Here is a 72,089-nt window from a genome sequence, read left to right as displayed (position 1 = left end):
GTCGGGTCAAGTACATACCAAATAAAGTTATGGACTTAGACACTATATCCAATAGTCTCCCACTTGGATAAGTCTAATAACTATATTTGCATATATGACTTCAGGATCGGACTAGCAATCGTAGCTCTTTCAAAGTCTCTCGGAACTGAGATAATAATGATACGCCATTTAAGATAAGTGATCATACAATCCTCTGCTCTCAAGATATCAGCCGGACAAACACATGGAACATGGTCTTACTTATTGTCTAGCATTTGTTTCTCGATCTCTGATTTGTTTCGATATAGAACTAAATTGAACACATCAATTAGGTTCTGACCGGGCCCGGTACATAAGTCAAAACCAAATCGTCGAGGGGACCAGATATCGCTTCTATTTCTAGAAGGAACAGATAAACTTCGACTCATATGCTTGTACTGACTACTTGTTGAATTATGCACAAAAGCACGTTTTATAACATCGAGTTACCAATGCGGTTTCGTATAATCAATGGATAACCAACTCATAGTCAACAACTCATATCTCTAGGTTTAAAGATTTATATGACATTACCGTCTCACGATCACTCGAGATAAATTCCATGAAGTGATGTAAGTGAGCGTGGGTTGAATCTAATACTCAGAACTTATGAGCACTCATGAATGTTGCAGCAACTATTGCTATGTCTAATACCCTTTAGACATATCATACAAACCAAATTCATGACAGTCTTGATTCATATCTACATCCGACATATGACCGACTGTGGAGAGTTCGAATAAAATAATTATTCTGGAAGTCAAAACATGCAAAATTGAAACCATAGTAAACGATTAACATAAGATAGTAACACTTTACTCATAAATAAATAACAACTTTTATTTAATCATCAAAATGTCAATTACATTTTACAAGTTTCAGAAATCTAATTATTGAAACTAATATCATCCTTCAGCCCGATGTGCCTCGCATGCTGTAAATGCTTAACCCTACTCAGTCCCTTCGTGAGGGGATCTGCTGGGTTCTCATCTGATGATACCCTCTTTGCCACGAGGAGTCCTTCTTCTATTCGATGTCTGATGAAATGGTATTTTCTGTCAATGTGCCTAGATCTCCCGTGATCTCTTGGTTCCTTAGCCAAAGCAACCGCACTTTCGCTGTCACAAAAAATTTCCATTGGCTCCTTTATAGCTGGTACAACTCCAAGGTCTCCGATGAAGTTCTTTAGCCATATCGCCTCCTTTGCTACTTCACTCGCTGCTATGCACTCTGATTCACAAATAGAATCAGCTACTGTCTCCTGCTTGGAACTTTTCCAAGTAATTGCCCCTCCATTTAGGATAAAGACCCAGCCTGACTGAGAGCATAAATTATCCCTATCAGTCTGAAAACTAGCATCGCTATATCCTTCCACTCTCAAGTCATCACTGCCACCGAGGGTAAGGACCCAGTCCTTAGTCCTCCGCAGATACTTGAGAATGTTCTTTACCGCAGTCCAGTGAGCCTTGCCAGGGTTCCCTTGATATCTACTGACCATGCTCAAAGAAAAGGCCACATCAGGGCGAGTACAAGTCATAGCATACATGATAGAGCCCACAGCGGAAGCATATGGTATATGACTCATCTCTGTTATCTCAGCCTCCGTACTCGGACTCTGAGTCTTACTCAGCTTGGCATTACTCTGGATAGGTAATTCCCCTTTCTTGGATTCTTACATGTTGAACCTCTTCAGCACCTTATCCAAGTAGGTACTTTGACTAAGTCCAATTAGTCTCTTACTCCCGTCTCTCATTATCCTTATCCCTAGGATATAGGCAGCTTCTCCAAGATCCTTCATAGCGAAACACTTCCCAAGCCAGGACTTAACTTTCTGCAAAGTTGGGATGTCATTTCCTATGAGTAGTATGTCATCCACATACAACACCAGAAAGCTGACTATACTCCCACTAGCCCTAACATACACACATGACTCATCTTCGCTCCTTGAAAAACCAAACTCTTTGACTTTCTCATCGAAGCAAAGATTCCATCTACGAGATGCTTGTTTCAATCCATAAATGGATTTCTCAAGCTTACACACCCTATTAGGGTACTTTGCATTGACAAAACCCTCTGGTTGAGCCATGTAAACATCCTCAGCCAACTTTCCATTAAGGAAAGCGGTTTTGACATCCATTTGCCATATTTCATAATCATGAAATGCAACTATGGCCAGCAAAACTCTAATAGACTTAATTTTTGCTACTGGTGAAAAGGTCTCATCATAGTCAACTCCCGGAGTTTGAGTAAAGCCCTTTGCCACCAGTCTTGCTTTGTAGGTGTGTACCTTCCCATCCATGTCGGTCTTCTTTTTGAAGATCCATTTGCACCCAATTGTCTTACGACCTGGTACATTGTCAACCAAGTTCCACACTTGATTGTCATACATGGACTGAATCTCGCTGTCCATAGCCTCCTTCCATTTAGCAGACTCAGGGCCTGCCATGGCTTCCTTGTAATTATTAGGTTCATCCAAATCTATCAGTGTACTATCGTTGATAAATGTATCACCTTCAGTAGTGATGTGATAACCATAATAAAAATCAGGTGTGTTCCTCACCCTAGTGGAACGCCTCGGAGGTACAGACTCATCTATCGGCTCAACAGGAGTTTCCCCCTCAGGTTGATCGGTAGTATTTGAGGTTCCTTCACCACTTGACTCTTGAAGCTCTTCAAGGTCAATTTGCCTCCCATTGTCCCCTTGGCTTATAAAATCTCTCTCGCGAAAGACTCCTCTTCTTGCTACAAAGACCACATTATCACTAGGTCTGTAGAAGAGGTAACCAAAGGATCTTTGTGGGTAGCCGATGAAAATACACCTCTCACTTCGAGGTTCAAGCTTATCATGAGTCTCACGCCTCACGAAAGCTTCACAGCCCCAAATCTTGATGTGGTCTAAATTAGGAACTTTCCCAGTCCACATCTCGTGAGGTGTTTTGGCAACCTTTTTAGTAGGGACTAGATTAAGGATATGGGCGGAAGTCTCTAAGGCATACCCCCAGAAAGAGATTGGTAACGAAGCTCGACTCATCATGGAACGAACCATATCCAACAAGGTTCGATTGCGCCTCTCAGCTACACCATTCAGCTGTGGTGTTCTGGGAGGTGTCAATTATGAGACAATCCCACATTCCTTAAGATAGTCAAGGAACTCAATGCTAAGATACTCTCCTCCCCGATCGGATCGGAGCATCTTGATGTTCCTGCCCAATTGATTCTCTACTTCCTGCTTAAACTCTTTGAACTTTTCAATGGTTTCTGACTTATGCTTGATTAAGTAGATATATCCATATCTGCTGTAATCATCAGTGAAAGTCACATAATAGAGATTAGCATCCCTTGTAGCAACTCTGAAGGGCCCACACACATCTGTGTATACCAGGTCCAACAAACCTTCACCCCTATCACAAGTACCTGTGAAGGGTGACTTTGTCATTTTTCCAAGTAACCAAGACTCGCAACTATCATCCGACTTTAGGTCAAATGATTCCAAGACTCCAGCCTTTTGGAGTTGGCCTATGCGCTTCTTGTTGACATGTCCAAGACGGCAATGCCACAAGGATGCTTTATCCAAGCTATTTGAAGAGTCAATATACAACACATTATTTCCTAGATTGTCTACAACATTCACAGCTTCATATACACCATCACAAGGTAATGCTTTAAAGTAAAATACATCATTGTAGTAAACATTAATAGCACCATTATTATTATCAAATGAAAATGTAAACCCTTGTTTGTACAAGCCATGAAAGGAAATAATATTTCTCGCCATTTCAGGCGAGTAACAACATTTATTAAAATCTAACATTAACCCATTATTAAGCAATAAAGAATAAACTCCTATCTTGGTGACAGGTGATGCTTTCCTGTTGCCCGTGACTAAGTTTATCTTCCCGTGCTCCACTTGCTCACTTCTTCTTAGGCCCTGCAAATCAGTACAAATGTGAATACCACAACCTGTATCAAGCATCCAAGAATTAGCATTAGATGAGTTATTAGACAATATTGTATAAATACCTGCATGGGTGGGTTTAACTTTCCCATCCTTTACATCTTGCAAGTATTTGGGGCAGCTTCACTTCCAGTGCCCATTTTCCTGGCAATAGAAGCATTGTGCTTCCTTTGGGTTTGAGGAAGGAGTAATGGGACCTTTCTTTGTCCCACTTGAAGAGGAACCATCAAGGGGCTTACCCTTGGTACCTTTCGAAGGGGTTTTCCTCTTCTTACTCTTTCCCTGCCCAATTACAAGAACAGGGGCTACTGAAGGAGTAGAAGTAGAAGTAACAACCGCTTTACCCTTAAGGCTATTCTCAGCTGTCCTTAAGAGTGCCTGAAGTTTACTTAGTGTGACTTCCTCCTTGTTCATATGATAAGTCATATGAAACTGATCATAACTTGGAGGTAAGGAATGGAGAATGATGTCAATCGCCATTTCTTCAGGAAAGTCCACATTAAGCTTCAATAATCGGTCAACGAACCTTTGCATTTTCTGCATGTGACCGGTGATGGGTTCACCATCTTTCATCCTGGTTGTTATCATGGAGGAGATGATTTCGTACCTCTCCTGATGCGCGCTCTGATGGTACCTTTCCATCAGATCTTGGTGCATCTCATAGGGGTAGAAATCTTCATAGGATTTTTGAAGTTCAGGAGTCATGGTGGCCATCATGATGCATGCTACTTTAGTAGCATCCTTTTCATGTGCAACAAACTCTGCAAACTCTTCAGGAGTAGCAGTGGCTTCATTCACAACCTTAAGCTCCCTATCGAGGACATACTCCTTGTCCTCATAGCGGGTAATCATCCTGATGTTTCTGATCCATTCATTGAAGTTGGATCCATCAAAAGTGACTTTCCCACACAAGTTCATAAGGGAAAAGGAGCCTGTTGGGTTTGAGCCAGAAGCATTGTTGGAAGACATCTGAAAGAAAAGAAAAACAAGTTTCATTAGATTAAGAGTCCTTAATAAGTCACCCAAATGAGATATTAAGGCTAGGATCCAACAAACTATTTATAGTTGGAAGAGGGATGCCGTAATCCAAGTTATAAAATATTTGAAGGTAGGTAAATGACGATTTACCAATTTCCACCATAAGAACGAAATATTTTATTATTAGGTTTTATTGGATTTGAAACTCGTAGATCTTTTGAGATACATTGAACTTTTCAATGGCATGTTTGAATCTCGATTGTGCCCTCTCAAGTTTGTGACTGGGATGCCGAGGATCACAAACAAGGTGTGAATAACCATACAAATTGACTTGGTACCCTTAACTATATTACCTAATCGATATGCCGGTTAACCACACACGCTCCACCGATCTATAATAAATTCAAGTTACCCTTTGCCACACTTACTAGTCCTTGTTAGTGTGCCGGTTAACCACACACACTCCACTAACGACTTGGTAAGGTACAAAGTGTAATTTTATGGGCTAGCACCTATTTCACATTTTCCTAAAGTAACTAAGATTGGGAATTAATAATGTATAGTTACTTTATAATTCATTATACTTTTAATGAGAGTTGAAGTCTTATCCTACCCGTTCGGCTAACGACCCTCCACCAGTCAAGGAAGCGGTGGGTGAGAGTGGACACCCATTAAGCTGCCATTTTATAGGCAACAACCTTATACCCCCTTATAGACCGGCTTCGTGAATGAGGCCTACTTGCGGTAAGATTGACTTATTCTTATACATATCTATATAAATAAGATTATAATAATAGTATAAGTGTTGATTTTTAAACTTTTAAAAATCTAAGGTTTAATTTGGAATTAAAGTATTAAAGTGTAAGACTTTACAAATTCCAAAACTTGAGGACAAGTTTTGAAACTATTTCAAGACTCTTCAATTTGTAACTTATGAGTTTTAATGGTTCATAAAGTTGAAGACTCTTCATTTTATGAACCCTCCTATTCTTTAATGACAACTTTTAAAGAAGTGACTTTTGGTTATCCATAACTTGAGGACAAGTTATGGACACCATCATTAGCATTAAGATCATGAATTAAACAAGCATGTAGGTTACACACAATTCCTATGATCTTCTAAAACTCATAAGAACAAATATTCATATTAAACAATTTCAAGAAATCATATTAACACATATAAAACTTGAAAATTGATAATAGTCATTTGAAATGGGTTAACATAATCATTACCACTTTAAAAAATAGATTTTACAAGTCCAAAACAGTTTGGGATAATGATTCTAGCCCATTTCCAGCAACAAAACTTGGAAAACTGCCCAGCACGCACCTACTCGTCGAGTGCATGATCCTACTCGACGAGTAGGATGAATTTTGCCTTGGACTCGTCGAGTTCTCCCCTTGCACTCGGCGAGTCCAGTCGAACAGTGAGCAGTTTTTCGATTTTTCAAGCAGTTTGCATCAAATATACAGAAAACAAACATGGCTCTAATACCACTGATGGGTTTTGAGCATTCTAACACTCCTATGGTGTACATGCAACCCTATAAACCTTGAATCTATGTTTTCTCTAATATAAACATGCAAATTTGATTTTTCAAGGTTTACTTCCTAACTAGCATGGCATGGGGAATATGTAATATAAAACTAGTATAAATACATACCTTTCTTGTTGCTTGGATTCCTTGAAGACTTTGTGAGCCTAGCACCCCAAATTTTGTGCCTCAAATGCTTCACACAACACTACAAGACTTGGAATAACTTGAGAGAATATACTTGCACTCAAAATCGGTTATGCCCTCTTAGAACTCACTAGTAGTCTGATTTTGCTAGCTATAGGGCTCCTTTTATAGTGTTGTCACAATTAGGGTTTACACATGAATGCCCTTAATTGTCATGACTCTTGATTTCTAATGATCCATGGGTTTGTAACTCCCATATCCATGGAGCTCCAAATGGTTATAACCCAACTCCATAAACCATGGATCATAAATCCACCATAAAAGATTAGATGATTGTCATAATCAACCCTATATATTTAATTAGTCTCATTTTGATCACCAAATTAATTATAAATTAATACTTGATCAACACTAATTAAATAATACTATTATTAATATATTAGAACTTATAATATATTAATAATCACAAGTCTCCTTTCTCTCATTTAGTCTATCCAAGTATTGCAATGTCATGCAACCCAAATGGACCATGCCGGGTCGGGTCAAGTACATACCAAATAAAGTTATGGACTTAGACACTATATCCAACAGAAACATACAAGATTCAGTTCATACATGAGTCAGTCCAAACTTACTATAATGAGAAACAGAAAGAACATACTATGATGAGAAACAGAAAGAACATACTATAATGAGAAACAAATAGAACATACACTACACTATACAAAGAGAACATACAATACACTAGAACAGAGAGAACACACTATACAAATACAAGAACACTATAACATTAATGTGAGCCACTACTTCATGGCATGGGAATATACTGCTGTGTCACGTTTTGTAACCAGAGTCTCCTGGAGGGAGAGCGTGAATTTGTGTATAGATCTATATGGGATTGACCATCCTACACCTTGCTGCTAGCTACAGTGGGACCTGCAGGTCTACGGGTGATGAATGTCATACCATTTCGATGTCCTCGAACATCGTGTTTTATCAATCAATCAAGTATGGTTACAACTATATCACATTTTACCTTAATTAAAACAATTATTTAAGGTAGTTAGTACAACGGTAGTTGCTATATACAATACTACAAGTACATCTTTATTATTTTCCCATTACATTCAAATTGTGATCTTCTCACATAAACGGTAACGTAAACTATATTTTTGGTAAATGATAGTCAGTCTTTGGGAAAACACTCACTTTTACAAAGGAACAAACATATAGAACAGTCGTGTCTTGGTAGAAGACTACAATTTAGTTAAAGTAGAAAATATAGGATTTTCTAGGAGATACAAACATTTACAAACAAACATTTACAAACACTTTCATTAAACATATACAACAACTGACACTAAATACTTATGAATTCACCAGCTTAAATGTTGATCTACTCTTTCAAAATAACTTGTATTCTCAGGTCACCAGTAGACAGGTACACCGGACCAGGTTTTGAGAAGACGGAGCACATTCAAGACTCGTCTTTTATTTTGATTCATATTTTGGTGTCTTTCAAACTATACACAGAACACACTTGTATTAAATTATACTATTAATGCAATGGATGATGTTGTTGCTTGTTTACTATTATGCATTGATATGATACTGTACATGACGTCCTCCGCCCCCGAACGTTTCCGCCGTTCTGGTTTGGGGGTGCGACATTCTTAGCTGCCGAGGGTCACTTTCTTGTATCAACAAGTGGTTAAATAAAAAAAATGCAAAATGTCCATATAGCATAATCGATTATTGTTATTTACTCGATTTGGTCGTTAAAGTATTTTTTTTGCAATAAACCATTAAACTTATAACTTACTTGTCTATTAAGTCACTTTTGTTAGTTTTTAACAGATTCCCCGCTAACTAGTTATTCTAAATTAGATGAATGGTCCTTATGGTTTCAATTTCTTTCTTGGTTGGTCCCTCACCAACCCCGTTCATCACCAGTACCACCACCATTCACCTCCGACCAAAATCGAAAATCTTCACCATATTTGAAAACTAATATCATTTCATTTAACCTTAATCCTTTTTCACAACATCATTGAAACAAAAATCCATACTCACAATCTTCGATCGAAAACCAATTCCATCATTTGAAATCGAAAATCCAAATCCTACACTATCTTCAAAGAGAAACAATGTAATCACCATTCGAAAAACCGAAAATTCAATTATCTGCTTCAAAAATTAGTGCATCCAAATAATCCTTCACCTTTTTTTAAACCTTCACAAACTAAACCAACAATGAGACTAACCATCATCACCATCGAACTCAAAACAAAAACCTATAACCCTTTTCGATCCATCATTCCTTCGATGAATCAGCGACCTTCGAAAATCTAATCAATGAACAACTTTTTCAATTCGAAAACAATCACCATTGTATACCAATTCAATACATTGCTATTGTTGTATTGTCGATCAAATGATAGAAAAGGAAACGAGCTTGAGGGATAGGGACGATCACATCACGAGAGAGGGAGGTATCGACAAATTTTTTTGTGTGCTTCACATCCGCTTCTTTTCCTTCTTGTGGCCTAAACTTGCGATCAAGACTCCTACCAATTGTTGTGTGTCATGCGTCGCTCATCAGGAAGGAGAAAACTGAGAAGAACGAGAGAGAAAGAGTAATGCATCGATCTCAAGCCGAAGGGAGGTTAGGTCGATGCGAATTGGAGTTTGACCGTTAAGCTAAACTCTAAATCAAAAAACCGTGCGGGTTTGCCGAGGTGAACGGTGGTGGTTGTGTGAATGGTGGTGGCGTCGGTGATGAATGGTGCTGATGAGGGACTAACCACGAAAAAGTTTGAAACCATAAGGATCATTCACATAATTTTATTTAAATAGTTAACGGGGAATGTGTTAAAAACCAACAAAAATGACTTAATAAACATGTAAGTTGTAAGTTTAATGGTCTATTGTGATTTAATGATATTTTCCCAACGAAAATATGAATTTGATGGTTAAATCGTTGATTTTTTTTTTTTTAATTTTAAATTTACACCGTTTTAAATAGAATTTGGCCTATTCTTTGTTTATGACATGGAATGCTATCTAATATATGTACGGCTTTGGAGCATCAAAACAACACAAATTCAGAAGTTGAGGTGTTACATGTTTACATTCAACTATAGGTACCACAAGGCCACAAATTACATTAAATAGTAATATTATACTTTATTTATTTTGATTTTGGTTATATTTCATTTTCAACTAATTAAATGAGTACAAATCTAAAAACATGTCAAATGAGTTGAAAGTGTCAAAATGTTTCAAATCATTACAACATTTTACATAATTTATTCTAAAATATTATATTATTATTATAGAAATATAGCTTAACTAATCTAATCATATTTAAGAAATTCTTTATTTATGAAATGATTAATTAAAATGTGCAACACTTTTTTGTGGGTTAACCCAAAGAGTACTATATAAAATCATCTATTTTGATTCAAATCTCATTTAACTGATAACTAATCTGTCAATTTTACGCTTGCAACCCTGATAATATCGTGTACAAATATAAAAATAACCCTACTTTCTATGTTCACCCATTGTTACCGGTTTGTATCCTAGACACAATTCACTAGAAATAGAAGCCCTGCACAACACATCATCGGTTTCCCCTATATTCAGCAATCTTTTTACACTTCCCATAAGCAAAGAACAAACACACCGCCTGGCCCCCACCAATCGCCACCTCAACCCGTCTTTAAAACCCGCTTCAAATACCAAAACTCAAAACCCACAATCCAAGTATGAAATCTTGAATGGGTATCCATTCAAGATCAATTTTCCCCTTCATCCCACCTTTTCATGTATAACCGAAAGAAAAAGAACTCTGAAAACTTCATCTTTTTGGTTCTTTTTTCAACCTCCAGCTGTCAACTACACTGGTTCCCAGAACAGAAAGATAGCCATTAAAGAAGGTTTTGGAGATGGGTTCTTTCTTAGTTGACATGGGTTTGTGTTTTTTGGCGTTCTTCTTATTCATTTGTGTGGATTCAAAAGGTGAGAATGGGCGAGTGGTGATTGATGGTAAAAGTAGGATTGCAGAGACAGATAATGATTTTGTATGTGCAACAATGGATTGGTGGCCACCTGAGAAGTGTGATTATGGTACTTGCAGCTGGGATCATGTCTCTCTCCTCAATGTGGTATTCATCTTTTCATCCATTAGCTTATCGAGTACAATTTGAAAATAAATGTTTGCGTGGCTTATTTTCAAATTGTACTCGTTAGTCAATGGTCAAATAAACTTTTGTTAGCGGGTTCTTATAACATGATTGTAATTGATTTAAACGGGATAATTATATCATATTGATATCACATAACATAGTATGATTCAATACCCGTTTATCATATACAATTCAATGGATAAACTGACCATTTTTTTTTAATATTATTAGTTGTCATAAAAGTTTATGGTATTGATCCTTTTTATTTCGATTAGCAAAATGAAACAAAATAATTGTTTTTTTTAAACTGTAAATCTCATTTACTTATATTCTATTCATAATCCAGCCTATGTCTTACTTGAACCCTCAATTTCATTGAGAATGACACACACCATACCCATAGACCGATGCTTGCTTGTTTTGTAATAGGTCGATAATTGTTTAGATTAAAAAATAGTTAGATGGATATAGAGATAAAATCATAATTAATTCTATACATAGACAAGTAAATAAATCCAAATTAGCATCTTTAATTTTTCTATTTTTTATTTTTGAAAAAATATCAATGGTTATAACTATTGTTTTACAAGGAAAAAAATGGTTACCATATCTAGAAAATTCAATCATGAATGATGTATATGGGATAAAAGTCAAAAGACCTTGAAATGGAGTTAAGTTCAATTTCATGGTTCAGGTTCAACATTATGGTGGCCCGCCTTTGAAAAAAATAAGGTTATTTTGTGGAAATTGGAAAGTTATGGACTGTTTGTGAAAAAAGTCCTATACAAACTACATCTGTCTTCTTTAAAATATTTAGTCGACTAGTTAAATTGAAAATAAAGTAAAAATGCGTCACTATTGATTACAAGTTGCTTGACGTGAGAGTGTCATTGTTGCATATGTTAACGTTTTCATTTTGTCTTTGAAATAAAAGGAGATGTTGATTGTGGGTTTACTTGATGTCATCAAAAAAGTTAGGCCTTACGTCTCTAAAGAATCTAACCATCTGTTCTTTAAAAAAATAAATCTAATAATAATATTCGTTAAAGTAGAAAAATAAACATAACACCATTCTTAACAAGGACGAACTTGTCAACTTACATGTCTTTGGATATATATATATATAATTTCAAATCAATCTGAAGCTGTCCTTGTTGTATAATTATATGCAGGATCTTCACAACAAAATCTTGAAGAATGCCATTAAAGGTGAAAAGAATCAACAAGTTTTCTTTACTCTTTATAGTTTTTTTACGCTTGATTGCAAAAATAATTGCAACACACTTATATTTTTTCACCATTTTTTTTCTCTAACAAGGTATCATTTTTTACCATTTTATTTAACATCTACCTAAATACTAAGTTTGTTAAATTAAATGGTTCATTAGAAAAATGCATAGTTAATGAATTGGATAACATCGCATTTATTATAACATTGTATAAAATTAATTGTGTTTCATTAAAAATTGTGTAGCTTTTTCTCCCTTAAAGATCAGATTAGGAGGCACTTTGCAAGATGATGTTATCTACCAAACCAAAAATCACCATGAACCCTGCAAACCTTTCATCAAGAATACCACAGCATTATTTGGTTTCACCCAGGGATGTTTGCCTCTATCTAGATGGGATGAACTTAATAGATTCTTACAAGATACCGGGTAATCAAATTAAAAAAAATAAAAATATTTTGTTTTTCAAGTTTTCATGTTTTCATGTTTTCAGGGGTATAATTGTCTTTTACATTCAGGGCTGTGTATACTTTTGGACTAAATGCTCTCACAGGTAAGACGGTGCTAGCCAACGGTTCCACAATCGGAGCTTGGGACCCAACCAATGCCGAAACCCTAATGTGTTACACGGTTCAAAAGAACTACACAATCAATGGTTGGGAGCTCGGTATGTGAACCCACAAGCAGTAACAAATTAGGGATGAGTATGGTTCAATTCGGTTTAGTTTAGCTTTTTGACTAAAATCAAAACCAAACAAAATTATTTGGATTCTAACCTTAAGGAATACAATTTTGTTTTGTTGGGTTTTTTGGTTTTTCAAAACAATATAAATTGCAATCAAGTAAGTGAATAAATTTTGAAGATACATCAAAGCGTGAACAACATATTTATTGAACTCCACATTATATGATAATAAAAAAACATATGAACCAAAGGTTTTGTGGCCTATTAGAAGTTCTTGAAAAGGTATCTCACAGCCAATAGGTTGGAGGTTAAGTTTCCCTTAGGACTAAGATGTAGATTTATGAGTACATTTGGGGGTGTACGAGTTAGCCATTTAAAAAATATAATAAAAAAGACATCAACATCATGTTAAGAAAGGATCCGGCTCGGTTTTTGGTTATGTTTTATTTTATTATTTGGTTGGGTTGCGGTTTTCTGTAACGTGTTCAACTTGCAGGGAATGAGTTGAGTGGAAATGGCATTGGAACAAGTATATCATCATCTCAATATGCCAATGACACAATAACCCTTAGCAACATCGTGAACCGTATTTACAAGGGTATCAAACCGAAGCCACTTATCATTGCACCCGGGGGATTTTATGATCCAAAATGGTTCAAGCAATTCCTAGCCGATACATCCAAGACACTCAACATGATCTCTCACCACATCTACAATCTCGGCCCTGGTAACTTTCAAATTCTTAAACAAAATATTTTTGTTGGGCACACCTGAGTTGGCCCACTTCAAGAAGTGGGCCAACTAGATGGCTAACTAGATGGCTAAAGAAGTGGGCCAACTAGATGGCTAAAATAAAAGCCCAATGTCCATAACCAAGTATAATCCACATTGAAATTAAAACTCTAGGATTAAAACATTAAGACTTGAAGCTTTGACTATTTATATAAACATACCACTCTCGGAAGTCGAATTAAATTACGAATTGCAGTTAAGGGTTTGGGGTTGGCAAACTAGATGGCGGGTATAAGAGCCCAATGCCTAGTCTAAATCCACAGTGAAATTAAAACTCTCACACTGAACGTGAACCATTGACTATTTTTGCAAGGGCTACTCTTGTGCTACGACATTAGTTCGGATAACTCAAACTGAAATCAGGGTTTAGGGTGTATGGATTAGGGATCCGGATCACAAAAAGTTCAAATTTTCATGCCATGATTCTTGCAGGGGTCGATAAAAATCTAACTGCAAAGATTCTTGATCCGTCTTATCTTGACAAAGCGCATGATACGTTCAAGCAACTTGAATCGACCCTCAATACTTCCAAAAGTTCAGCAGCTGCTTGGGTTAGTGAGGCTGGTGGAGCTTATAATAGTGGTCAGGATCTTGTTACGAACGCATTTGTGTTCAGTTTCTGGTAAGCTAATTTGTACAAGTATAAATGCATAATGTAAAACATACTATAATTAATCAATAACGTACAACTATTCTTTTCCCATAATATTAGGTACTTGGATCAGCTGGGGATGTCATCTATTTATGATACAAAAACATATTGCAGACAAAGTTTGATAGGAGGAAACTATGGCTTACTTAATACCACTACCTTTGAGCCAAATCCAGACTACTACAGGTTCATAAATCATAACAAATATTTAACTTTGACTTTAATGTCAAACACTTTAAAAGGTCACAATTATAACGGGATTTTTTTTTTCTAGTGCACTTCTTTGGCATCGATTAATGGGGAGAAAGGTTTTATCTACAAGATTTGTCGGGACAAAGAAGATACGTGCTTATTCACATTGTGCCAAAGAATCAGTAAGCCTTTTTTTTTTATGAATTGATGTGTGGATAAATGAAGTTTAAAAATATTTGAGAAACTGGGAAATGGAAGAAAACAATAAAGTGTTCAAATCAAAATAGCAATGCCATTAGATACAAAGAAATTTTCAATGCTATAATTGGGTATATATATTTTTTTCAAAATGCAATGTCTTTAATGTGAAAACAAGAGTACATACAATGCTGTAATTCAGTAGATTTTTGAATATACAATGATTTAATAATGAAAGCCTCATTTCCCAGACTTCAATATTAAATTATTCTTTTTGTATTAAGTCAAAAGAAGTATTCGTATATAGCTTACCAGACTTATGACAATTTGATCCATATTGCAGAAGGGAATATTGATCCTGCTAATGAATTTAGACAATAGCACTATTGTTGATGTAAAATTATCAGTTAACAGTACTTGGAGGCTACACAAACGCAGGTCTCATGCTCATCATGATCATAAAACGAAGCATACTCGTTTAAAATCAGCACATAAAAAGATACATAAGAAAAGAATAAGGACACGTGAAGAATATCATTTGACACCAAAAGATGGAAATTTGCACAGTAAAGTAATGATGTTGAATGGAAAAGAATTGAGGGTAAATTCGTCTGATGAAATACCTTCATTGAAACCTTTGTTTATGAATTATTCGGAGCCGATAACTGTTGCTCCTTATTCTATTGTATTTGTACATCTCCCACATTTTACTTTGTATGCTTGCAATAGTTAGTTACGGGATACATGGGTGGGGAATTGGTTCCAATCTGGTTATAGATTTTATAGAATATTGATGATATAAGTGAATAATACATACATGTTTATAGAATTATTTTTATTTAGGGTTTTTTTTTTCTCTATTAAGTCATATATGGGGTGGCGGAATCGGTAAAATGATATTTGTCTTAATACATTGAGGTTTGTTTCTTTGTTATTTTTCTACACCGAACAAAGTTTGTGAATGGGACTATATGACCATTTTTTTATCCTTACATTAGAACAATTATAATGTTCAATCAATTTAACGTGATAGGAGTTCTAAGAAAAAGGATTGAAAATAGATAAAAGGTTGTTGTTATATTATCACAAAATTATAAAAAAATAAGCTATCTGTATATAATAATCCGATTTAGTTATGATTTTATTGAAACAACATTTATTAAATAAAAAATTAAAATTATAACACACTTTTATATAAATTCGATATATAAAGACTAAAATTTTATTTTTGTGATTAGTTAATATCATTTTATATAGAACATGATATTACAATGGGAATAGGCTGTCGCCTCCGTATGCTTTCCACTCCATATATGACCCTTCGTAGTCTGTCTGAAGCGATTTTCTCTATCCACGTGAGTCTATGATAGTGTGATGTAAGATTGTATCAGTATTTGCAGCTTAATCTTAATAAAAAGCATCAGCTCAAAGGGGAACTTACCTTTATGGGGAATGGTATCACCAACTAGCATCCTTAACCAATCAGGGGTGGTTGTCTTGAAGAAATCGCGACGACAAAGATAGTAGGCTCCTGTAGTGAGCTCAAATTCAGATAGATCTCCTCCAATAACTTCTTCCTCTTTCTTGTAATTTTTGTAGTATTCTAGCTCTTCTTCACCATCATCTATGAAATCAAGGCTCACACCACAGCTGCTTACCATAAATCCATCCCCCACAACGATGGACACATTGATTTCATCACCAGCGTCTAATATGTTCCCAATGGGCCAATAGCTTAACCACACAGCATCTTTTCCAGCTCCCGGATAACAATAGATCAAAGGGTTATACATCCAGGTAAGGCCCTTGGTTGTATTGCTAACTTTGCTGAATAAAACCCATGTATTTTCTGTATCCTTGTATTATGTGACTGATTGTCTGTATGAGGCGGTTATGTTTAATCCTCGGATCCTGCATTTCTCAGGAGAAGAAGGCACATGAAAGGATAAGAACGCGGATGATGACATATACTCATACGTTGGCATGCTTTGTTCTTTTATGTCTGGCAGATATGTGCTCATTATACCATATTCATACAGCACTTGCTCAAACAAATTGTAGAAATATCAAATTATTAAAATATTAGTCAGTTTTCTGGTGGTAAAACGTGGTTTTTTGTGTGCTAATCATGCATGCGGAGAGAGAGAACGGTACCTTTATATGCCAACCGTATCTCATGACATCACTACCTGTGAGGTCCAGCTTAGTATCGTGATATGCTTTGATCCATTTCATATGTCCCAAATCTGATTCATCAAGCTTTGCTAACGGAACCAATTTGAAAAAGCCTTGAATTTCAAACAAGTTTTTACATAATAGATATTCAAATTTCCGCAATGTAAACCGAGCTGATTCAAATGTTATTTTCTCCAATGAAGAACACCAAGATGTATACAACTCTTCTAGCGTAATTGGGAGACATAGGAGGGACTTTATATTTTGACAATTACTCACATTGAGTACCCGGAGCATTTTATGATTAGTGTAATTGGTCAAGTGCATTAATGGATTGCTGCCAAAATTTATGTGATTGTAAGAGGATGGCAGGTGTTTACTTAAAAACCGTGGATCATCATGGCTTATATCAAGGTTGCAATAACTGAGAAACAAAAACTTTAACGAATTTGGCAAGGGGAGCAACAACGGTTTTGGCATTCCTCCATCGGTACATAGAGTTTTTAGCCTTTGCAGTTGATTTGCACACTTCTTATTCGATGCAGCCTTCCCAAGATGATGAAACCCTCCACAGTTCAGTAGAGAAAGCTTCTTAAGACCTCCAATGGTTTTACAAACATGAGTCAGACTGAGACTCCAACAGTGCGAGAGAATCAAAGTCTCGAGATTAGGAAGTCGGGAAAGATGGTGGATACTGACAAGATCAACCGACCGTTCAAAACCAATTCCAAGAATACCAAGATTGATTAATCGTACATTAACACATAAACTGTCAGGAAGTTGGGTGGGTTTGGTTGTGGAAATTTTCTTAGAAAAACGGAAAATTTGAAAATGCGTTTGGTTCGTTCAGTTTTTCAAAGTTTTCTAAGAAATGAAAATTTTCAGTTTTCCAAAATGTATGTAAATTAGAAAAGTGATTTTTACAATTTTTCAAAGTTTTCCAAATTTCTAATATGGAAAATGAAAACTCCATCGGTTCTAACCAAGCACGTTTTCTAAAATTTTCATTGAAAACTAAAAAATGAAGACTCAACTCTATTTTATGAAAACATTTTCTAAGAAAACGAAAACAATTTTCCACAACCAAATGTATCGTAAGGTTTTGTTTGATTGTAGAAAATTTTGTAGTTTTTCAGAAAAGTGAAATTTTTAAAAAAAATGTTTTGTTTGATAATTTTTCTAATATTTTTCCAGGAAAAAAATATTTTCTTTTTCCGAAAGTACAAAGAACTTCAAAACTGATAATTGTTTTCTAAACTTTTCCATTTGCAAAAGTTTTCTAAAATATAAACACACAAACACCCATACCTAACTCCACACTCACCCCATACCTACCCCATCCCCAAAGACCTTACACACCCACCCCACCCCACCTACCCCCACAACCACCCCCCACATCTAGTGATACCTATGCCTACCCCATCCCTATATACTCTACCCATGCTACCTACCCCACCCACGCACCCCTACCCACCCATCCAACCTTACCTACTCTCAACACCCACCTTACCTACCTACCTCACCCTAACCTTACTTGCCCCACACACCTAACCCACCCTATCCTATTTAAAATAACATAAAAAGAATTTCAATAGATTTTTGTTGTCAAAAAACCTTTAAAATAACAAAAATTGGAAATTAAAAGTTGATAGAAAAAACACAATCAAACATGTTTTCTAATTTTCTGAAATGGAAAATAAAAACTCGAAAGTTTTAACCAAACACGTTTTTTAAAATTTTCAATAAAAACTGAAAATGACAACTCTACTCCTTTTTTTTTTTTTTTTTTTAAAAAAACTTTTCCAAGAAATTTGAAAACACTTTTCCACAACCAAACACAAACTAAAAGGTCAAGTGCCAAATAGGACATCAAATTCCTACCATGGGTGGTTCAAACTTCTTCAACCATCCATTCCTCATATCTATAGCCACCAAGTTGCTCCCCCATAAGCCGGAGGGTATTCTTTTCAATTGACACTCACTCCAGTACAACCATCTTAATTCTGGAAAATTCTTGTAGGACCCCTTGAGTTCCACATGTTCTAGCTTGAGCAATTTCAGTTTGTCCATTTTTGCAAGTGAAGCTGTTTTAAGGGTTGTTCGCTGCAAATTTAGCATTAAGTTAATTAAGTAGTACATATACCTCATGTATGATATAACATGCACTGAAAATTAAAGGTAAATGCTGCAAAAATGTCAAGATCACCACACTCATTCACGGCTTTGGCTTACATTTGATGTCATCCCTTCCTCAAGCTTTCTCATGTTAAGTGTTAGACCTTCAATTGTTTTTGAACCCTAACCGGGAAAGACATGAAATGAGACAAGGCAAGTTAGCATAGGGGGTTGCGAAAGGGAAAGTAAGTATAAAGATACACATAATTAAGAAGCATCTTATCTCTCCTTTCCTCAACAAACGATAAGATTCATCATTTTGCGAGACTCTACTACGTGCTGCAGGATCTGTGGACTCTTGAAGGACTATGTTGTTAGTATAAGGTCTTTGTTTTCGTCCTTGAAAGCTTCCTGTAAAGAAAAAATTAGATGCAAATGATGTGGCTGAGGCTCGAGTTGGACTCGATTCCCTTAAACAGATTCGCCGTCTGTTCCCAGGGTACAACAACCTAAACAGTATTGTGTACTGTCGGATATCACCACTTGCCTGAAAGAATGGCCGGAAGCAGGAGTGCAGAGAAGGAAGAAGAAGAAGAGTAATTTCATTCGTGTGTTTGAATGAGACGGCAAGGTCTTCTTTTATAGTTGAATCGTGAAACGGAAACAAATCACTAATTGATTGAGCGTTTAATGGCAATAAATGTCATTAATTATGCAATTAATGCATCTGTTACAGAATTCAAAAATAGGGACCAAAACTGTCAAGCGCGCGCCCGAGTTTTCGGAGCTGCATTCGTGTCCGCAGGTCGCGCCCATGCACGAGTTCGGTGTTTTTTGGTCTACGGAACCAAGATTTGCACCCCCCCTGCGCGCGGGTAGAATTGTAGCATAACCATAGACACAAGCTTGTAAGCCTTCCATGCAATGAAGCTTATAAAACTTGTTGAGTTTGGTCTCTCTACCAATGTGGGACTCATTCCCACATTCCTCTCTTTTGCTAAACTTATTCTCAAATACCCATCTTTGAGTATCGATATCTCATTCACTTATACTCTATTTTGGACATATAATATATCGTTTCGAAGTCCTCATGGAGGAGAACACAAACCCACTTAGAGTTCGTTATATATACAACATATGTATATATTTATATATGTCCAAAGTTAGTAAAAATATAAATATTTATACTAAATTTCCAACATATGTTTCTTGCCATCTCTTGAAGCAGTTGATGCACCATCAATTTTTTACTTGGTGAGATGGTAAGAAGGCATCTGTTAGTGAGGGTCCTGATCCCAGCCTTTGCATGCCAGTCATGCTCCAATATCGTTACCACATAATCCTCATATTCACCAACAAAGAAAAAAGCAATATGCAGAAACAACTCTTTGTTACTGGCATGTGGTAATGAGTCAAAGCTCTTTTGTAGTATACCGTGGATTTTACAATCAAGATCTCCTTTCAATGAATTCAGTGAATTCAATGTACTTTTCCAAACCTCTCTCATGCCATTTATTTTCCATGGATGGCTAACATCAACGAACAGAGAAGAGCCTAGTACTTTAAGAGCTAGCGGGCTTCCAGCACAATATTGTGCTACCTAAACTGCAAGCTCCATAAAACCTTCCATAGGAATATTGGATCCAAATGCATGCCAACTCAGAAGCTGTAATGATTCATCATCATTCAACAATTCAGGTTTTTGCACCTCGCAGCTCCAAGATATGGACCCAAACCATGCATTTATATTTAGAAGTCTAGTTGTTATTATGATCTTGCTTTGTGTATTAAAAGCCCTTGTTCCAAGTAAAGCCCCTAATTCATCATGTTCATCAATGTCATCAAGAACAATAAGCACCTTTTTCACTTGTAATGCCTCCTCAACCTTACTTGTACCCTTAGATTCATTGGATATCCTTTCATTATTTCCCCTTAAAATGTCAGTGAGAAGTTGTTTCTGTAGCCCAAGCAAACCATGAGCCTGTTTGTAGTGCTTTCCAATCTCTTGAAGGTAACTGCTGCTTTCAAATTTTTGCTTGTTTGAATTATAAATGAATTGGGCTAGTGTTGTCTTGCCACTACCTCCCATGCCACAAATTGCTAAGACATTAGCACCAGATTGCTCATTTTTCAACCAAGAATTGATAAATTCAGCTCGAGTGTCCATTCCAATTAGATGAGCTGGAGTACTAACTAGTTTTAGATCTAGTTCAGATTTGATTGTACCAACAATTTCTGCGATAAAGTCTGTTTCAGAACTACAACAAAAGAAAAATGAAAATAGGCACAGTCATAGCATTGCCTTTAAACTTCTTAAACACTTTAACTGCTTCAGTTGCAGTGCATGGAATTAAATTGCATTAGCAAATGTTATATTCTTTCTGCAACCATTATCAAGTCACTAAAAATGACATGGTAGGTGCATATGCATTCTGATTGAATCATAAATTCAATATTACAACCCAGTGGAGCCGGGTTGGACAACGTGAACGTGTTCAGGCCATTGCTTTAGCAAGTGTAATATTCTTCCTGCAACTACTATAAAAACTACGAAATGTGACAAAGGTCTAAAAAATGTAATACTTACCGAATTTAACACTTCCAATTATTAATCAATTTAATTGGATCCTAGGGGCATTAATTAAATAATTAAAAAGTGTTTCCATAACTATAAGCGTGAATTGAGAAATCATACCCAGAAGCAACCAAGCCTGTCAAATCAGCAACCTCTGTAAGGGCTGCCTTCCATTGATTGACATTAGACTCTGTCCATTCTGACCCTTCCACTTCGTCGTCTACTTCTATAGCAAAGCTTTTTCTGTGGTGCCTGACATCTGAGGGGTCGACATGGTAAAAAACCGGCAAAACAAAATGATTGAAGCTTCGCCTTTGCTCAAGGATCAACAGCAGCTCGTTAAGGCACCATCTGGAATTCACATACTTCTCTGACAGTACAATTATTGAAGCTCTGGATTCTTTTATTCCTCTCTCTATTTCCGGCTTTAGTTTTCGACCTCTGTCGATATTATCGATATCCCTAAAAGTGTTAAGTCCGGCTCGCACTAAAGCTGCATAGAGGTGATCTGTAAATGGATCACGGGTATCTTCACCACTAAAGCTTAAAAAAACATCACTGGTACGATTTAACAGAGAAGAAGAGGATGAAGCAGATGCCATTAAAATTAGTAGATAAAGAGGTTGCCAAAACAAGGGGAATATCAAGGCTTTAAAGGCAGAGGTCCAGAGGATGAAACAGACGCCGTTAAAATTTGGTGAGCATTATCAATCGCCGACTATTCTAGGCCGATTTTTCAGGAGATTTCACATTATTCTACCCTCTGAAATGTCTAGCTTTCCCATAGAATGCCGTTTAATCGGTTGTTTTCGTTTTTATTACGTTTCTTTATATTACAAACTAGGCGAATGCGCGCGTTGCGCAGAAACACCTATATAGTTGAAATATTTACAAATATATGTTTTTTTAAAATATAACAATACCATTGTTGTTAAATTTGATATAATAATTTGTATACTAAATTGATATAATATATTGATTATTTTGAACTATATGATAATATATACATCTATTATAACTGCATAATCTTAATCATTTGAATGACTTCTACCTGCGAGTTACTCATGAATAAAATTTAAAAAAATATATGGTTTAATGTTATTTATAGTTGTTGTTATTGTTAATTAATTTTTTAAAATTAATTTGCTTAACGTTTTAATTTATATCATTATAATTATTTAAAACATCAAACATTGTTTTTTGATTTTAAAGGTAACAATATAATCATTTATATAAAGTTATTTTTAACTATTGTTATTGTAAGTTATTTTAAGCTACTTATTTGAAAACTTTTAAGGATTATAGAAATATTTTTAGGAAATATTTTAGTTAAAGTGAGATTTTAATTTAGTTTTTGCATTTAGCACTACAATTTATCACTTTTAATTATTAACAAAATATTCATTGGGTTTTTAAGTGGAACTGAACTTTATATTTAAATTGACACTGCAATGTTATATTTAAATTAACAATTCAAGTATTTTGTCCAAACTGTTCAAAAGTTGTAGCTTTAAACTGATAATGGTTACATACAATAACAGATTAAATGTAATAAATTAAGTATAATATGTTAAAAGTTAAAAAACATAACTTTATAAGTAGAAGTAAGATATTCTTTTAATATTGAAATTTAGTCTATATATGATTACACTTTAGGTTTGATATTTATTTAATCTTATTAACCAACTTATAATCATTATTAGAAAGAAATTGAAAAGTCATGGGAATTTCAAATGAATGTGGTGAAAGGAAAAATGCATGAGAGTTTCAAGTGAATGTGGTGAAAGGAAAAAATGCTTCCTTTATAATATAGTATGATTTTGTCCATTAGTTTGGATATTTTTTTGGTTGAAGTCCAAAAAAATATCTTCTTAGAATTACCGTGAGGATTAGTGGGTATTTTATGGGAAAATTTCGTTTATAATATTTAAAAAAAATTATATTATTACTTCTATATCGTTTTGATATATATATATATATATATATATATATATATATATATATATATATATATATATATATATATATATATAGAGAGAGAGAGAGTGTGTGTGTGTGTGTAACACCCAGAATCAGGAAGATCAGGAAAGGAAAGAAAAGCTCTAAGTCAAAGGAGTCAAATCGTCGAGTCCAAGGAGGAACTCGACGAGTCGGAGCGTGACCCATGTCGCGGAGTAAGTGTCCGACTCGGCGAGCCGGGGAGACTGACTCGGCGAGTCTGGTCTGGGTTGGGAAACCCTAATTTCGGGACTTGGCACCCTATTTAAGCATCTCATTCCCATTTCTAGGGTTTTATTTACAGCCCCCACTGTCCAGAGCGAAACCCTAGTGTCCTCCATGAAAGTGTGAGCTATTATTGTGCGTGTTCTTGGGTGATTTGAAGTCTAGAAGAAGAAGAAGAAGGAGTTGAAAGAGCTAAGGTGTGATTGTAGATCCAGAAGGAGTCCCTCTTCCTCATCACTTTATGGTAATCAAGCTCTTACCTTGATCTATGGTTATTTAAATCTCTTCATGTCCCTTTTATGAGACTTTTGGGACCATTCCCAAGGCCAACCCGAGTATTGAGCCTTTGAGGACGAATAGGGACTAGATCGGAGCATCTTTGAGCCATAGGAGCTCTGAGGAAGAAGCTTTTCTCAGCTATGGTTTCCTTTCATGGATTAGACCTCCATTATAGCTTGGATTTGGTGTTCTAGCCTCATAACCCCTTGCATGCACGTAAAGTCAGCAACTTTACGTGCAATGCTAGCATAAGGAGTCCGGATCTATGAGTTGGAAGTGTTGGAATAGACTGAAAGAGACAGAATAGAGTTGTCACAAGGAGGACTCGGCGAGTCAGTTCATGGACTCGGCGAGTCGGGTCGCAAAACCCAAACCCATCCGCTTATGAGTCGGAGTAGTGAGTGGGGTTAGAAAAGGACTCAGCCAGTATGTGTCCGTGATGGACATGAAGATCATGGTACTCGACGAGTTCAAGGAGGAACTCGGCGAGTCCAAGGCAATCTTCTTAGCTGATGAAGATGGACTCAGCGAGTTGTAGAACAACTCGGCGAGTCGGTTGAAGATAGTCCCGAAGCGTTAGATAAAGGAGAACTCGTCGAGTTCTCGCTAGACTCGACGAGTGGAGTCGAGGTTGTTTGGGATTTGAGGAGCATGGACTCGGCGAGTTGGTAGAACAACTCGGCGAGTCGAGTCAACTGGAAGGTTGACTTTGACCAGGACTTTGGCCATAGTTGACTTAGTTGGCCTCTGGAGGACAGTTTAGGCTAACTTCTATTATTTGGTGTTGATAGCTCGGTGAGCTAGGAGAGCAGCACTTTAGGGAATAGTCGATTAGCAGCAGAGGAGATTCAGCAGAGTTCAGCAGTACAGGTGAGTCTCCTTCTAGTAGGAACGGGTCTACGGCCACAATGCCGACCCGTTTAGTTTGCAGTAGTTCCGGACTTCGGTCTGATGCAGTAGTTCAGTGTGCTTGATGTCTTTGTGATTCAAGCATGTATTTATGTTATGTGTTCCGGACTTCGGTCCGATGCAGTATGCAGTATATGTGTTTATGCTAGTAGTTATGATTATGCTATGCTATGTTCAGCCAGTTAGTCCAGACTTCGGTCCGATGCAGGGGGCAAGGCCCCAGTTAGTCCGGATTTCGGTCCGATGCAGGGGGCAAGGCCCCAGTTAGTCCGGATTTCGGTCCGATGCAGGGGGCAAGGCCCCAGTTAGTCCGGATTTCGGTCCGATGCAGGGGGGCAAGGCCCCAGTTAGTCCGGACTTCGGTCCGATGCAGTGGGCAAGGCCCAGTATGTGCTTTATATGTTATTGTATGGTATATGGTAGTTTGGGGGAGCTCACTAAGCTTCGTGCTTACGGTTTTCAGTTTTGGTTTCAGGTACCCAGTTTTCAAAAGAGGAGCTCGGGAAGATTGCTGTGCACACACCATTTGTTCAGCCAGGGATGTTTATACTCTGATATATTTGACAGATGTTATGACATTTTGAGATACATTGTTTATGATTCTTATATGACGTTTGATGAATATGGTTTTATTACTAATTTAAAACGAAATTTTCAGACTGTAGTTTTGGGATGTTACAAGTTGGTTTTAGAGCCTTGGTTTGAGGGATTCGGGCACACTTTTGGGTGTGTCTGAACTCAAACTAAGGAAGTGGTATAAAGTTTTCAAGAGAAAAACCATGTTTACAAAAGGATTTTTAGAAAAGTAAACAATTTTAGAAAAGTATAAAGAAAAGAGTTTTAGAAATGGAGAAAACAATTTTGAAAAGAAAAGGGTGTGGTGCATGCAATCAGCCGAGCTCAAGTAAGTACTCCCAAATTACCCATACAAGTTTATGTTATGATTATCAGTTCAGTTTCAGTAGAACAACATGCTAGAATAGGACTAAGGATCTAGAAGGATGCCTTATGTGCCTGCTATATGTGTTTCAGCTTTATGAGAATTGCATGTTAGTATTGAGTAGATAGTAGTAGGATAGCCTGTTTAGGTTATGCCTGATAGTATGAGCTTAACATTGTACGCTAGTACAGTTTCTTCTTATGAGGATAAAATTGCTTGAGTGGTTTCCTGTGTCTGAATGCTGCTTGCTTTGTGCTTTGTGGGACTCTGAGTAATGGGAGTTAGCCATTAGGTGAATACGTCACGTCACATGTGATCAGGGTTGAATAATCTTAGAGTGCTGGATTTGGCCCTATTGCACAGCTCTTGTTTGAGTCTAACCGTTGTAGGGACGAGTCTTTTACTCGAAGGATTATCTGAGCCTCGTCACATGTGATGGTATTCAGGTGATGACTAATTGGCATTACAAGGAGGTCTTCAGCAGCTGAGGACTGGATCGGGTGGAGTCAGAGATTTACCTAGGGCAAGTCTAGGATGAGAGTAGCAGAGATCAGTAGCAGTAGAAGGGACTTGGTGGAGTCAAGGCAGTTCTTGAGGAAAGTACGGATAGATGTGGAAGGCAGTAGGGGCCCATACTACTGAAAGCAGAGGATCTGTACTCGATTCAAGAGGGGCCAAGACAAAACCAGGGAAATTGTAAATTATGTGTGAGATCCCTCTGCAGCGATGAGCATTCTGACAGTTAGTGTGTTATGTTTTCAGCATGGTGACGTTGCACGAGATACCAGTTGGCAGTTCAGGTGCCGGGGAGGGATCTGGCTCAGGCTCTAGAGCCGGACATCTTGATGATCAGATGAGAGATGTCATTTCCGCAGAGATTATACGCAACATCATTGATCAGACTCCTGTGATATTCGGTTCGGTTAGGGAGGCCATCGTGGAGCTTTTGGACATTCGTCTTGAGGCCTTTAGGGCCGGGGCAGTTTCAGGGCAGTCTGGGGCTTGTCTAGAGCCCGACTCTTATGGATCCCATGGATCCATCAGGGAGGCGGATCCCATTTTTAGCTCTTGCCATCAGGGGTCGGGAGCAAGTGGGGCACCCTGTCCCCAGGAGAGTTCTCTGTGTGATTGGGTTGCTGCGGAGGTTTCACGAGTCGTTCGCGAGGAGCTACCCGACATTGTCGAGAAGGTCACTGATAGGTTGACCAAGAAGCTCCAGGATCAGACAGCGGTTGTTCAGACGATTGATGGGGACGATGGGGTAACACAGGAGTGGGAGATTGACCGGGAGTCAGAAAGGAAGAGGAAACCGGATGAGGTTTAGGGGCCCACAGGTTCGGGTAAAAGAACCAAAGGGCCGAGTTCGAGATCGAGAGACTTCCAGGGCCGCAGCCGATGCGGTAAGTGTGGCAGGACTCACTGGGGTGCGTGTAGGAGTAGTAGAGGCGGTGATCCTGGCTGTTTCAAGTGCGGCCGGCCTGGTCATTTTAGCAGAGATTGTACTGCTACCATCGCCCAGGGACTTGACCCAATATGTTTCCATTGCAGTCGGAGGGGCCACAAGAAGGCCCATTGTCCGAGTTTGTGTTCAGCAGGGCAGGTGACAGCTCCTGCCCCTGTGACTTCGGGAACCGCCAACAGACGTCAGGGTCGGGAAAGGGCGCCCACGGCTCGGAGCAGAGCATTCCGGTTGATTTCAGCAAGGATCCGAGCAGCACGGGAGGTTGGAGGTACATATCTTTTACCTTTCTGTCAATTATTATTTATGATGTTGTTGTTATGTTCTGCACCGATTTAGTAGGTACATATGTTTGAATATTATATTACCTATTTGTGAGTGAGTCATATGCCATCTGCATATATTGGATTTGGAATGATAGCTGGAGGACGTCCCATGTAGAGCCGGTTACTTCGGATGCAGTAACCGTAGCAAGTATGAGTAAGACTCGGTAGTATCTCACTACCTTTGGGAAGGTGTAGTTCAGGTATAGATCGGTTATTTTCCAGCACGAGGAGCACCTGAGGGAGGTGCTAGACACTTTGAGAAGGGAGAGACTTTTTGCAAGGTACTCCAAATGTGAGTTCTGGTTGTGCGAGGTGCAATTTCTTGGGTACCCTGCCAATCAGAAGGGTATTCTAGTCATTCCGGCTAAGGTAGAGGCTGTGATGCAGTGGGAGTTTCCGAGGTCTCCAATTGAGATTCGGAGCATCCTGGGTCTAGCAGGTTATCACCGGAGATGTATTCAGATTCTTGAAGTTGTGTGATCTTTTGGATTGGTTAGTAGTGACACACTAGCAATGGCAAGCATGATTTTCAGCAGATTGGGCATAGAATGGTAAGAAGGATTGAGGATCCTTCCAGCATCGTGTGCTGTAAGACGATAGTAGAATCAAGTGGGGGAGTATCATCCAAGGATTCAGAAGTAGGAGCAGTTTTGAAACTGGGATAAGTTTCACTTCCTTATCAGAAAGGAAGACGGCCTAGGCAGCTGTGTGGTTTGAGGATAGTGTGAGATGGAAGTTTGGAAAAACTTGCCAGAAGGAAGATCGCATTCCCGTAATGGTTGCCAGTAAGCCTTAGGGAATCAGGTTGGGGGTTCCAGTCAGGACCTGGGTCCAGTCTTGAATGATACGTCGTATGTTTACTAGCAGCCAGATAGTGATAGAGTGTTGTAAGTCTGTGGGTGTAGCCGTAGCATTCACTAGCAGCCAGATAGTGTTAGAGTGCTGTAAGTCTGCGGGTGTAGCCGTAGCATTCACTAGCAGCCAGATAGTGTTAGAGTGTTGTAAGTCTGCGGGTGTAGCCGTACCATTCACTAGCAGCCAGATAGTGTTAGAGTGTTGTAAGTCTGTGGGCGTAGCCGTGGAATACACTTGGCTGGTAGACAGCCTGAGCGCATTGTTAGGACGCGGAAGGAACATTAGCCCCCCAGTTCAGGCATAGCAGTGAGGATGTGGAAATCCACGAGGTGGATTTCGGGATTATCTGGATGGATTAGACCTAGTTGAGCCAGCGATGAGAATGTAGGAATGCCACTACAGCTTTGAGATCGAGGAAGCAATGGATTGCTTCAGGTTACTTGTTATATAAGGCTACAATTGGTCATGTAGCAATCACGCTTAGCCGCGGGTTAGTAACATCAGGATTCGACGCTCGGACCCGATCGGTTGGATCAGGAGGTTGTTAGAACCTCAGTGACATGATAACTCGTGGCAACTAGTTCCAGGGAAGGTTTTTGGTTCGGAGGTCGTGTGAGGCGACTAAAATAGGGAGTCCTTTGGCTCCGTAGTCAGGTTGGAACCCGATATTTCAGATGGCTGACGTATGAATTGAGTCCAGGAAGGTCTCGAGGGATATTGGAAAGCAGCCATGTAGCAGCATACCGTTTCAGGCAGTTCGGTGTTTCAGGCAGTTCAGTGCTTCAGGCGGTTCAGTGTTTCAGGCAGTTCAGTGTTTCAGGCAGTTCAGTGTTCAGGCAGTTCAGTGTTCAGGCAGTTCAATGTTCAGGCAGTTCAGTGTTCAGGCAGTTCAGTGTTCAGGCAGTTCAGTGTTCAGGCAGTTCAGTGATCAGGCAGTTCAGTGTTCCAGGCAGATCAGTGTTTCAGACAGTGTTGGGTCTCCAGCAGTAATGGTATTTGGATTTTCATGGATAGCTTGGGGAGTGGCAAGTCACTCATAGTACGATTATCTGAGTTATGGCCAAGTATAAGTGGATCGCAGGGATAAGTGGATCTATGAATTCTGTTGTTCTAGTGGGAACCTGGAGTAGTCAGCATGTAAGGAATGGTAAGGAATGATTTCGAGGATGAAATCTAATTTAAATGACTGGAGTAATGGATAGCGTGAAAGGAATGTTCTTCGCAGTGGCAGGGGAGATGGTTAGTTATGGAGAGTTGCCTCGGGGAAGCCAAAAAACACTCAAGGAAAAGTGGGTGAGTCCCTAGGATGTTCATCATAAGTACCCGGGAAGTACCAGATGGATGGTCAGTTGGGTAAGTTGTGTTCTCAAGATTGATGAGAATTAGAGTGCACTCAAGGTGATTAGCTACAAGAATTAATTTTATCCTGAGTGACTGGGCGGAAGGTCCAGGGAAGTGGTCGGCCGGAGTTATACTCATCAAGCAAGGGTGATGCGAACGGATTGCAGGACAGTTGGCCGTAGCGGACTTCGAGGACGAAGTCTAGTTTAAGTGGGGGAGAGTTGTAACACCCAGAATTAGGAAGATCAGGAAAAGAAAGAAAAGCTCTAAGTCAAAGGAGTCAACTCGTCGAGCCCAAGGAGGAACTCGACGAGTCGAAGCGTGACCCGTGTCGCGGAGTAAGTGACCAACTCGGCGAGTCGGGGAGACTGACTCAGCGAGTCTGGTCTGGGTTGGGAAACCCTAATTTCGGGACTTGGCACCCTATTTAAGCATCTCATTCCCATTTCTAGGGTTTCATTTACAACCCCCACTGTCCAGAGCGAAACCCTAGTGTCCTCCATGAAAGTGTGAGCTATTATTGTGTGTTCTTAGGTGATTTAAAGTCTAGAAGAAGAAGAAGGAGTTGAAAGAGCTAAGGAGTGATTGTAGATCCAGAAGGAGTCCCTCTTCCTCATCACTTTCTGGTAATCAAGCTCTTACCTTGATCTATGGTTATTTAGATCTCTTCATGTCCCTTTTATGAGACTTTTGGGACCATTCCTAAGGCCAACCCGAGTATTGAGCCTTTGAGGACGAATAGGGACTAGATCGGAGCATCTTTGAGCCATAGGATCTCTGAGGAAGAAGCTTTTCTCAGCTATGGTTTCCTTTCATGGATTAGACCTCCATTATAGCTTGGATTTGGTGTTTTAGCCTCATAACCCCTTGCATGCACGTAAGGTCAGCAACTTTACGTGCAATGCTAGCATTAGGAGTCCAGATCTATGAGTTGGAAGTGTTGGAATAGACTGAAAGAGACAGAATAGAGTTGTCACAAGGAGGACTCGGCGAGTCAGTTCATGGACTCGGCGAGTCGGGTCGCAAAACCCAAACCCATCCGTTTATGAGTCGGATCAGTGAGTGGGGTTAGAAAAGGACTCAGCCAGTCTGTGTCCGTGATGGACATGAAGATCATGGTACTCGACGAGTTCAAGGAGGAACTCGGCGAGTCCAAGGCAATCTTCTTAGCTGATAAAGATGGACTCGGCGAGTTGTAGAACAACTCGGCGAGTCGGTTGAAGATAGTCCCGAAGCGTTAGATAAAGGAGAACTCGTCGACTTCTCGCTAGACTCGACGAGTGGAGTCGAGGTTGTTTGGGATTTGAGGAGCATGGACTCGGCGAGTTGGTAGAACAACTCGGCGAGTCGAGTCAACTGGAAGGTTGACTTTGACCAGGACTTTGACCATAGTTGACTTAGTTTGCCTTTGGAGGACAGTTTAGGCTAAGTTCTATTATTTGGTGTTGGTAGCTCGGTGAGCTAGGAGAGCAACACTTCAGGGAATAGTCGATTAGGAGGAGAGGAGATTCAGCAGAGTTCAGCAGTACAGGTGAGTCTCCTTCCAGTAGGAACGGGTCTACGGCCACAATGCCGACCCGTTTAGTTTGCAGTAGTTCCGGACTTCGGTCCGATGCAGTAGTTCAGTGTGCTTGATGTCATTGTGATTCAAGCATGTATTTATGTTATGTGTTCCGGACTTCGGTCCGATGCAGTATGCAGTATATGTGTTTATGCTAGTAGTTATGATTATGATATGCTATGTTCAGCCAGTTAGTCCGGACTTCGGTACGATGCAGGGGGCAAGGCCCCAGTTAGTCCGGATTTCGGTCCGATGCAGGGGCAAGGCCCCAGTTAGTCCGGATTTCGGTCCGATGCAGGGGGCAAGGCCCTAGTTAGTCCGGATTTCGGTCTGATGCAGTAGTTCAGTGTGCTTGATGTCTTTGTGATTCAAGCATGTATTTATGTTATGTGTTCCGGACTTCAGTCCGATGCAGTATGCAGTATATGTGTTTATGCTAGTAGTTATGATTATGATATGCTATGTTTAGCCAGTTAGTCTGGACTTTGGTCCGATGCAGGGGGCAAGGCCCCAGTTAGTCCGGATTTCGGTCCGATGCAGGGGGCAAGGCCCCAGTTAATCCGGATTTCGGTCCGATGCAGGGGGCAAGGCCCCAGTTAGTCCGGATTTCGGTCCGATGCAGGGGGAAAGGCCCCAATTAGTCCGGATTTCGGTCCGATGCACGGGGCAAGGCCCCAGTTAGTCCGGACTTCGGTCTGATGCAGTGGGCAAGGCCCAGTATGTGATTTATATGTTATTGTATGGTATGTAGTAGTTTGGGGGAGCTCACTAAGCTTCGTGCTTACGATTTTCAGTTTCGGTTTCAGGTACCCAGTTTTCAAAAGAGGAGCTCGGGAAGATTGCAGTGCACACACCATTTGTTCAGCCTGGGATGTTTATACTCTGATATATTTGACAGATGTTATGACATTTTGAGATACATTGTTTATGATTCTTATATGACGTTTGATGAATATGGTTTTATTACTAATTTAAAATGAAATTTTCAGACTGTAGTTTTGGGATGTTACAGAGAGAGAGGATCATTTGAGAACTCATAGTTTCCCGAGAACCCGAGAACTAAAAGTGGAGCGTTGGATCAAAAAAAGGGATGGTCAAGATGCACTGTGACATTTTTGTAAATAAGTGGAAAAATATAGGGACGGGGGCATCAGAATTAAATGGAATCAGGGGCATTTTGGGGTTATAGAAATTGACTCATACACATACGTCTCCTATCACCATTCCTTATCAGATCTCTCTCTCTCTCTCTCTCTCTCTCCACCGTATATCTTCACCTCGTCTCCATCCCCCCTCAATCGGTCCACCTCTATGTCCGTCGACAATGAACGTCGGCTACCAATCAACAATCTTTCATATCCAGATCATCGGTGAAGAATTTACGAACCAATAGATAAACAATGTCCGTGTTCACCTTCAATTGCGATATTTGAAGCCCTAAATCGCCCGATTCATGATCATCGATTCATCGAGATCGATCAACAATGATCTCTCATGTTTTTGTAAGCTTCAATTTGTCATCATTGATCAGCTCCTGGGATCAAAAAGTCAAGCATATGACCATGAAAATTCATTTAGGAATGTATCAGAGCACTTGATAACGACCATGGCCATATTCCTTTTAGAGGAAGTAAACTCACTGAAGTTCTTTGAGATTCCTTCGTTGGAAACTCACGAACTGTTATGATCTCATGTACTTCACCAAATTCTGGATCTTGCGAACACACTCTAAACACATTACGATATGCAGACAAGTGAGAAAATCGATTATTGTTCGTATTTTTCTAAGAGCATATAAAAAAAACCCTAATTGGTTCGATTTGTGGTGAGATTAGGGTTAAGAGTCTATCGAAAGGTAACAATTCGAGGAAGGATTTATCGTCTTCAACATTTAATCTTCGGAATTCAATCGTGTTGCATGTATCGTGTATTCTTCAACATTTAACCTTTTGCATCAAAATCTTTAAAACAGCATCACCATGTATTCTTCCTTTACCTTTTGCTACAAGTTCAGGTATTTTAGTCACACTCACGGGTTTCTTTGCCGCATCATCATCAACCCTTTTTCCATCATCAACACATTCCATCTTTTTACTAGTAGCCTCAGTGTTTCCCTTTTCACCATCAATAATATTTCCCTTTCTAGGACCTGTAGATTGTACTGATGCAGGGGATGCAGTTGAATTAAGATTTGTTGATTCTTCTGAAGTCACAATAAGATCTTCAAGCATCCTTTCGATTGCATCTACCCCGTATACTTCAATTACATTTAGTGTACAATAAAATTCTGACCCATAATGACTGATTAAAATCAAATTCAAGTATCTAGCCCACTTGGGTTCAGGCAACTTAAAATATTGGTCATGTTTAACGTTTTCAGCAACAAAATCTCCAAGATGATACCATATTTCAGTTGGGAAAACCAAGCTTCCTGATATTGAAAACTGTTTGAAATTAGATGAATGGTGTTCAAAATTTGAAATCTTTACAGCATCAACAAGAGTTTCTTCTGAAAGCTCAATGATTACATATTTCTCCACAACAGAACAAGGGTTTCTTAGATTTTTGTCATGATCTAAACCCAAGATGTTGCTTGCTCCATTTGCTTCTTTATTGTGTGCTCAAACTTTTGCACCCTTGGATGCAGATGCATAGTTGTAATCGGTTCCATCTGGCTCGAGCCTGTGGGTTATGTTGACTGACCCACTTGGTGCACCATTTAAACAATATCTTGATGTGTGCTGTTTCTAAACTCATCAAGATCAAGATATGTGAGACGGGCCCTTCCATTTTGGATGTCTTCTTGTTTCTTTTCCATGTAACTATCTTGAAGTTCTCTCTCACAAACTTATGCAAGGTCCTTTGGAGTTCTTGGGAATCATCTTGGTCAACAAATTCATGGTTTCCGCTGGCCTTATGGACCTGTAAGATTCTTTTTCATAGATTTATTTATTCATTTTTTTAGAATCTCAACTACATGGACTTTGAAGATGTAAAATCACAATATTATCTCTTTCAGGTGGCAATCATTACACCTTTTAATTTCACTTTAGAGATTCCTCTACTCCAATTGATGGGCCATCCATATCGATTTATTAGGTTCTGAGGGTTTTTTTTTTTTTTTTTTTTTTTTGTAAATAGCAAATAAGTATAAATGATCAAAAGCAAACAAAGCAATATTCTAAGTTTGAGGATAAAGAAACAAAAGTGCAGGAACATGAAAATTGAGGAAAAGAAATTACGAAGGACAAATACCTTGTTTATTCCATTCTTTCCCCTGTGTTAAAGGACAAATACTCCAATCTACACTGTTTATTGGCAAATGCTCACATTCTAATAAAAATCTTTCTACTGCACTTATGTTTGTTTTCATTTTAAGACTTGAAGGTTTAGTTAAATGCTTCAGTAACTTAATTTGAACTTTGAGACTGAAAATATGATATATAGATTATATTGTAGTATGCTGACATTGGTTTTTCTAGTATTTCAGCAAAAGTTACTATGCATGTCCTGATGATGTAACTTTCAAATACATGGCAAATTTGTAAAGTGGCTCTCACTTTAACATGTCTCAAGGCAGCGAATTTGAAGAAGGAATAACTAATAGGGGCCAATGGTATTGTTCTATTTAAAATGTATAATGTTCCAAACTTTTTGACATTTGAAAACCTGAAATTTAGAAAGTTTCATTTGAATTCAGAAGCTTTTCAATTGGATTTTGTGATGTAAATTTTCAAAACCAATATGAATGATTGGTGTAGGTATCCCATATATGGAGGCATGCAAGACTGGAACTACATATTTGCTCATTGTTTTGAACTGACATTGGAGACCAGTGACAATAGTGGCTTCCTACTAATGAGGTGAGCTTCATCTATTAAACTTATTGACCAATGCAATTTGTTTGAAGACAAAAAAAGCATTTATTCATGCGAATTTGGGTTCCCCTAGCAAACAACCGACAAATTAATTTTGTAAAACTTTGATAGCAAGGGACACGATCACTCATGGTGGATTTTCAGTTCCTTGTCATGCAGCTGAGAAAGTGCTTCCTCCATTAGTAGCCTAATTCTTCAACAGATTGTGTTTCATTGAGGTTTAATTTTGACCAATTTTTACTAATTTGACTATCTTTGTGGAAATTTTTAGAACTTTTCACAACAAACTCCGGCTCAAGAATTAATCGTGAGGGATTTACATGACAATGAATGGAAATTTAGACATATATTTCGTGGTATACTTCCAAATTTTTTCGTTTCATAAATATTTTATGATACTTTTTACTTAATGAACTTATAAAGAAAGTTGAGAAAAAGAAATGAGGCTTTCCCCGTTAAGTCCTAACTCTTTTACAAACTTACAAAAGTTACATAGATTCGTGACTTGCGTTTTGCATAAAAACCTATCTATTTTGTCGTTTAGTTTCAGTAATTCTCGAATAATCTTTCAATAATACCTCTAAGCCATTTGTTTTTACAAAGTTTTGTACTATTTTAGTACTATTTTAATAATCAATTACAAATCATATGTGATTTGTGTGAATTGGCATACTATCCTCCCTAATAAATAAAGAACTTTTTGCCACATGTCCTCTTCTCCTTCATTTGGACACATGGCATTTTCTTGAATTTTGAATTTTCTATTTCCCACTTGTCATTTTATTGTATTTTTCATTTTATTAAGTTAAAATTCCACATTTAATATGTAAGGTAATATATATGTAATGTATTCAATACATTAAAGCCTCATTAATTTTAATAATTCAATTTTTTTCTCATTTTTCTTATAAATTCAAACTTTTCAAATTGTTAAAATTTCATATTTAATTTTTTTTAAATAAACTCATGTAATACATGGGTCTCACACCTAGTTTTAGTAATAAATTGAAAGCAGGACTATAAGTGTGCAGTGTTTCACATGTAAATCACATGTAATTCACATATAAATCACATGTAATTCACATGTAAATCACCAGTGAACCACATATGAATTACATGTGATTCACATATAAATCACATGTAATTCACATATGAATAACATATAATTCACATGTAAATCACATATTAATTACATGTGATTCACATGTAATTCACAAGTGAATCACATATGAATTACATGTGATTCACATGTAAATAACATGTAATTCACATATGAATTACCTGTGATTCACATGTAATTCACATATTATTCATTTGTGATTCACATGTAAATTACAAGTGAATCACATATGAATTACATGTGATTCACATGTAAATAACATGTAATTCACATATGAATTAGATGTGATGCACATGTAATTCACATATGATTTATTTGTGATTCACATGTAAATTACAAGTGAATCACATTTGAATTACATGTGATTCACAAGTGAATCACATATGAATTATATGTGATTCACATGTAATTCACATATTAATAACATGTAATTCACATGTAAATCACAAGTGAATCACATATCAATTACATGTGATTCACATGTAAATCACAAGTGAATAACATATGGATTACATGTGATTCACATGTAAATCACAAGTGAATCACATATGAATTGCGCCTATATGCACACCTGCATTTTGTGCGAGTGTTCTTCGTTAATTATTTTTAAAATTTTTCTTGTGAATTTCACATTTGAATCTTAAAAGATACAATCACATGTGAATATCATATTATATAATCACATGTGAATCTTACATGATATAATTACATGTGAATCTTACATTATATATACATGTGCATTTTTGTTAGTGTTCTTGCGTTAATCATTTTTTTTTAATTTTCTTGTAGATATTGAAGAATTTGTGGAAAATATTGAAGAGGTGAAAAATGATAAATTGAAGAAAATATGAAAAATCTTGATATGAAGAAATGATAACATTGTGAATCTTTGTAGTTTTTTTTTATTTTTTATTTTTATATTTTATTTTTACCGAATAAAATACTTGTAGTTTTATGTTTATAGATTGATTAATAAAAATGAGATTTTTTATGATTTACTTATAAATATTATAGTATAAGAAATATGCATATATGTACTTGAAAAAATATGCATATATGCACCTAAAACATTGATTTTTTTTGTTAAAAAAATTAGAGTTTTTTGTTTTAAGTATTCTAGTGTTTTTTTTTAATTTACTGATTTTTAAATTTTTCTTTTTTTAAAAAATGCAGTTTTTTTTTAAAAAAATAAAGTTTTTTTTTAAAAAAATTGCAGTTTTTTTTTAAAACAATTGCATTTTTTTTTTGAAAAAAAATTGCAGTTTTTTTTGAAAAAATTGCAATTTTTTTTTTCAATTTTTTTAAAAAATATTCATTTTTTCTGAAATTTTTTTTTAAAAATCCATTTAAAAAAAGTCGAAAATTAAAAAAATATTGAAATTTGATTTATTATGTTAATTTTTAAACCTTTTTATTAATATTTCCAATAACAAAAAAATTAAACATTAAATGAGATCGGTAAGATGACGATCATGCATTTAATGAGTTAGTTTTGATTTAACGCTCCACTTTTAGTTCTCAGGTTCTCGGTAACTATGAGTTCTCAACGGATCTCACCCCTATATATGTGTGTGTGTGTGTGTATATATATATATATATATATATATATATATATATATATATATATATATATATATATATATAGGTTCAAATGTTTCTCACATCTATTGTGTGGTAGAATGCACCAATAGGATTGTAGTATTAATTATATTTATATTAAATGCTATCCATACTTATAACTCATTTTTATGGAAACCAATTAAATTCGTCATTAATGTCAACAATAATATTCTTTCAGAATGAATTAATATCTAGAAGAATGAGAGTGTAATCCATGAGAGTGTATTCTAGTAGAATACACTTTCGTTCTTCATATTCCATGCAACTTTATTGTATTTTAAGTGAGTGAGTCCTGAAACAAAATACAAACTCATATATAAAACCTAGATGCGAATTCATTCTGAAAGAATGTTATTGCTGACATTAATGACGGATTTAATTAGTTTCCATAAAAAGAGAATTATAATTATGGATATCATTTAATATACATAATTAATTATGGAAATCATTTAATATCTATATTTATTTAATTAAATAATTATTTAATTTACTAAATTTCTATTGGTGCATTCTACCACACAATAAATGTAAAAAACAAAATAACTTAACCATATATATATATATATATATATATATATATATATATATATATATTTATATATATATATATATATATATATATATATATATATATATATATATATATATATATATATATATATATATATATATATATATACACTTAGATCCAATCAGAATAAGCGAAGCTTCTATATGCTTTCCACCCCATAAATGACCCTTTGTAGTCTGTCAGAAGAGATTTTCTCCATCCACGTAAGTCTATGTTAGTGTAATGTAAGATTGTATCAGTATATGCAGCTTAATCTTGAAGAAAAGCATCAGCTCAAAGAGGAACTTACCTTTAAGGGGAATGGTATCACCAACTAGTATCCTTAACCAATCAGGGGTGGTTGTCTTGAAGTAATTGCGACGACAAAGATAGTAGGCTCCTGTAGTCAACTCAAATTCAGATATATCTCCTCCAATAATTTCTTCCTCTTTCTTGTAATTTTTGTAGTATTCTAACTCTTCTTCACCATCATCTATGAACGCAAGGCTGGCACCACACTTGCTTACCATCAATCCATTATCCACAATGATGGACACATTGACTTCATCGCCGGCGTCTAATATGTTCCCAATGGGCCAATAGCTTGACCACACATCATCTTCTCCATATCCCGGAATGCAATAGATCGCAGGGTTATACATCCAAGTAAGGCCCTTTGTTGTATTGCTGACTTTGGTGAACAAAGCCCATCTTGTATCTTCATCCTTGCAAGATGTGCCTGATTCTCTGTATGAGGCGGTTATGTTCAATCCTCGGATCCTGCTTTTCTCAGGACAAGAAGGCACATGAAAGGATAAGAACGCGGACGATGACATATACTCAGATGTTGGCATGCTTTGATCCTTTATGCCTGACATATATGTGCTCATTAAACCATATTCATACAGCACATGCTCAAACAAATTGCAGAAATATCAAATTATTCATATATTAATCAGTTTCCTGGTGGTAAAAAGATGTGTTTTTTTGTGCTTATTCATGCATGAGAGAGAGAGAGAGAGAGGTACCTGTGTCTGCCAAAAGCATCCAATGACATCATCTGTGAGGTACACCTTAGTATACTGATATGTTTTGATCTATTTCATATGTCCCAAATCTGCTTCATCAAGCTTTGCTAACTGTACCAATTTTTACAAGCCTTGAATTTCACACAAGTTTTTACAGAATTTATGTTCAAATTTCTGCAATCTAAACCGAGTTGATTCAAATGTTATTTTCTCCAGTGCACAACACGAAGATGTATACAGCTCCTGTAGCATACTTGGGAGACTTAGGAGGGACTTTATATTTCGAGAATGACTCACATCAAGTACACGAAGCATTTTATGATTAGTGTAGTTGATCAGGAGTATTAAAAGATTACTGCCAAAATTCATGTTATTGTAAAAGGGTGGCGGCCATTTGCAGTCATTGAGAAACAAAATCTTTAATGAATCTGGCAAGGTGACCAACATTTGATTTTTGTACTTCTTATTCGATGCAACCTTGCCAGGATGATGATTTTTGTACCATCCAAAGTCCAATAGAGAAGGCTTCTTAAGACCTCTGATGGTTTCGCAAACATGAGTTAGACTGAGACTCCAACAGTACGAGAGAATCAAAGTCTCGAGATTAGGAAGTCGGAAGGATGGCGGATACTGGCAAGATTTTCACAACATTTAAGATTTAGGATCTTCAGCGAATAAATAACCTATTCCAAGAATACCAAGATTGATTCATCGTATGTTAACACATAAACTGTCAGAAAGTTGGGAAGCTACGGTTGTGTTTGGTTGTAAAAAGTTCTCTACTTTTCAAAAAAATGAAATTTTTAAAAACGTGTTTAGTTTGATAATTTTTCTAAAAAAATTTTGTTTTCCAAAATTACAAAGAACTTGGAAAGCTGATAATTACTGTTTTCCACACTTTTCCATTTCCAAAAGTTTTCTAAAATATAAGATACACACAAACACCCAACCCGACCCACACACACCCACCCCATCCCTACAGGCCCTTGTTAAAAGTAATTAAGACATTTGTTGGTTTATGCATGTTTATTTACTGCATTTTAGTTGTTTAGAGTCTCTGAATAAATCAAAGTCACGTGGGCTTGATAGTCCTAGTCTTTAGCTAGTGGTAGAAGTAGTTGCTATTTTTATGCTAAAATTTTATTTTAAATAGCTGTGCAATGTACGAGGTTCCATACCTCTCTTTTCTTCCCTGTTGATGAATAAGAAGAATTCAGTTTTCTACCCCTGTGTATATTGTTTTCCTGTCCCATTCCTCTTTTAAACTTTACCCACTGTGATACTCCAATTTTGTCCCCTGTTGCTTTACTTTCTGTGTAAAGACACTAATACCCCTCTAAAAGGCTAACATTTGGTATCAGAGCATAACCTGGTGTATGCCAAAGTACCAACCACGTAAAGAGATGACAGGGAACAATGGAAATGGTGAGAAAGATGGTATGGTCACTCTTCATTATCCGATGCTGTCAAGAAGTAACTACTCTGCATGGGCCATAAAAATGAGGGTCTTCATGCAAGCCCAGGGAGTGTGGGATGCAGTGGAACCCAGAACATCCAACACCGTTGTAGAAGTCAAGAAGGATAAGATGGCCTTAGCAGCCATCTATCAAGGTGTACCTGAAGACCTATTGCTTTCATTGGCTGAGAAGAAAACAGCCAAAGAAGCATGGGAAGCTTTGAAGACCATGTTCTTAGGAGCAGATAGAGTGAAGGCAGCAAGAATTCAGACTTTAAAAGCAGAATTTGAAGCCTTGAATATGAAGGAGTCAGAAAGTGTAGATGATTTCACTGTGAAGGTGAACAATATAGTAAGCACCATGCGTGCTTTGGGTGACACCATGGAAGAAGAATATGTAGTGAAGAAGCTACTAAGAGCGGTTCCATCCAAGTTCCTCTAGATTGCTACTACACTGGAACAATTTTGCTTCTACACCGGAACAATTTGGAGATTTGACAGTGATGACAGTTGAAGAAGTAGTGGGAAGGTTGAAGGCCCATGAAGAACGCATGAAAGGGCATGGTGAAAATAAAGAGAAGAAACTTCTTTTGACCCACCAGGAATGGTCTGAAAAAAGTAAGAAGAAGGCAGAAGATGACCCTAAGTCCACTCACAAAGGAAACCGTGGTGGGTTTGGAGGCTCACGAGGACGGGGTAGAGGTCGTAGCAGGGGCGGCAATTATGGTGGTCATGGCAGAAGTGGTTCACACCACCAGAAAGAAGAGAAACGGGGTCAATCCAGCAGCCAAGACAAAAGTGGAGTGCAGTGCTACAATTGCCAGGAGTTTGTTCACTATGCTGCTGAATGCAAAAATCCAAGGCATGAAAGAAATCAAGTGAATAACTTGATTCAAGAACAGTTTGACAATGAACCAACACTATTATTGGCATCCTTTGATGAAACTGTAGCAAATGGTGAAGTATTCTTGAATGAAGAAAACTTAAATCCACCATTGAAGACAAAAGGTGATACAATGAAACAATCAAAGATGTGGTATCTGGATACAGGGCCAGCAACCACATGACTGGGGACAAGTGCAAGTTCAGAGAGCTAGATAAAAATATTCAAGGCTATGTAAAGTTTGGAAATGAGTCTAAAGTCAGAATTGAAGGAAATGGCAAGATTGTCTTTCAATGCAAAAATGGTGAGCACCGCAAACTTGAAGAAGTTTATTATATCCCAGACTTATGCAGCAACATAATAAGTCTGGGACAACTAGCAGAAGGTGGAGATGAGATCATAATAAAAGACCCATTTTTATGGGTACATGATGTTGCAGGAAGGTTGTTGATGAAGGTCCAAAGGTCTCCAAATCGCTTGTACAAGATTGAGATGGAAGAAGTAAGAAAATGCTTGATTGCCGAAACTAGTGAACCAACATGGCTTTGGCATGCAAGGATGGGCCATGTCAATTTCTCCTCACTAAAACTCATGTCAGACAAGAACTTGGTTGAAGGAATGCCAAAGATAGTCATCCCAACACAGCCTTGTGAAGGTTGTTTGGTAGGAAAGCAATCAAGAAACCCATACCCTTCACACACAAACTACAGAGCAAAGAAAAGATTGGAGCTTGTACATGGTGACTTGTGTGGACCGGTCTCACCTCCTACACCCGTTGGAAACAGGTACTTTATGCTACTTGTTGATGATTATAGTAGGGTGATGTGGGTGTATCTCATGAAGACAAAAGAAGAAGCTTTTCAAGTCTTCAAGAATTTCAGGTCAAAAGTAGAAACTGAAACAGGCGAGAAGGTCAAAGTCTTGAGAACGGATCGAGGAGGTGAATTTCTCTCAAATCAATTCATCTCATATTGCAGTGAAACGGGTTTGACACGCCATTACACCTCTCCATACTCCCCACAACAGAACGGAGTTGTGGAGAGACGGAATAGGACGGTTGTGGAGATGGTAAGAAGCAACTTGAAGTTGATGAATGTCCCTGACGTATTATGGGGTGAAGCCGTGAATCATGTTGTGTATTTATTGAACCGGGTCAACACCAAGGCTTTGAAAGATACTACACCATATCAGATGTGGACTGGAAGGACACCACATGTTGAACATCTTAGGGTATTTGGGTGTGTCGCACATATGCTAATTGAAAAGAGTCATCTGAAGAAATTAGATGATAGAAGTAGAAAGGTTGTACATCTTGGAGTTGAGAAAGGGACGAAGGCATATCGGTTGTTGGATCCCGACAATGGTGCGATGTATGTGAGCAGAAACGTTGTTTTTGAAGAAAATAAGACTTGGGAGTGGGAAGAGACGACAAGAATCAAACGGATTCCAGGGATCAGCTTCACTATCGAGGGATTCGATTTTGACCAAGCCGATAATGTTGAGGTCGGACCTATCCCACATACTCCAGTTGGTCAAACAATACCCCAAGTTGATATGGACTGGACTGAAAGTGAGTCTCAGCCCATTAACTCACAATTGGACCCTCACTTAAGCCCACAAAACAGTCTGTCAATTCCGTTATCTACATACAGCTCACCTTATACGCCAATTCAACAAGTCTCGCAATCAGCCTCGCAAGTCGACACTCCAAGCACCGCCTCGAGCTCCACAGGCGGTGGTGCTCCAAAAAGATATCGACTACTCACGGATTTATTTGAGAACACGGATGGTTGATGCTCATTCACGATGATGAAGAACCAGTCTCATACGTTGAAGCGAGCAAAAGGAGAGAGTGGGTACAAGCGATGAATGCAGAAGTGACCTCAATTGAAAAGAACAAAACTTGGAGTCTGGTTGAACTTCCAAAGGGACGAAAGCCAATTGGTCTGAAGTGGGTATTCAAGGTGAAACGAGATGCAAGCGGAAAGATTTTGAAGTATAAAGCTAGAATCGTGGCAAAAGGGTATGTCCAGAAACAAGGGATTGACTATGACGAAGTCTTTGCACCAGTGGCAAGGATTGAAACGGTACGTGTTATCCTAGCCCTTGCAGGGTGTAACGGATGGTGTGTACACCATCTTGATGTGAAATCAGCCTTCCTGAATGGAAAATTGGAGCAAGAAGTATATGTAACACAGCCTGAAGGTTTTGAGAAAGTTGGGGAAAGTAGCAAGGTGTACAAGTTGTCAAAATCTGTAACACCGTAAATTTTCAAACAAATTTATCATTTTTAATTTCATATAAATGACATCAACACTTTTTACAAAATCTCAATATATCAATTGTCAAAACACGTGTTCAGAATTATTTGAATAAAATCCAGGATCCTCAAAGCATAACTCTTTCCCTGGTGTGTACAATCAAGCCGGCGCCTTCCCGCGATCCTGAGAGAACCTGAAACACATATCACATAACACGGTAAGCACGAAGCTTAGTGAGTTCCCCAAAATACCACATACAACACATACGCCACTCGAGGCTACAGTACGACCCTCCGGTCGATGTGTCTCAGCGGAACCCTCCAGTCCCGTAGCTCGTTGGACCCTCTGGTCCGGTCATAGCTCGTTGGACCCTTCGGTCCGGTCTGTATCGTTGGACCCTTCGGTCCGGTCTATATCGTTGGACCCTTCGGTCCGGTCTATATCGTTGGACCCTCCGGTCCGGTCTATACAACACATAGCATACATATATCACAATGCACATAACCTCATACATACACATAGCACACAAGACCCTACGGTCTACACATAGATACCACTCTAGGTAATGTATAGTGAGAAGACTCACCTCGGATGGCGAACAGATCCTATAAATGTTGCTGCTATACTCCGGCTTCTATCACTAAGCCAAACCCACAAATAACCCCATTAGGATATAAGACAAACCTTCACCTTATTAGGTCTAAATATGGTCCACCAACCCGGTCCATAAATAATCCAAGCCCAATGGGCCCACCAAGGCCCAATACCAAATGGGTTCACAAAAAGTCCTCTAATGGCCCAACTATGGCCCAATTTTCCAAATTGGGCCCAAACCCTCACATGGGCCTTACCCTAAACCCATCTAAATATTCTAGTCTACATGACTGCTCTTGGATGGCTCATCAATGACCCAAACACCAAAGCCCAATAAAAAGGCCCAACTCAAGGCCTAAGCAAAATTAGGGTTTTCACATAAAATGACAATTAGGGTTAAGTGTTCTCACTTAACCCGTTAAGGACTTAGCCCATTAAGTCCATTATTCCACTAATCCATCATACAACTCAATCGGCATGAGTCATAACTTCAGTCCACTAGTCCAAACGCGGGTCCCAATAGGCTCAAACCAACAGACCCAAAATTAGGGTTTTCTAAACCCTAATTAGGGTTTATAGTCCAATAACCATCCAACAAGCCCAGATCAAGCATTTGGGCAGATTAGGGTTCACTATGCCAAGCACCACCCACTACCACCTCAGGTAGTGGTGGTCAGCGGCGGCCACCACCTCACGGTGGTGGTGGTGGGTTTTCCGGCCACAAAACACGCATATAATCTCCAAAATGCCGGAAATAATGAAAACACTAAAACATACACCCATCACCATGCCCGCAGCCACCACCCATGGCGGCTGGTGGTGGCGGAGGGTGGCAGAAAACAATAGTGGATGGCAGCCACCACCTCACGGTGGTGGTGGCGGCGGATTCTTTTGATTTCCAGCCGTGCAAACCCACGAGTACACACACAGATACGATCCGAACACACAAACACATCCAACACAGCCTCAAAGGCAGCAGGCGACAATTAAAGGCGTAAAAGCGGCGGCCTAAGGCCACCGGCGACCCCAACCACTGTGTCCGACGTGCTTTCACAACTAGAACAAAAGAGAGAGGAGGTGAGTGGCGTTTAGACTTACCGACAGCTTCCCCTTCGCACATGACCAACACAACGATGAATCAAAGTTTCACACTTGGTCTCGGTGGTTCTCCGGTTACGCACAACACCTCCGGCAGCAGGCGTCTCGATGGCGTCATTCGTCGGCACTGAAGCGGCGGCGACGACTCTTGGCATAGCAACGGCGGCAGATGGCACTCCCATGGCGGCGGCTGAAGTATCGTGCCCTAGGGTTAGGGTATTCAATGTAACAGGGCGATGAACAAGCATCGGGTATAACCCACGTCCTCCCTTCAAACTTTTTAACTTGTACAAGATCAGCCCCTCCTCACTAGATCTTCTTCAACTTTAATCCAGAATTTCCCTTTTAACCCCTCATTCCCTAAATTCATTACCATTTAGGTCCAAAACTTACCAAATACACCCTGACTTCTGAAACCCTTTTCAACTTAAATCCCGAACTTACACATTTAACCCCCAAAATCCAAAATTATACCAATTGGCTCCCCAATACCAACACACCGCTAAATATTATTTGTTTTAGGGCTATTATTCATTAATATATATTTATCTACTTATTTATTTAATTAAATGGGATGTTACAAAATCCCTTTACGGGCTGAAACAAGCACCCAGGGCGTGGAACGCCTGTTTGGACAAGTACCTAAAAAGTTTGGGATTCTCAAGATGTCATCAAGAATACTCTGTGTATACCAGAAAGAAGGAAGGAAATACTTTGATCGTTGGGGTCTATGTTGATGACCTATTCGTCACAGGAAGCTGTCAAAAGAATGTGAAAGACTTCAAATTGGAGATGAATGCCAATTTTGAGATGAGTGACCTTGGGTTACTAACTTACTATCTGGGAATTGAAGTAAGTCAAACCGAAGCTGGTATCCAGTTAAAACAAAAAGGATATGCCAAGACTATCCTAGCCAAGACCCGTATGCTGGAATGCAACCCCACCAAAAGTCCCATGGAACACAAGCTGAACTTGAAGAAGAATGAAGATGGGGAACTTGTAAACCCCACTGAATATAGGAGCATAGTGGGAAGCCTCAGGTATCTAACACACACTCGCCCGGATATAAGCTTTGCAGTTGGTGTAGTCAGTAGATTTATGGAGAGACCAACCATGAAACACCTCCAGGCAGTGAAGGGGATACTAAGATATGTGAAGGGCACTTTAAATTATGGGATAACCTACACTAAAGGAGAAAGCAAAATCACTATCACAGGATATTCTGATTGTGATATGGGAAATGATGAAATTGATAGAAGAAGCACTGGAGGGATGGTTTTTTATGTGAATGGCAATCTGGTCACTTGGGCGTCGCAGAAACAACGAGTTGTGGATCTATCTTCCTGTGAGGCAGAATTCATGGCAGCCACTATGGCAGTTTGTCAAGGTATTTGGCTGCGCCGCCTTCTTACTACCTTAACAGGTCAAGACATACCACCTGCAGTCTTGTATGTTGATAACCAATCAGCCCTTGACCTCATGAAGAACCCGGTATTTCATGGTCGAAGTAAGCACATCGACATAAGGTCTGGATTAAGGGGGAAAGTGTTAAAAGTAATTCAGATATTTGCTGGTTTATGCATGTTTATTTACTGCATTTTAGTTGTTTAGAGTCTCTGAATAAATCAAAGTCACGTGGGCTTCATAGTCCTAGTCTTTAGCTAGTGGTAGAAGTAGTTGCTATTTTTATGCTAAATTTTTATTTTAAATAGCTGTGCAATGTACGAGGTTCCATACCTCTCTTTTCTTTCCCTGTTGATGAATAAGAAGAATTCAGTTTTCTGCCCCTGTGTATATTGTTTTCCTGTCCCATTTCTCTTTTAAACTTTACCCACTGTGATACTCCAATTTTGTCCCCTGTTGCTTTACTTTCTGTGTAAAGACACTAATACCCCTCTAAAAGGCCAACGGCCCTACACACCCACCCCACCCCACCTACCTACCCCCACAACCACTCCCACCCACACTTACTAATACCTATCGTCATACCCACGCCACCCTATCCATGCTACCTACCCCGCCTCACCCTAAACTTACTTACCCCACACACCCAACCCACCCCTAACCCTATTTAAAATAACATAAAAAGAATTTCAATAGTTTCTTGTCCAAAAAAAATTTAAAATAACAAAAAGTGGAAATTGAAAACTAATAGAAAAACACAACCAAACACGATTTCTAATTTTCTACAACGGAAAATGAAAACTCAAAACTTTTAACCAAACACGTTTTCTAAATTTTTCAACAAAAACCGAAAATGAAATTTCTACTCCTTTTTGAAAACTTTTCCAAGAAAATTGAAAACACTTTTCCACAACCAAACGCAACCAAAAAGGTGAAGTGGCAAACAGGACATCAAATTCCTACCATGGGCGGTTTAAACTTTTCCAACCATACAAGGCTCATATGTATTGCCACCAAGGTGCTCCCCAATAATCCGGAGGGTATTTTTTTCAATTGACAATGAGTCCACTACAACCATCTTAACTCTGGAAAATTCTTGTAGGACCCCTCGAGTTCCACATGTTTTAGCTTGAGAAATTTCAATTTGTCCATTTTTGCAAGTGAAGCTGTTTTATGGGTTGTTGGCTGCAAATTTAGCACTAAATTAATTAGTACATATACCTCATGTATGACATAAAATGCAGGTAAAATTAACGGTAAATGCAGCAAAAATATCAAGAGTACCGCACTCATTCACGTCCTTAGCTTACATTTGATGTCATCCCTTCCTCAAGCTTTTGCATGTTAAGTGCTAGACCTTCAAATGTTTTTGAACCCTAACGTGGAAAGACATGAAATGAGACAAGGCAAGTTAACATAGGAAGTTCATGTGAAAGGGTAAGAAAGTAAGTTTAAAGATACAGATTATTAAGAAGCTGGCCTCTCCTTTTGTCAACAAACGATAAGATTCTTGAAGGACTATGTTTCTTGCCATCTCTTGAAGCAGTTGATGCACCATCATTTTTTTACTTGGTGAGATGGTAAGTAAAAGACTTTACATAGAATGAAAGAAAAAGAACACGAATGTGTGTGAAAGAGATGAAAGGCAAAGTGAAGAAAACCCCAACTCTCTGCCCTTTAGATTATACATAGATTATACAGACCACTTTATATTCAGAAGTTCTACAAGGGTAAAAAAGGAAAAACACACAAAAAGGAAAATATACATGCTTAATTACAGGACATAAAAGCTTGATGAGCAAGCCTGTCAAAAATCCTAAAAACTATATACACCAAGATATTTGGTTACTATAGTTACGCTTACACCCCCCTCAAGTAAGACGTCCGTAAGGAAGGCACAACTTGACAGATAAGGCATTAAACCTGACTTTAGAAAGTCCCTTTGTGAACAGGTCGGCTAACTAGTCCTCTGTTGAAATATAGTGTAACTTTAAAAATCCATGAGTGACCAGCTCTCTTATGAAATGGTAGTCGATCTCAATGTGACGGGTGCGGGCATGAAAGACAGGATTGGGTGCCATATGTAAGTCCGATAAATTATCACAAAAGAGAGAGGAAGGATGAAGAAAGATATTTAGTTCACGTAAGAGGTATGAAAATCATCTAAGTTTTGCTATAGTAGTTTCAAGAGCACGGTATTCAGCTTCACTGCTTGATCTTGAAACTGTAGATTGTTTCTTTGCAGTCCAAGATACAAGATTTGGACCACTATAGATACAAGTACCTATGGTAGACTGACGATCATTCGGGTCTCCTGCCCAATCAGAATCAGAGTAAGCTCGAATGTTAAATGTAAATGACTGGTAAAAGGTCAAACCCTCTTGTAGTGTGTCTTTAATGAACCTTAGGATGCGTTTAGCAGCATGAGGATGAGGGGTGCGAGGTTAGTGCATGAATTGACATACTTGATTAACTGAAAAAGTAATGTACGGCCTAGTAAGTGTAAGGTATTTTAGGCCACCAACCATACTACGATACTTTGTAGCATCAGAAAGAAGATCACCCTCGTATAATGACAACCAAGAATTAGGAGCAGTAGGGGTAGTTGCTGGCTTGCATCTAGTCATGTTAAACCTCTCCAAAAGATCTAGAGCACATCTAGTCTATTTTAGCTGCAAAGTATGAGAACTATGAGTTGCCTCAATGCCTAAGAAGTAATGCAAGTCACCAAGGCGTCGGCTGCCAAATGTGTCACATATCACATCAATGACCGATGAAACACCGGAGGGAGAGGATCCTGTGATAATTATGTCATCGACATAAATTAGAATAACTGTAGTAGACTCCGTAGTGTGTCTGATGAAGAGTGATGAATCAGAGTGGCTGTTAAAAAAAACTTGGAGTAAGAGAAAATCATGAAGCCGTTGAAACCATGCCCTTGGACTTTGTTTGAGACCATAGAGTGCACGATCCAATTTGCACACATGATCTGGAAAGGATTTAGAGATGAAACCTGGGGGTTTCTTCATATACACATCTTCATGTAGAATGCCATTGAGAAAGGCATTTCTAACATCCAGTTGTTTGATATCCCAACGTTGAGCATGAGCTAAGGAAAGAACAGTAAGGATCATTGATGGTTTAACCACCGGGCTGAATGTCTCGGCATAATCAAGTCCTTCCTGTTGGGTGAACCCTTATGCCACTAATCTAGCCTTGTGGCACTCTAGGGACCCATCGGCATTGCGTTTAACCTTAAAAATCCATCTACATCCCACAACATTGTTGAGTATGAATCCACAGAAATGTTGAGTGTGAATCCACAGAAAAGCTGGTCAAAAATGGCAGGAACAATGTGAAGTTGTGAAGCCACAATTGTTGAATGAAGACCCAGTTGTGTTTTTTGACTACTTCTGATTTCCATCTCTATATAAGAGATTATTCTGTATTTGTAAAACTTGTATCTAGTGTAACAAAGAAAGAGTGCAGATTAGCACCAAGAAATGTAAATTCCTAGTTACCGGTGGACGTAGGTCAGAGAAGGACCGAACCACGTTAAATCCCTCATGTTCATCCTTGTGTTCTTGTTTTTCGTGAGCTGTGTGTGTGTTTAGAGTCGTGTGTTAAGTGTCTCGATCCTAACAAGTGGTATCAGAGCCTTGGTTTAGCTCCAGAGGGTGATTTTCAGTTTTTGGTGGAAATTTTTTTTCGTCAAAAACAATTTTGGTGTATACCGTTGGAAAGGTCTCGTTCCGAAGATTCCGAAAATATTTTTTCCTGAATTTTTTGACCACCGGAAGACGTCCAAATCGCCGGTCAAAGGTTTGACGGAATAGTGACCGGAAAAACCAGTTTCGCCGGAGAAGACGACACTGTAGTACCTGAAATCGCCGGAGAAGACGACACTGTAGCACCGAAGTTCCGCCGGAGACGACGACACTGTAGCACGACGTCAGCGGTGACGTCAGCAGACACTGTAGCAACACTGTAGCACGACGTCAGTGGTGACGTCAGCAGACACTGTAGCACGCCGTCAGCGGCGACGCCAGCAGGCACTGTAGCATATTTGAAAAATTACAGTTTAGCCCCTAAACTTTCAGAAAATTGCAGTTTAGCCCCTGAATTTTCAGAAAATTGCAGTTTAGCCCCTAATCTTTCAGAAAATGGCAGAAAGCAGTAAGCTTCAGATTGAGAAGTTTGATGGGAAAGATTTTGGTTGGTGGAAGATGCAAATTGAAAATTTGCTCGTGCAGAAAGACTTGGACGCAGTTTTAGATGAAAAACCGAAGGCGATGACCCAAGCAAACTGGGAGACTTTGGATAAGAAGGCCAAGGCATTTATTAGACTGACTTTGTCAAAGGATGTTGCCTTCAACATTTTGAAGGAGACCTCGGCAAAGCGAATCATGGAGGCATTGTCTAATATGTACGAGAAGCCGTCGGCAGCAAATAAAGTCTTCCTGATTCGGGAACTAGTCAACACGAGGATGAGGGAAGGAAGTTCAGTTACAGTACACATCAACAATTTGAACTCGATTTTATCCAGACTTGGGTCAGTGGGAATAAAATTTGAGGACGAAGTTCAAGCTTTACGACTGTTATCATCATTACCTGACAGTTGGTATGGAACAGTTACAGCCGTTACTAGTTCCACGGGATCGAAAGGACTCACTTTTGAGGGAATTCGGGATTTAATTCTAGGCGAAGACGTCAGACGAAGAAATTTCGGGGAATCATCAAGTGAACAATTGAATGCCGTCAGAGGTAGAAGAAATAACAGAGGTAGTGGGAGCGGGAACAGGAGAAGGAGTCAGTCGAGGACTCGAAATGATGTGACTTGTTGGAACTGTAAAGAGGTTGGACATTTCAGGAATCAATGTCCAAAAGACAAGAAAGAAGTTAACGTTGCAGTAGACCATTCAGATGATGATGTTTTGATCTGTAGTGTGGAGAGCAATGTGGATTCCTGGGTTATGGATTCGGGTGCTTCATTTCACGCTACCCACAGCCGTGAAGCACTGCAGAATCTAAAAGAAGGAGATTTTGGTAAGGTAAGACTGGCGAACGATGAGGTTCTTGATGTGACGAGCATAGGTGACTTAGTTTTGAAGACTCCAGTTGGTCCATGGACTTTGAAGGATGTCCGGGTAATTCCAAGTCTGAAGAAACAGTTGATTTCTGTTGGGCAGTTGGATGAACAGGGACACGAGGTTAAGTTCAGGAATGGGCAGTGGAAGGTTGTCAAAGGAAATCTTGTCATCGCTCGTGGACATAAGAGGGGTTCATTATATATGGTTAGTTTACCGTCTAAGGGAGTAACCGTCCCAGTTCAGAAGAAAAACAAAATCCGGTTCATAGAGTCTCGTGGACAAAAGAAGGTTTGCTTTGCAGATGGCAAACCCAGAGTCACAGGTCAGATTCAGGTTGAACGTGTTTGGAACGGTTCAGAAAAACCAGTCAAGGGCATTCATAGCAGTGGGAGCATGAGCTTTGTTTCAGCTAGAATACCCAGAACACAGTGGGTTAAGAGAACCAGTATTCCATCTGTAAAAGTCTCTCCAGATTATCTGTTTCACATGGAGAGTGTCGTTTGTTCTCAGGATGTTCCAGGATCGGGCAGTTCATTTCAGTGGGAGCCGATGGAGACAGAGAACAGGTCAGTGGCAGACTTAGCCATGACTGGTGTGTTGGAGCTAACGAAAGCTTCAACTGGCCTTCAGGATAATTGAAGAGAAGGCCAGGGTAACTAGGAAGGAGTTAAGATCAAATACAGATGAACAGTTGAAGCACAGGTGAAGATTGTTCCGTGGCTTCAAGTGGGAGATTGTTGAGTATGAATCCACAGAAATGTTGAGTGTGAATCCACAGAAAAGCTGGTCAAAAATGGCAGGAACAATGTGAAGTTGTGAAGCCACAATTGTTGAATGAAGACCCAGTTGTGTTTTTTGACTACTTCTGATTTCCATCTCTATATAAGAGATTATTCTGTATTTGTAAAACTTGTATCTAGTGTAACAAAGAAAGAGTGCAGATTAGCACCAAGAAATGTAAATTCCTAGTTACCGGTGGACGTAGGTCAGAGAAGGACCGAACCACGTTAAATCCCTCATGTTCATCCTTGTGTTCTTGTTTTTCGTGAGCTGTGTGTGTGTTTAGAGTCGTGTGTTAAGTGTCTCGATCCTAACAAACATTCATACCTTGTTGAGATGGAACGAGGCGCCAAGTCTTGTTTTTATGTAGAGCAGTAATTTCTTCCTGCGTTGCCAGTTGCCAGTGATGAAATTTGGATGTTTGGTTAAACGTCCTTGGTTCGTAAAACATGTCATCTGATCGAGTGGCTATCAGACCATGAGGCAAGGAGTGTGGTGAAGTTTGTTGGTAGATCTCAGCAATAGGTCTGACCTTGAGGACTGTATTTAAAATATCTGGACTTTCAGGGGCTGGATTTGTAGAATCTGAACAAGGAGGGGTGGCGGGTGGTGAAGAAGAAACCTCAGGAGTGAATTATGTAATTGGTGGGGAAGAAGATTTGTCTGGGGTGAAGTTTAATTGGGTTGTCAGTTCAACAAATGTATGTTGATTATTAACTCGCGTTTTGCTGGGCCTACTAGGCGTTACAGGATTTGGCACTGATATTGGGCTTGGCGTGTGAGGTGGCTACCCAGTAGTAGTTGAACTGTGGATTTCATTTGACGTTTGTGTTATTGCAATTCTGGGTTGTGATTTTGCTTGCGAGTTTGAAGCATGGTGATGAATGTTTTCAACAAAATGGTTGGTCTGCAGTGGTGGTGTTTGCCCGATTGAAGAACCTGCACTTTTATTTTTCAAGGGAAAATCCAATTCATCAAATACGTGTAGAGATAAAAACTCGACCATTCTTTAAATCCAAACATCTATAACCTTTGCGCGTATTATCATATCCAAGAAAAATACAGTGAATTGATTTTCGCATAAGCTTGTGAGAGTTATACATTTGAATATAAGGGACAAGTGAGTTGATGTTTAATTCCCCATTTAGAAAGGAAAGCTTTAAACTGACGAGTAGTGAACTCACCAGCACCATCAGTTTGTACAGTCTTAACATAATGAACCACACATATTTTTCGAGATAATTGATTTTCAATTTGAGTTTTGAAAGTGGCAAAAACATTAGCAACATTAGATTTGTGAAATAATGGAAAAAGCCACACATAACGAGAGAAATCATCAATTATAGATAGATAAAAACGATGGCCATTCATAGATTGAATCGGGGCAGGACCCAAACATCAAGATGAAGCATGTCAAGAGGATGAAGGGCATTAAAATTCCTAGGAACAAATGCCAATTTAGAAGATTTTCCCATAGGGCATACATGACAACTATGTGTTTCTGAAAGTTTGCCATTTATTGGTAATTTAAACTTGCTGCAAAGAACATTAAAGACATTAAAAGAAGGATGTCCTAAGCGATCATGCCAAGTGTTGGGAGTTGACCGTTCGCCTAAGAGAGCAACTGGACTATGAGAAGTATTTGGGTTGAATGATAGCTGATAATGACCTCCAAAGCTACCAGAAAGAAGGATCTCCCGCGTCCGAATGTCCTTAACACGAAAACCACACCAGTCAAGTTCAAAAAAACAATTATTATCCTTAGAGAATTGACGAATGGATAACAGAGGTTTGTGCAACTTAGGAATAAAAAAAACATTGTTCATCTTAAAAGACCGATTTTCATGAAGAAAAGAAGATTTACCAATGTAAGAGATAGACAAACTTGTACCATTACCAAAAATCACTGAATTTTTATCTGTATACGGTGAATACTCAAAGAAGTTAGAGGGATCTGGTGTCATGTGGTTCGTAGCACCCGAGTCCAAAACATATGGTTCAGATTGTGAGAAGTATGCAACATTGTTACGTTGCGCATAAACTCTAGCATCATGTCCATACCGATAACACAATTGGCATGGAGCATCTTGATCAGGAAATTGACCCAGGTTAAAAGGAGTAGCTAGAATTCCCCTGCCATGAGAATTTCCTCCTCTAAACGAACCTCTTGTGCGACTACCACCACGTCCGCCTCTATTATTTCGACTGCTTTGACTGTAACTGTTGTTCCACTGTTGACCGCCCCAATTACCTCTCCCCTGATTTCCGACTCTACCAAAGTTAGAGTTACCACGACCACGACTCCCTCGATTTCCATTCCCGCTGTTATTGGGTCGAGATGATGATGATGACTGAGGTTGAGAAGAATAGGTTTTAGTTGCAGTTAGGGTTGTGGCCTGTTCAACTGGGATTGCAAATTTTTTCTGTAGCATTTCTTCCTTAAGAAGCAATTCTGCCAGGTCATCGAGATTGAGTGACTGCCGAACATATGATGAGGATGTGGAGGTGAGAAATTCTTTGAACTCGGCACCAAGACCACCAAAAATTCGTTGAATAAGTTCGTAGTCTTCAAAAGGTTATCCTGCAGCAATAAGGGAATCAGATATAGTTTTGGCTTGAAGAAGATAGTCTGAAACAAAAAGGTCTCTTGGTTTCTTGAGGTTATGAAGGCGGTCTTGTAGGTTTTCAATTTAGATGGCCGATGTGGAGCCAAACCTCTTAGCCAGAACACTCCACGCTGCATGAGCAGTGTCACATGAGTTCAGGTATGGTTGAATGGCAGGGGTAACAGTACCTTTTATCCAGCAGCAGATCAGGTCTGTTGCATTCTTCCATGTGTCATGATCTGGGTTTTCTTTGCCATCAGCTAGGGTTTTGGGGGGCGGGTTTCTGTTGATAACAAACAATAGTTTTTGGGCTCGTAGAAGGGTTTTGAAGAGGGTACTCCAGTTTACATAGTTTTCTTTGGTTAGATGGTGTGAGCCATGATGGTATTAGGGTTGTAGAAAACAGGAAGATAATGAGAATTAGTCATTGGTGATGAACCAGAATCGTTAGTCATGGTTGATTCAGATTCCATGATAAAGCTCTGATACCATAAAAGAAACCATAAAAGACTTTACACAGAATGAAAGAAAAAGAACACAAATGCGTGTGAAAGAGATGAAAGGCAAAGTGAAGAAAATCCCAACTCTCTGCCCTTTAGATTATACAGACCACTTTATATACAGAAGTTCTAGGGTAAAAAAGGAAAAACACACAAAAAAGGCAAATATACAGCCTTAATTACAGGACATAAAAGCTTGATTTGCAAGCCTGTCAAAAATCCTAAAAACTATATACACCAATATATTTGGTTACTATAGTTACACTTACAGTAAGAAGGCATCTATTAATGAGGGTCCTGATCCCAGCCTTTGCATTCCAGTCATACTCCAATATCTTTACCACATAACCCTCATATTCACCAACAAAGAAAAAAGCAATATGCAGAAACAACTCTTTGTTACTGGTATGTGGTAATGAGTCAAAGCTCTTTTGTAGTATACCTTGGATTTTACAATCAATATCTCCTTTTAATGAATTCAGTGAATCCAATTTACTTCTGCAAACCTCTATCATGTTATTTTTTTTCCCTTGGCTCTTCAGCATCAGAAAATAGAGAAGAACCCAATACTTTAAGAGCTAGTGGGTTTCCACCACAATATTGTGCTAACTGTATGGAGAGATTCTTGAAACCTTCCATAGGAATTTTGGATCCAAATGCATGCCAACTCAGAAGCTCTAATGAGTCATCATCATTCAACAATTCAAGTTTGCGCACCTGACACCTCCAGGATATGGACCTGAACCATGCACGTATATCTAAAAGCCTAGTTGTTATTATGATCTTGCTTTGGGTATGAGAAACCCTTTTTCCAAGTAGAGCGCCTAATTGGTCATGTTCATCAATATCATCAAGAATAATAAGCGCCCTTTTCACTTGTAAGCATCCTCAACCTTCCTTGTACCCTCAGATACACTGGATATGCTTTCAAAAATTTTCCCCCTAGAATGTCTTTTAGAAGTTGTTTATGTAGCCCAAGCAAACCATCAGACAGTTTAGAGTGCTTTCCGATCTCTTCATGGTAATTAACTGCTGCTTCCAAATTTTTGTTTGTTTGAGTTGTAAATGAATTGGGCCAGAGTCGTTTTGCCACTACCTCCCATGCCACAGATTGCTACAATGTTATCACCAGATTGCTCATTTTCCAACCAAGAGTTGATAAATTTAGCTCAAGTGTCCATTCCAATCAGATGAGCTGGAGTACTAACTAGTTTCAAATCTATTTTACAGTCAATTGCATCAACCACTTTTGCAATAAAGTCTGTTTCAGACCTGCAACAATAGAAAAAGAAAAGAAACACATTCAGAGCATGGCATTTAATCTTCTTAACCACTTTAGCTTTCTTCAGTTATAGTGGATGGAGTTCAAATTCGCTAGCAAATTTAATATTCTCCCTGCAACCATTATCAACCTGCGGAATATGATGAACTGCGGTGTACATAGTAAGTGTATATGCAATCTGATTGAATTAAGTTTTCAATAATGTGAAGGCCAACTAGATACACCGGAATTGAATGAATCAGGGTAGAATACATGTAGGGCCAAAGTCAAACCCCAATACCTGCTATGCTATCAGTTTTAATTTTAGCATCACTTCTCACTCACTATTTCACATCATATATACATACATGATACAAGAATATATGCATATTGTAGATATGTAGTAAACCATTCATAATTAAGGAGGAAAAAGGCATAATGTCTATACATAACCGAAAAACTATCTATCCGATAAATTAAGCTTGCAATCTTCATTATGTCGACAAGGAGGGATCGACATGGTAAAAAACCCGGTAAAACAAAATGATTAAAGCTCCGCCTTTGCTCAAGGATCAACAGCAGCTCGTCAAGGCACCATCTGGAATTCGCATACTTCTCTGACAATACAACTATAGAAGCCCTAGATTCTTTGATTGCTTTATCGATTTCCGGCTTCAGTTCTTGACCCCTGTCGATATTATCATTATCCCTAAAAGTGCAAACTCCTGATCGCTCTAAAGCTGCGTATAGATGATCCGTAAATGACTTACGGGTATCTTCAACTCTAAAGCCTAAAAAAAGGTCATGGCAGCTGGTATGATTTAGCAGAGAAGCAAAAGATGAAGTAGACGCCATTGAAATTAGTAAGATGAGACTTGAGAGGTTGTTAAACAAAGGGAATTATAAAAACAAGTCAAAATCTCCGGTCTCCGGAGAATTACATAGGTGTTAGGTGACGTTGGATTGTTGTTACGGTGTGATTAGACAAAACTACAAAATTGGTCGTGTATTCAAAAAATTGTGGATATTGTGCTTCTAACTTGTATGAAAGGTCCAAAATCAAGATGTCCTTGAAAAAGTTGAAAAGACTATTGTGCCCTTTTAATTTTATTTTATATTTTTATATTTATTCTATGCTCTATTAATTCGCAAAAAAAAGAATGGCCACACTCTCTCTCTCTCTCTCTCTCTCTCTCTCTCTCTCTCTCTCTCTCTCTCTCTCTCTCTCTCTCTCCAAAACATAAATCGACTTTAAGCCACCTTTGAAATTGCACCAGGAGATAAAAAAAAAACACCACCTCTGAAATTCCTTGCATTTTCGATCCCATACCATTCTGTTGTCTTGGTGACGTTTCTAATTAGGTTTAGACTCAACTTCACCTTCTTCTTCTTTTGTCATGTTTCTTGCTACACACCATTGTTTTTCTTCCCAACTGAAAACCTGAACAACCCCCAAAATTTTCACATCTTCCTCCCTATCTAGTAAAAAACCCAAAATTCTCATCAAAATCAAGTTTAGATTAAAAATTGCAGAAAGCCCTGGATCTAGAAATCGAATTCCATCATGTGTTCATTTTTGTGTTGAATCTGGTATAAATTTGGTTTGTTCATTGTGGGTTAGAGGACTCTATCGCCAATGTGCTTAAAGGGATGAACACACACAATAAAGGGTTTATGTGGATAAACACACACACATACACACATCGATTTCAGATTCGATGGAGAAAAGAATATGGGTTTTCAGGGATGAACATACACACAAAATCCGTTTTTTAGACATCATTTTCTAGAAATCATATTTTAGATATGTGAGCATGAGCGTTTATCAGAGATGATTATTTAAGGGTTTATAAAAATCATCCATGATGTCGATGCCTCCAAGGTGTTGCCTACAAGTGTTACTCGTACCCCTCACTCTTCAATCTACTTCAAGTGGTAGCAAAAGCAACCAAAATTAAATTATTTTTTGTTTCTTTTGAAATCGATCAGACTAGTAACAAGAAGACGGAATTGGTGGTGTAAGATCTATTGGAGTATATAGCTTAAGAAAAATTAAAAAACACACATTCACACAGTGAAAAATGGAAATGGTGGTGTAAACCCAGTTAATATCAATATCACATTCGAAGAAGAGGAAAACTCAATGGAAACGGTGAACGGAGAACGAGATTACATCAAGTCTTGAATCGTCTAAGATGGAGAGATCGGATCTAGGGTTAGCAAATTCGGGTTCTTTTTCACTGTGTATGTTTAATTTTCTTTTTGTGTATAAAGAATTTTATGATTTTGTGAGTGTGTGTTCTTGAGGACATGAATACGGAAATGGTGGTGTAAAATATATTGGAGTATATAGCTTAAGAAAAAGTTAAAAACACGCACTCACATAGTGAAAAAATGGAAATGGTAGTGTAAACCCAGTTAAAATCAATATCACATTCGAAGAAGATGGAAAACTTTATGGAAACAGTGAACGGAGAAGGAGAATACATCAAGTCTTGAATCGTCTATGGAGAGATCGGATCTAGGGTTAGCAAATTTGGGTTCTTTTTCACTGTGTATATTTAATTTTCTTTTTGTATATAAAGAATTTTATGATTTTGTGAGTGTGTGTTCTTGAGGACATGAATACGGAAATGGTGGTACGTGTAAGATCTATTGGAGTATATAGCTTAAGAAAAAATTAAAAACACACACTCACACAGTGAAAAAATGGAAACGGTGGTGTAAACCTAGTTAAAATGAATATCACATTCGAAGAAGATGGAAAACTCAATGTAAACGGTGAACGAAGAAGGAGAATACATCAAGTCTTGAATCGTCCGAGATGGAGAGATCGGATCTAGGGTTAGCGAATGAATTTGGGTTCTTTTTCACTGTGTATGTTTAATTTTCTTTTTGTGTATAAATAATTTTATGATTTTGTGAGTGTGTGTTCTTGAGGACATGAATTTTGAAGGTACATATAGAATGTGAAGTTCTTTGATGAAATACACGATGAGAGAGAGAGAGAGAGTGTGTGTGTGTGTGTGTGTGTGTGTGTGTGTCACAACTAGCAATTTAGGGTTTAAGATGCGAAGCTTGTTCACAACAAATCCCTCTATGTAACCTTGTTGTGCCTTACTGATAAAATTCAAACTACAATGTTCTTCAAATTCATGCGTGCATATATTGTGATTCAAGTTGAAATAGCCTCATGCAAGTCCAAAACTCTATCCAATAGCTAAGTCCAATCAATTTTGGGCCTTAGCCCAAGGATTCTCGGCCCAACACCCTGTTGGACCAAAACTTTTTATTTGGGCCTTATTGGGCCGAAAACATCTATTTGGCCCTCCATTGGGCCGAAAACCCTTTAATGGGCCTCGTTAGGCCGAAAACCTCCATTGGGCCTTCCTTTGGGCCGAAAACTCTATTTGGGCCAAGTCAAAACCGAACACCATTTCTTTTGGGAAGAGAACCCTAGGGTTCGGTTATGGTTAAAAAAGAGAGAGAGAGAAAAGAAGAGATAAAGGAAATGGATCAAGGGTATGCCACATCATCTTTACTCAACATACACCAAGGCTTTAATCCCCATGTATCCAAGCATGCATCCTATCAAGCCTCAAATCAACAAAGTCAAACCCCCCATCTCCATCTTATTTTCGGCCATAAACTCACACACAAACACAACATTCATTTGCAATTCATCCCACTTCAAACTCTCTCAAATCCTCTCATTTTTCCCTCAAAATTTTCGTTTGTATGTGTATGTTCTTCAAGGGATTTTCTCCAAAAGATCATAAACTTGTTAAGTGTTCTTGTTAACCTCAAGTATTCTTATATCTTTACAAGCTAAAACTCTTATTTACACACTTTTGTTGTGTGTTAAACTCTTAGAACCCTTGAAATTTCGAGAATATCATGAAGAGGTGCAAGGCTAAGCTCGAAAATATCATCACTCTCCTTTCTTCCTACCACCCGAAATCAACCAAGGTGAGCTTCATACCCCCATATTTTTCGTATTTTTCATGTTTTCGGGGGGAGGATACAAGTCGAATCTCGTTTAACCGTTGGATTATTGCATGGACCAATGTGTTATGTGTTTATCCTTTGGGTAATTGCATGAACATGGATTTTACCTTGTACATCCTCATAAAAAATCATGAGAAATGTGTTTGTTAATATATATGTTGCATGAAATCTTGTGAATATGGGTTGTACATTCGGAAATGACAAAACTATGAGTGTTGTGCTCAAACATGTTAACTTTTGGACATATACATTTTAAACACTTATACTTACACAAATATTGGAATATAATAAATTTCAAGGTTTTTATATGCATTTTTGTGAAAACCGTGACATGTTAGAGTCACGAAAAATAGTATATTTTGTGTTACGAAATTCTTAAACTAAATTTGGATATATTAAACAAACTACAAAATTTGATTATTTACTAAAAATAATTTTTACTAGTAAAATAGTCGTAATATGATGTCACCATTTTAATGGTTTAAAAACTTAGAGGATTATGTTATTTACACAACATATATTACAAATAGACAAGTCCATTAATGATTATTTATAAAAAGTGTTATAAATAATTTAACCTAAACGGTATACAAAACAGAATTTATACGACAGAAACATTTGCGTGTCATAATCTGTCCATCATAAAGCTTTTCAAAGTACAAGTTATAAGCCGTATGTCATAAAGCTGTAAAACGTTTGTCATAAAACTTCAGTCATAAATTTACACTAGTAATGTCGTTTTCATTATTCAACGAGTGGAGTCAAAGTTCGCGTAAATTAGTTAATGCTCTTTGTGAGAATTTTTCTTCACCGTACCTACCTAGTGTACACTGTAAGTCCTGCATTATAACCAGAGTCTCCTGGAGGGAGAGCGAGACCGTTGTGTATAGATCTATACGGAATTGACAACCCCACACCTCAGCTATCCGCTACAGTTAGACCGGCGCGTCTAGGGTGACAAAGGTCCCCTCGGCTCCGACGCTTAAAGAACGTCGTGTTCATGCATATCAGTCATATTAGTATGGTTATAAGAACTCACATAGGGATTAACATACTATTTTGGTTTACAGGAAGCTTACACTTCATCGGTTTTATTAAACTTTAAAGCAGCAAATCATTTTTCAAGTATTCAGTCTCTTACACTTCTGGTCTTAGGGTTTAAGACTACAGTTTTTCATGCATCAGAAAAATATGGGATTTTCTGGGAACACACTCCATACAATCGCAACAAAAGAAAAACAAAGGTTCTCAGAAACTATAAACTATTTTATGTACGATATTCACTTCCATCGTGGTCTTAGGGTTTAAAACCACAGTTCACCTTTATGAAAATACTGCATTTGCTGGAGTTATACGTTATTATTTTACAAGGAAGAGATACAACGAAATTACCTTCGATTTCAGTTCATACTAATGAAAATATTGGATTTTCTGAGAACGCACTCTTAACAAATATAAACAAAAGAAAACAAATTAAAGGACATGCATGCATATATTCACGGTTTTGGAACGAGACTTACAAACCATTTTCATAGAAAATATTGGATTTTCTGAAAGTACTACGAGAACTATTCTAAACAAGTACAAAACCATTTCTATACAAAAATGCTTATGAATTAACTCACCAACTTTTTAGCTGACGCTTTTCAAAACGACTTGTATTCTCAGCGAAACAGTAACAGGAATTCAGCTATGAGAGCATGTGGTGCAACCTTATGAAATTGTACTTTTTTTTTTCATTTTTGTGTAACTGATGAACAAGTACAATATGTAAACTATGTAAGTGTGTATTTTCAATGTATGTCACTTGTAATGCTATGTTTCATTCATATTCAATTGTTTTCGCAGTCCTGGTTCAGGGGTGTGACACACACACACACACACACACACAGAGAGAGAGAGAGAGAGAGAGAGAGAGAATATGGTGGAAGGGGCGGTGGAGAGAGTTGGGGTGGGTGAGATTTTTTTATTATTTAAATACTAAAAATAACAAAAGAAAATAGAAAAAAGAAATGGAAAGGGTAAAATTGACCTCTCAAGTGTATTAGGGACCAATATCATGGGAAAATTTTGATTTTGGACCTTCCATGCAAGTTGAAATTTTTTTGGACCCTATCCATAGTTTTTGAAAAATCACATGGACAAATTTTATAGTTTTGTCGTGTGATTAAATTCCCCGTATTTCTACGCGTATGTTTCAAATATATTAAAAATTTTAATTAGCAATTGTTTAAGATATTTTGTTAAGTTTGAAGTTTCTTTCTAAAAAGATAAAACTGCAAGAATGGTCCATATGCTATGTTGAAAATTGTCATTTTGGTCCAAAAAGGTTTGGACTAGCACCACTAATCTAAAACTTTCATTTTGTTGCGGGTTTGATCTATTTTCTTTTGAAAATATCCAAAATGATGAATTTTCCCTTTACAATTTCATTTTCTATTTTCCTTTTATTAGAATAATTAAGAAAGAAAGAAAAATACAAATATTTACCCCTCCCTCCCTCCCTCCCTCCCTCCCTCCCTCTCTCTCTCTCTCTCTCTCTCTCTCGTTTCACACCCAAACACACAAATCCACCTTTAAGAACATGAAGAACGCCTGGTACTCCCATCCCTTCTTTGGTTCGGTCACCACCATAACCACCGCCAAACCACCAACAATAACCAATTTTTCCCAGAAAAATCGAGCCTTCAGACAGTAACCATCATATTTATCTTCAACCCACCATGAAAAATCACCACCATCGAGAACCTATCATCACCGACTGCCTTGTTCTTCCATTTATCTTCTGATCAAATTGCAACTCAGAAAAAACATTAAGAAATAAGAAGATTGGAGAATGGGGGACTGTGATTGAATGGAGAAGTGTTGTCTACGATCGAACAAAAAAAAAGAAAAAAAAGGGGTTGATTTATTTGTCTTCTTGAGTGTGACCTGTAATTGAATTTGAAGAAGGAAAGACGAAGACACATACGACATTAATGGAGGTGGTCGGAGGATTGTTGGCTTCAGATTTTATGTAAGTTGACGATGACACAGGCATATCTAGATCAGATTCATTGAATACGACGCCTGCAGTAACATTGCATATCTGGTTCACCATTTGAAGTGATTTCCAAAATCGATTTCATTTCTTCGCAGCCTGCAGTAACATTGCGGAGGTGTTGTTCTGTGATGGTGAAGGGCAGTGAAGATTGTGGCCTTCGCTGATGGATAATGATCAAGGACTATGATCGAAACCACATCAATGCTCTTCAACTTCATCTCCTTTGCAGGTCTAACCTGTCACACCCCCAGCCGGTGGCGGACGTAGGGACATTTGGATCGACTCATAAAAATATATAACACAAACGATACTTTTATTTATTATAAATTATTTGGGATTACATTGTTTGATAGATAAGCACACAACCTAAACATAACTAGAAACTAAACAAACTCCAACGAGCTTCCTTGATGACATCTTCCTCCACTTGGCTATCCTCTATACTCATCTCCCTGAGAATACATCTATTTTGAAAACGTCAACTTAATGTTGGTGAGTTCACAAGTTTTTATAGTTTTCTGCTTTATTTGGTTGTATTATAATAAGAATCATTTTTCTTTTTAGAAGAACATTTATTTCCTTGTTAAGATATTTACCAACCTTAACTTATTATCCTTATAGAATATTTTACCAGTCCTAACCTACTATCCTTATAGGATAATTTTATCGATTATATGTTACTATCTTTTATATTTTAGGATGTTTTCCTTTTATTAGAATAATTAAAAAAGAAAAAAAAAGAGAATACAAAATGCTTATGATTCACTGATTTCAAAATAGAGAATACAGAATGGAAATACAGAGAAAGAAACTTAATGATTCCCTTCCTGCCCAAGCTAATGATTAGCCGATCCTCCATAACAGAACAATATTCTCTCATATAACCCTTAGTCTTGCATTCACCACAATATATAGCGTTCTCTCAAAAAGATGCCATCAATCCAAGCATCACAACCCTACACTTGACGTTTTTTTCTTGCAAGAATAAACATTCCAAAGTTTGGGCTCAATGGGTTGTTCTCTATCGGTCATCATATACGGAAGCAAGCTATAGCTCTCCGGTGACTTTTCTGGTTGGTCTATATCATCAAGTTGTTTATGCATTTCGATTCATACCCACTCCTATGAGTCCTTTAAATGCAGTAGGCCCTTTACCCATCATCAATTGCTTTACAAGCACAATAAAAATCGATTAGTACACCCGTAAATGTTCAAACTAAAATCCCTAGCAAATCACAAGCCCATGAATATCGTATTTTTCTCGAGCTCGTCTTTTTATGTGTGTATGTGTGTGCTTTTATGCATGTGTATGTGGCGTTTGCCCAACAATCTACTCCTAGGTTTTTAAATATGAAAGAAAGAGAGAATGATAAGAATGAAGAGGAGAGTTGCATCTTGCATGTGTATGTGTTTTGAGTATGTGTTTGTGTGTGTGTGTGTGAGAGAGAGAGAGGGAGAGAGGGTGGCATGGGGTCTACTTTATTTTATCTTTTTTTTTAATTATGAGTCACTGATTGTTTAAAATTAGATTAAAAGATTATTGATAAATTGTATAAAAAAATTACAATTGTTATAAAACTTAAAGTTCATTACTCTCATAATTTATTATACGTATTTTCTTCTCAAGCCTTCTTTTAATTCCTCAAATATCACTTCTCCTTCTTCATTCATATCTTTTCTCCATTGCCATATTTTTCTATCCATGTTTCTGTTCATTTCTCATTGTAACGACCGGCTTAAATGGAAATATATATATATATATATATATATATATATATATATATATATATATATATATATATATATATGCTATATATATATATAGCATAACTTCAATCCAAACTCAATGTAATAGTTTAAAAAGTTACCTACACTACTTTTAGAAAATGGTTATCAAAGAAAACAAGGTAACTGTAGCTCATATCATATGCTTTGCTAAGGGCTGCTAGAATGTTTGAGTTGTATAAAGCGGTGTCTACCATTCACTCTAATTATCATAGATGAGGAAAGGCTGGACAACAACTCAGATTAAAGGATGAGGAATTATGAAGAAAAAAACAAGCTGATGGCAGGCAGTTACACATTGAGGAATGGTCCGCATGTAATTTAGTCCAATAATAAACAAAGGTTATATTCATTTAGATTAGGTTAGGTTGGGTAAGGGATTTAAGCAGCAAATTTATTTAAATTCACAAACAAATATTGGTAATTTATGCCGAAAAGAATGACTAAATGTACAAACTTAGAACTAATCGGAAAAAAGGTTGTCTCTGTAAGCTTTCCACTCCGTAAATGACCCTTTGTAGTCTGTCCGAAGAGATTTTCTCCATCCAAGTAAGTCTATGACAGTGTGATATAAGATTGTATCAGTATTTGCAGCTTAATCGTGACCAAAAGCATGAGCTGAAAGAGGAACTTACCTGTATAGGGAATGGTATCACCAACTAGCATATTTAACCAATCAGGGGACGTGGTTGACTTGAAGTAATCGCGACGACAAAGATAGTAGGCTCCTGTAGTGAGCTCAAATTCAGATAGATCTCCTCCAATAACTTCTTCCTCTTTCTTGTAACTTTTGTAGTATTCAGGCTCTACTTCACCATCATCTATGACCACAAGGCTGGCACCACACCTGCTTACCATAAATCCATCCCCCACAATGATGGACACATTGATTTCATCTCCAGCGTCTAATATGTTCCCAATGGGCCAATAGCTTAACCACATCACATCTTCTTCAATTCCCGAAATATCATAGATGGCAGGGTTATACATCCAAGTAAGGCCCTTGGTAGTATTGCTGAATTTGGTGAACAAAGCCCTTGTATGATCATCCCTGCGTGTTCTGGCTGATATTCTGTATGAGGCGGTTATGTTTAAACCTCGGATCCTGCATTTCTCAGGAGAAGAAGGCACACGAAAGGATAAGGACGCGGACGATGACATATACTCAGACGTTGGCATGTTTTGATCCTTTATGACTGCCAAATATGTGCTCATTATACCATATTCATACAGCACCTGCTCAAACAAATTGCAGAAATAGCAAATTATTCATATATTAATCAGTTTCCTGGTAGTAAAAAGATGTGTTTTTTTTTTTTGTGCTTATTCATGCATGAGAGAGAGAGAGAGAGAGAGAGAGAGAGAGAGAGAGAGAAGTACCTGTGTCTGCCAAAAGCTTCTAATGACATCACCTGTGAGGTTCACCTTAGTATTCTGATATGTTTTGATCCATTTCAAATGTCCCAAATCTGCTTCATCAAGCTTTGCTAACGGCACCAATTTGAAAAAGCCTTGAATTTCACATAAGTTGTCACAACCTTGATATTCAAATTTCTGCAGTCTGAACCGAGCTGATTCGAATGTTATTTTCTCCAGTTCAAAACACAAAGATGTATACAACTCTTCTAGTGTACTAGGGAGACATAGGAGGGACTTTACATTTCGACAACCACTCACATCGAATACCCGAAGCATTTCATGATAAGTGTAATTGGTCAGGAGCATTAACGGATTACTGACCAAACTCATGTGATTGTAAAAGAATGGCGGCTCTTCAATTAAAAACAATGGATCATCATCTATTCCATCAAGGTTCCAGTCATTAAGAAACAGAATCTTTAACGAGTCTGGCAAGGGGACCAACAGTTGATTTTCGTACTTCTTATTTGATGCAACCTTCCCAAGATGATTACACCATCCGAAGTCCAATAGAGAAAGCTTCTTAAGACCTCCGATGCTTTCACAAACATGAGTCAAACTGAGACTGATACAGTGCGAGAGAATCAAAGTCTCGAGATTAGGAAGTCTGGAAAGATGGTGGATACTGACAAGATCGAACGACCATTTAAGATTTAGGATCTTCATTGAATTAAGAACCTATTCCAAGAATACAAAGATTGATTCATCGTACGTTAACACATAAACTGGCAGAAAGTTGGGAAGCTACGATTGTGTTTGGTTGTAAAAAATTCTCTACTTTTCTAGAAAAGTGAAACTTTTAAAAAAGTGTTTACTTTGATAATTTTTCTAAAATTTTTCCGCGAAAAGAAAATTTTTCGTTTTCCAAAACCACAGAGAACTTGGAAAACTGATAATCACTGTTTTCCACACTTTTCCATTTCCAAAAGTTTTCTAAAATATATAATACACACAAACACCCAACCCGACCCACACCCCCACACACTGCACCCACACCCACCCCATCCCCACAGGCCCTACACACCCAGCCCACCCCACCTACATACCCCCACAACCACCCCCACCGACACTTACCTATACCTACCGCCATACACAACCCACCCCACCCTATCCATGCTACCTACCCCACCTCACCCTAACCTTACTTACCCCACACACCCAACCCACCCCTAACCCTATTTAAAATAACTGAAAAAGAATTTCAAAAACAAGTTAAAATAACAAAAAGTGGAAATTGAAAACTGATAGAAAAAACACAACCAAACACGATTTCTAATTTTCTAAAACGGAAAATGAAAACTCAAAAGTTTTAACCAAACATGTTTTCTAAATTTTCCAATAAAAACTGAAAATAAAATTTCTACTACTTTTTGAAAACTTTCCAAGAAAATTGAAAACACTTTTCAACAACCAAAAAGGTGAAGTGACAAACAGGACATCAAATTCCTACCATGGGCGGTTCAAACTTCTCCAACCGTCCATTGCTCATTTGTAAAACCACCAAGCTGCTCCCTAATAAGCCGGATGGTATTTCTTTCAATCGACAATTAGTCCAGTACAACCATCTTAATTCTGGAAAATTCTTGTAGGACCCCTCAAGTTCCACATATTCTAGCTTGAGCAATTTCAGTTTGTCCATTTTTGCAATTGAAGTTGTATCAAGGGTTGATGGCTGTAAATTTAGCATTAAGTTAATCAACTAGTACATATACCTCATGTATGATATAACATGCACTGAAATATAAGTTTTCGACACTTATTCACGTCTTTGGCTTACATTTGACGTCAACCCTTCTTTGAGCTTTTGCATGTCAAGTGATAGACCTTCAATTGTTTTTGAACCCTAATGGGGAAAGATATGAAATAAGAGAAGGCAAGTTAACATAGGAGGTTCATGTGAAAGGGAAAGAAAGTTTAAAGATACACATAATTAAGAAGCATCTTAGTAGTTAGTACCTCTCCTTTTGTCAACAAACGATAAGATTCATCATTTTGCGAGACTCTACTACGTGCTGCAGGATCTCTGGACTCTTGAAGGACTATGTTTCTTCCCATCTCTTGAAGCAATTGATGCATCAACAGTTTTTTACTTGGTGAGACGGTAAGAAGGCATCTGTTAATGAGGGTCCTGATCCCAGCTTTTGCATGCCAGTCTTGCTCCATAATCTTTACCACATAACCCTCATATTCACCAACAAAGAAGAAAGCAATATGCAGAAACAACTCTTTGTTACTGGCATAAGGTAATGAGTCAAAGCTCCTTTGTAGTATACCTTGGATTTTACAATCAAGATCTCCTTTCAATGAATTCAGTGAATTCAATGTACTTTTCCAAACCTCAATCATGCTATTTTTTTCCCATGGCTCTTCAGCATCAGAAAATAGAGAAGAACCCAATACTTTAAGAGCTAGTGGGTTTCCACCACAATATTGTGCTAACTGTATGGCGAGATCCTTAAAACCTTCCATAGGAATTTTGGATCCAAATGCATGCCAACTCAGAAGCTGTAATGATTCATCATCATTCAACAATTCGGATTTTTGCACCTCACACTTCCAAGATATGGACCTGAACCATGCACGTATATCTAAAAGCCTAGTTGTTATTATGGTCTTGCTTTGGGTATGAGAAGCCCTTGTTCCAAGTAGAGCGTCTAATTGGTCATGTTCATCAATGTCATCAAGAACAATAAGAACCCGTTTCACTTGTAAGGCTTCCTCAACCTTCCTTGTACCCTCAGAAACACTTGATATACTTGCCCTCTTTTCACCTAAAATGTCTTTGAGAAGTTGTTTCAGTAGTCCAAGCAAACCATCAGACTGTTTAGAGTGCTTTCCGATCTCTTCAAGGTAACTGCTGCTTCCAAATTTTTGCTTGTTTGAGTTGTAAATGAATTTCGCCAGAGTCGTCTTGCCACTACCTCCCATGCCACAAATTGCTAGAACATTAATACCAGATTGCTCATTTTCCAACCATGAGTTGATAGATTTAGCTCGAGTGCCCATTCCAACTAGATGAGCGGGAGTACTAACTAGTTTCAAATCTAGTTCAGACTTGATTGTACGAACAATCTCTGAGATAAAATCTGTTTCAGACCTGCGACAATAGAAAAAGAAAAGAAACACATTCAGAGCATGGCATTTAATCTTCATAAACACTTTAGCTTTCTTCAGTTATAGTGGATGGCATTCAAATGCTCTAGCAAATTTAATATTCTCCCTGCAACCATTATAAACCCGCTAAATACGTGAACTGAGGTGTACGGATATATGCAATCTGATTGAATTAAGTTTTCAATAATGTCAAGGCCAACTAGAAACACCCAATACCTGCTGGGCCAAAGTCAAACCCCAATACGTGCTATGTTATCAGTTTTAATTTTATCTTCAGATTTGTAGTAAACCATTCATAAGTAAGGAGGAGAACGACATAATGTCTAATACATAACCGAAAAGCTATTTATTCCATCAAGTAAACTTGCAATCTTCATTATGTAGATAATTCAATTACGATGCCAAATGTATCTAGAGACAAGGAGTAAAGAAAATGAAGTATTTGTGCAAAAGTAAACCAACCCCTTAGAGTTCTACAGTAAATATGTAATACACAAACAGTAAACCTCTTATCATCTGGTTCTGCACTTTGCATAATTTCAAAGCACAATATGAGCAAAAGAAAATTCCATGACTTGATGTTTTTAAGAAACATACCTGAATTCTACCATTTCCTAGGCACATATTACGATTCCTTATCATATTTTAACACTCTCAGTGAATTAATCAAAAAGAGTTTCCAAAGGATTTAACAATAAGCTTGAATAGAGAAAGCATACCCGGAAACAACCATGCCGGTCAAATCAGCAACCTCTGTAAGAGCTGCCTTCCATCGATTGACATTATACTCTGTCCATTTTGACCCTTCTGCTCCTTCTTCTACATTAATGGCGAAACTTCTCCTTTGGTTTCTGACATCTGAGGGATCGACCTGGTAAAAAATCGGTAAAACAAAATGATTAAAGCTCCGCCTTTGCTCAAGGATCAACAGTAGCTCGTCAAGGCACCATCTGGAATTCGCATACTTCTCTGACAAGACAACGATAGAAGCCCTGGATTCTTTGATTGCTCTATCGATTTCCGGCTTCAGTTCTTGACCTCTGTCGATATTATCATTATCCCTAAAAGTGCGAACTCCTGCTCGCTCTAAAGCTGCGTATAGATGATCTGTAAATGAATTACGGGTATCTTCACCTCTAAAGCTTAAAAAAACGTCATGGCAGCTGGTATGATTTAGAGAAGCAGCAGATGAATCAGACGCCATTGAAATTAGTAAGATGAGGAGGTTGTTAAAAAAGGGAATTATAAAGCATCAAAGTCAA

At 38.0% G+C, this 72,089-nt stretch overlaps 3 protein-coding genes and 2 pseudogenes across 4 annotated transcripts in view; 1 reads left to right on the top strand and 4 right to left on the bottom strand.

The window, feature by feature from the left end:
• Nucleotides 1-10,377: 10,377 nt before the first annotated feature.
• Nucleotides 10,378-15,409, top strand: LOC145123427 (heparanase-like protein 3). 2 transcript variants are annotated; one of them, XM_079058631.1, is made up of 9 exons: nt 10,378-10,802; nt 11,996-12,032; nt 12,298-12,481; nt 12,571-12,719; nt 13,234-13,464; nt 13,962-14,151; nt 14,242-14,367; nt 14,456-14,555; nt 14,915-15,409. In XM_079058631.1, the coding sequence occupies exons 1-9, from the start codon at nt 10,584-10,586 to the stop codon at nt 15,302-15,304; spliced, it is 1,626 nt and encodes a 541-aa protein (XP_078914757.1). In that variant the 5' UTR covers nt 10,378-10,583; the 3' UTR covers nt 15,305-15,409. The 2 variants fall into 2 exon arrangements, with proteins under 2 accessions (XP_078914757.1, XP_078914758.1); XM_079058632.1 differs by lacking the exons at nt 10,378-10,802; nt 11,996-12,032 and having other exon boundaries at nt 12,403-12,481; nt 12,546-12,719.
• Nucleotides 15,410-15,837: 428 nt separating this feature from the next.
• LOC145126915 (disease resistance protein RPV1-like) lies at nt 15,838-22,038 on the bottom strand (annotated as a pseudogene).
• Nucleotides 22,039-33,263: 11,225 nt separating this feature from the next.
• On the bottom strand, nt 33,264-39,375 carry LOC145126914 (SUN domain-containing protein 5-like; annotated as a pseudogene).
• A 17,338-nt stretch (nt 39,376-56,713) lies between these two features.
• LOC145126913 (disease resistance protein RPV1-like) lies at nt 56,714-58,313 on the bottom strand. Its single transcript, XM_079062190.1, has 4 exons — nt 58,072-58,313; nt 57,406-57,469; nt 57,074-57,311; nt 56,714-57,021 (listed from the first exon to the last, which is right to left on the bottom strand). Exons 1-4 carry the CDS (start codon nt 58,311-58,313, stop codon nt 56,714-56,716), a joined length of 852 nt encoding a protein of 283 aa, XP_078918316.1.
• Nucleotides 58,314-66,657: 8,344 nt separating this feature from the next.
• Nucleotides 66,658-72,089, bottom strand: part of LOC145124343 (disease resistance protein RPV1-like) — a 5,445-nt gene continuing 13 nt past the window's right edge. The window contains exons 1-7 of the mRNA XM_079059650.1: nt 71,547-72,089; nt 69,670-70,810; nt 69,491-69,556; nt 69,164-69,385; nt 67,675-68,391; nt 66,930-67,530; nt 66,658-66,849 (exon numbers count right to left, since the gene is read on the bottom strand). The exon at nt 71,547-72,089 is cut by the window's right edge and continues 13 nt beyond it. Of these exons, the coding sequence (XP_078915776.1) occupies nt 66,758-66,849; nt 66,930-67,530; nt 67,675-68,391; nt 69,164-69,385; nt 69,491-69,556; nt 69,670-70,810; nt 71,547-72,031 (3,324 nt within the window). The 5' untranslated portion in view covers nt 72,032-72,089 and the 3' untranslated portion in view covers nt 66,658-66,757. The remainder of the gene's footprint in view (nt 66,850-66,929; nt 67,531-67,674; nt 68,392-69,163; nt 69,386-69,490; nt 69,557-69,669; nt 70,811-71,546) is intronic.

Source organism: Lactuca virosa, chromosome 7 (assembly GCF_052849685.1).
Source record: "Lactuca virosa cultivar CGN04683 chromosome 7, Lactuca_virosa_CGN04683_v6, whole genome shotgun sequence".
Lineage (NCBI taxonomy): Eukaryota > Viridiplantae > Streptophyta > Magnoliopsida > Asterales > Asteraceae > Lactuca > Lactuca virosa.
The sequence above is the reverse complement of the archived record's forward strand: the minus strand, read 5'-3'. Positions and strand labels throughout refer to the sequence as shown.

Bases quoted from the DNA above. Each gene is read 5' to 3' on its own strand.
- LOC145123427 (XM_079058631.1), top strand. From the start codon at position 10,584: ATGGGTTCTTTCTTAGTTGACATGGGTTTGTGTTTTTTGGCGTTCTTC. The intron at 12,720-13,233 runs GTATGTGAACCC...TTCAACTTGCAG, and splicing joins AATCAATGGTTGGGAGCTCG to GGAATGAGTTGAGTGGAAAT. The intron at 14,152-14,241 runs GTAAGCTAATTT...CCATAATATTAG, and splicing joins GCATTTGTGTTCAGTTTCTG to GTACTTGGATCAGCTGGGGA.
- LOC145126913 (XM_079062190.1), bottom strand. From the start codon at position 58,313: ATGGCGTCTACTTCATCTTTTGCTTCTCTGCTAAATCATACCAGCTGC. The intron at 57,470-58,071 runs GTATGCGAATTC...CTATTGTTGCAG, and splicing joins ATAGTTGTATTGTCAGAGAA to GTCTGAAACAGACTTTATTG. The intron at 57,312-57,405 runs GTTAGTACTCCA...ATAACATTGTAG, and splicing joins GTAAAATAGATTTGAAACTA to CAATCTGTGGCATGGGAGGT.